This window comes from Notamacropus eugenii, chromosome 2 (assembly GCF_028372415.1).
Source record: "Notamacropus eugenii isolate mMacEug1 chromosome 2, mMacEug1.pri_v2, whole genome shotgun sequence".
In the NCBI taxonomy this organism is placed as follows: domain Eukaryota; kingdom Metazoa; phylum Chordata; class Mammalia; order Diprotodontia; family Macropodidae; genus Notamacropus; species Notamacropus eugenii.
The window spans coordinates 316,396,711-316,448,516 of NC_092873.1; the positions used below are offsets into that span (position 1 = coordinate 316,396,711).

A 51,806-nucleotide genomic window follows, 5' to 3' on the forward strand; every position below is an offset into this window, starting at 1 on the left:
TTTCTTTTTCATAAAACTTTCTTGAGATAGTGCACCATCTTTTTTGTTCAGTCTAAAGGAATAGCAATTTTAAGTCAGGTAGAAAGAGGGGAGAAGCTATTGTCACAGAAAGCTGGTAAGGGGGCTGCTTAGGGCAAGTGGGAACTTTTATTGTGGCTCAAGTTACAAATATAGGCTAATTGACCTTCACACCCTGTGGTGCTTATTCCTTCCATCAATCTGTGAATTCAGTATTCCTTCTTCAGTTTGATCAGCAAGCATTCCCAAGCACTTTGCTTGCCAAGAATTAATTAAATAGGGCAACTATTCTTAAGTATTTCTGAACTTTTCTTTTGCTTTATCTGTTGCAGGTCATATATTTCCACCAGTTCTTTTCTTCTTCCTGTTGGCGTAATTGTAAGGTGAGAATTCTGACTATAATATACTGTAAACTGTTTAGCTAGTCAGTCTAACACTTGCTGACTCAGCAAGTGAGAGAGCTTTTTCTTGGTTGGAGCAAGTTGCTCAATAAGATCTTGAGCAAACTGTCTCATTTTCATTTAATGACCTTCTCTAGCCTTAGCTAGACTGATCGTTAGACAGAGCCCATCACTGGCACTATACTTGAAGTATTTCAGCCGGGTAGGACCAGCTGGAGTTTGTATTTGGCTGGTATGGACTTTGGTAAGCCCAGGGGTTGGCAATGTCCACCAAATCCAATTGATTAGGCAGATGCTATGGAAAGCATGAAGTTAAGTAGCTCTTCTAAGATTAGGGGCCTAAAAAAGATGTCCATCTCTGCCTCAGAATCCTATGGCCTACTCTGATATATAGAGAGCAATTATTGTAATCCCCAAGCTTCAGGTAGTGGTGAAATTAGCTCACTTGAATTTGGAGGGACCCTTGCTAACAACAAGAATTGTCCTGATTCTGGGATGCTCAGTTTTGGTTTCTTAAGGGTGTGAGAATGCAGGGCACATAATGGAGCACTCAACTCTGCCAGGGTGAAAGACTAGTGCCAGCCACTCTGGAGGTGTAAGAGAAAGAGCTCTATGAACCATCATCTTCCTGGTGGGACTCATTTCCACTCATCTCCATGGATAATGAAGCTAATGTTGATATGTTGCTTTCTAGTTGGCACCATGAGTAGTGATGCTGAGATGGAAGTGTTTGGCATAGCTGCTCCCTTTCTCCGAAAGTCAGAAAAGGAGCGGATAGAAGCTCAAAATCAACCATTTGATGCTAAAACCTATTGCTTTGTGGTTGATACAAAGGAAGAATATGCCAAAGGGAAAATCAAGAGTTCCCATGATGGGAAAGTAACGGTGGAAACTGAAGATAACAGGGTAAGCACTATCTTATTAAATCCTTATAATAAATCTGTCAGATTGCCATTATTATTTCCACTTAACAAAAGACAAAACTGAGATCCAAGAAGTAAGTTAAGTGGCTGCACCATCACTCTTCAACTCACAGGGTTGTTGCAAGGAATGCATATTATAAATTGTATAGTGCTGTAAAAATGTGATAATTCACATTTTTACAGCACCATACAATACCATTCACCTATAACTTTCTGTCACACATTACTTCAGCTTCTTTTCATGGAGTGAAGTAAAATTGGTTTGTTGTGTAAGCTTGCTGGAGGGGACTGAACAGCTGCTTTTGAAGTATACAGGGTCACTGTGAATTGTGCTGATGACCCTGGCTTGAATCACAGATATTAAGGGGACTTTCCCCTTTCTACTCTGGACCTTGTCCCAAGAATGCCAAGGGATGAGGGATGTAATATTTGCTCTGTGAAGGTGGAAAAGGGCAGATCAGCCCTTTGAGCTAGATAAATGCTATGAAAATAAAATAGTTGTGAGGTATAGTAGAAAAAGAACTGACTGTGGAGTCAGAAGACGGAAGTTCAAATCTGGTATTTAACGCTTACTACCTGTGCGACTCTTTGGCAAGTCACTTAATTTCATTGGGGCTCAGTTTTCTCATCTGTAAAATGAAGGGGTTGGGCTACATGTTTCCTGATGTCTCTTCTAGCCTGGAATTTATGATCCTATGACTTCCCACTCTAGCCACCCCATCCCACCTTTATTTTCCAGTACCTCTCTTCTCTGGAGTCCCAAAAGTCCTTAGTTTCACAATATGAAGACATATTTGGCAATATCTTCAGAGTTCCTTCCAGAGTATCTTTGTCAAGGTACAGAAAATGTTGGCTAACAATCCTGGTTTTCTTTCCTATTGCAGACACTGGTCGTTAAACCAGAAGATGTGTATTCAATGAACCCACCCAAGTTTGATAAGATTGAAGACATGGCAATGCTGACACATCTGAATGAGCCAGCTGTCCTATATAACCTCAAGGATCGTTATACTTCCTGGATGATTTATGTCAGTAACTTTTTGTTCAACTATGAGCATGTTTTCTTTCTCTCTCTCTCTCTCTCTCTCTCTCTCTCTCTCTCTCTCTCTCTCTCTCTCTCTCTCTCTCTCTCTCTCTCTGTTTTTCTGTATGTCTGTTTCTCTCAGTCTCTGTCCTCCTCTGCAGATCTGTTGGTCTCTCCCTGTATCTGTATGTCTGTCTCTGTCTCTCTCTTTCTACCCCCTTGAAATAAGGAGTCAGGCTACATCAAATTGGACAAGTGATTCACTTACCTCTGCAAATTATAAACAGGATTCATTCTGCTTCTTTTTCTTGGAGGGCTATTTTCAACGTAAAACATATAAAAGGACTTTATTGGGTTTTCAGAGAAAAGTAACACCAGAAATCCTGATCAAAGTATTATTTTTGTCTGTCTTCTTTCAGACCTATTCTGGCCTCTTCTGTGTCACCGTCAACCCTTACAAGTGGCTGCCAGTATATAACCCAGAGGTGGTGAATGCCTACCGAGGCAAAAAGCGCCAGGAGGCTCCTCCCCACATCTTCTCCATCTCTGACAATGCCTATCAGTTCATGCTGACTGGTATGTTTCAGATGAGGAAACTTGACACAGTGGGAAGAATATAAGAATAGGAGTCAGGGACCTGGGTTCTGGTCTTGTCTTTTCTAAGAGCTAAACATGTGCCCCAGAGGATGTTAACATCTTTGGGCCTTTATGTGAAATGAAAGGAGGGAAGTAGCTTTGATGATCTCTAAGGTCTGTAGTGTAACGGAAGAAGTATTAGATATGAAGTCTGAGATGTAGTTTCAAATCCTGGCCCTGTCCTTTACTATCTGTGTGACCTTAGTAAGTCACTCTTCCCTCCTGACTTCCTTTTCTATTAAAATATATTTTGTATATATTTACATATGCATGTCTTCCCAAATAGAATGTAAACTTTTTGAGGGTAGGAGTTATTTCATTTTTGACTTTGTATTACTAGTATCAAAGATATATTAGAAGCTTGCTGTTTGATTGATTTGATCTATAAAATGAGGGGGTTGAACTCAAACTCTGGGCTCCCAAAGCAAAAATTTTAGGCTAATTTCCCTTAACTTTTCTTAACTGCAAAACGGACTCATAGAGCCCAGGATTTCTTGGCATATCAATGGATTTCACTAAAGTCTTGGGATAATATGCCCATTAAAAAATTTCAACTAAGGTGACAAATACTTCAGGGCAATGTGATTGAATGAGAGTCCTATAACCCAGAACTAAGGAAAGGGAAAGTTAGAAGGTGAATGAGTTAGAACAGTCACAATACTGGCAAGATATAAAATAGAGGAGATGAGAGATAATGGCTCTTTTGGTAGCATTGGTGATGGTTACTATACTTTCCTTTGACAGATCGGGAAAACCAGTCTATTCTGATCACGTAAGTAGCAAAATCATTGTTAGTTTCAGTGGATATGATCCATTTTTTTTTTAATTTAGAAAGCAAATGTGTGCTTTATTATGGCCTATTCTTTTTTTTTAAATTGTGGATGGAGGTAGAGGGGAGAACTTTCATATACATATATATATAATACACACATATATGTATACACACATATATACATTATATATACATATATACACACACACATATATATATATAGTCTGTATCTGTGTGTATGTGTGAAAGTGAGAGTGGGTATAGGTGAAGTGATAAAAGAGTCTTAAGATAGCTATACTAAGTTATGCTTTGCTTTCCATACTGGTGTTTACCTTGAGCTTTGTGATTCAGGCAGGCCAGGTATAAACATGATAAAGAGATTGTCCTGCTTGAAGGGCCAGAGACAGGGCACAGCATCTTCTGTTAAAGCTGTCCCAGTGAACAGATCTATCACTTCCATCTTCTTTTTTGTCCCCATTCTCTCATTGTCTTGGATAGTGGAGAATCTGGTGCTGGAAAGACTGTTAACACCAAGAGGGTTATCCAGTACTTTGCAACAATTGCTGCTACTGGAGATCTTGCCAAGAAAAAGGAAGGCAAGATGAAGGTAAGATGAAATCCTGCATGGAAGAATGAAGAATGAAGAATGAAATCTGGATCTAAGATACCATGGTTTTACTTTTGTGAAAAATGTTAACATTTTGCTTCTTCCTCTATAATCTCAATCATGTTCTAGTTCTTATTGAAAATGTGTTTAAATTTCAGTTTGAAAGACTTTTCAAAAAAACTTCAAAAAGTTTGAGAAACTTATATAACAAAGTGAAGAAAAAGCTATCTTAGTAGAATGAGAAAGGGAATCTCATAGGAGGCAGCTTGATACATTGGAAAGAACACTGACATTGGAGTTAGAGAATTCAGATTCAAATTCCATCTCTGTTACTTTTTACCTGGATGATATTGTGTAGGCCAATTAAATTCCCTGAGGCTCAGTTCTTTTATCTATAAAATAAGAGGGTTAAATTGGATGACTTCTGAGGTCCATTCCAACTAGAGATCTTTCTGACAATAAGATTTAGAGATGGAAGGAATCTTAGAAGTCATCTAGTAGAGCATTTGAACAGAAGTGACCTTCCTATGTTTTGACGTGGTAGAACTAGAATTTTGGGTCTTCTGACTCCAAATTTAAAACTGTTCTATTAACTTCTTTTTATTGTTTGAATTTACAACTAACATCCTTCAATTCTTAAGACCACGAAGCAGTGCAGTGGAAATTGTACTGAATTTGAAACAAGATGTTCCTGGCTTCAAATATTGACTTTGTCAATTACTGTTTGATCTTGAGTAATTCACTTACATTATTTGGGAATTAATTTCCTCACCTATAAAAGGGTTAGACTAGATTATCTCTAATACTCTGACCCTGTGACAGACTCAGAAAAAAAAGGTCCAATCCAAATTGATAGTTTTGAAAAGTGATTTATTTGGTGGAAATCTCTCAGATAGGCAGAACCAAATGGACAGAATTTAGAAAATTTTAGTTGTGAACTGAAATGACCCCTTGAGACAAAGGTATTACAAGAGAACAATTTCATAATTATAACTAAATATGGCAAAAGAGAGAAAACATCTTACATGCAATGTCTTAAATATTTGTTTGAATTTCAGATTGGGAGACAGGCTGAAAAGTTACTTATTGAAAGAGTTGAGGAGATTCTCTAGGTTAATAAGTGGTTATCACAAATAGCAAGCTACATGCTCATTTTGTTTGTGCAGTTTTTTGGACTTGAGAAATGAAGAAATCTTTCCCTTCCTGTTTTATTTAATTAATTTATTTTTAAATTTTGGTGCTAGGGGACACTTGAAGACCAGATTATCAGTGCCAACCCCCTGCTGGAAGCCTTTGGTAATGCCAAGACTGTGAGGAATGACAACTCATCTCGTTTTGTAAGTCGGATTAATATGAAGAATGGAAATTCAGTTTAGACCACTATAATCAAGAGAAAACGAAACAGAGGAGTTATGGGAGAAAGAAAGGAGAATTTATGGGGAACAAAGTTGCCATTTCCAACTTCATTTCCAAGATCTAATCATGATGGCTTAGAATTCTCACAACTGCTCTTAGTCCAGGCAAAATTGTAACCTAAACAAAGTATTTCCTTGGTGTTCTTCTCATCCACTTTTTTGTCCCTCCTACAATCAGCCCTGGACATTTTCTAGTCCTTCTTTACTCAGTATTACTTGCCCTGAGGAAAACTGAAAATAAGTAGAGGAAAAGTAGAATGAAAGGAAACAGGAGAGAATATATTTTTATATATACTTTATATTTACCTTCCTTTGTGACATGTAAACTTGTCAAGGGAATGAACTGTTTCTTTTTGGCTCTTATAATTCCATGGTCTAGTATAGTAAACTATTAAGCACATAGTGGGTGCTTAATAAATGTTTGTTTAATTAGCTTGTATTGAATGGAGGGAAGAAGATGAAAGGGAGAAGAGGAAAGCCACATACTGTCAACCTAAAAAAATGAAAAAGTTTTTGGATGACCAATTTCTATTCATTTTCTAAGTAGACCTCATGGGAAATGTTAGTACCCTTTAGTCAGTCTGACTTGTGAATTATATTTGTGCTTGACTGTAGCCCACTCTGGTTTCCTTTTGTTCTCATAGGGCAAGTTTATCCGAATTCACTTCGGGACCACTGGAAAACTTGCCTCTGCAGATATTGAGACCTGTAAGTAAATAACTGGGGTCAGGTTACCGCTTACATGAACCAGGGGCGGTTTGACAAATAAAAATCTATTTGTGTTATAGATTTGCTAGAGAAGTCAAGAGTAACCTTCCAGTTAAAGGCTGAAAGAAGCTACCATATCTTCTACCAAATTCTTTCAAATAAGAAGCCTGAGCTCATTGGTAAGAAAGAGCTTTTACTTCATTGTCAAATGAACTGAGATTTCTGACTCTTAGACACTTCTAACTTTTTTTTTTTATCAAGTCAATCAAATTGCTTTGCCCCTACATAGCTCATTAGGATCATAGATTAAGGAGGGAAACTTAGAGGTCGTCTACTCCAACATCATCATTTTACTGATAAGGAAGGACTCAGAGAGGAGAAATCATTTGTCCAAATCTACATGAGTAGGAAAGGGCAGAGCTGAGTTTGGAACTTGAGTTTTTGACTTCCAACCCTTTACTCTTCCCATGGCCTGAGTCCCTTTTGGTAAACTGCTCTGGGAATATGGCCATTTTGACAAGGACATATGGCCATTTTGACAAGTTAAAAAACAATTTTTCAAAAATGTACCATCACTTGCTGGCAATGGGGACTATAGCAAGGTGATAGGGTCAGGATATTTTGTGACTCATAAGGAAGAGAGTCTATAAAATATAACTGTAAACCACAGGCCCTCTAAACAAGTCATCAACTACCCTGAAGAAATAATTCTCTTGTCCTTTAGCACCACCTTGTGTCCTCACACACAATCTGCTAATTTGGAAAAAACTGGTCACTAAAATGCACAATGGGTTGGAAATCCACCAATGCATTTTCACTGGAGAAAGCTTAAATGATGGTTTTAACTCCTGACATTTTTTTTTAAATGACACACTTCATTGGGCCAATGAAGATGCACTCAAAAGGCCCAAGATAACTCAAGAATTCAATTTCATTTAAATGAAGCACCTGTATTTTCATATGTATATATATAACATATATATTTAGCATATATATATTATATATGTTAAATGTAGGATTTTAACATAAAAAGGGAGAGCATTTCTATACACACAGCAAAATACACAGGAAAGGATTTTATATGAAATCATGACTGTTTCATACAATGTGATACATAAAAATAATTCCCTAAATTATTTTCTCATTTACAAAATTATTTTTATCAACATTTATTTTCTCTTCCTCCTTCTTTTCCCCTCAGCTCGAGCCATTATATTTTTTAAAAAGCAGAGAAAAAAATAAAATCCTTATAACCTGAATTCATAGTCAATCAAAGCAAATTCCCTCATTGGCTATGTCTGAAAAAATGTATTTCTCATTCTGTCTTTTGAGTCCATCACCTCTCTGTCAAGAAGTGAGTAGCGTGTTTATCTTTGACCCTCTGGAAATATATCACTATTTTGATTATAGTTCTAAAGTAATTCAGCATTATTTGATAACAGCAATGCTATTGTCATTATGTAAATTGTTCTGGCTCTGCTCACTTCCCTCTGCATCAGTTCATATGGGTCTTCCTAGTTTCCTCTAAAATGTCCATTTGACTATATCTCATGATGCAATAATATCCTATTACATTCACAAACCATAATGTATTTAGCCATTTTTCAATAAGTAAGCACCCACTTAGTTCCTTAGTTCCTAGTTTTTTGCTATTAAAAAAACTACTATGAATATTTTTTTTATCTAGGAGTCCTTTTTCTCTTTGGGTTATCTGACTCAGTATCTTTGGGTCAGAGGGTATGCATAGTTGAATGATTTTATGGCATAGCTCAGAATTTACTTTCCAGAATGACTGGACCAATTCACAGATTTATCAATAGTGCATTAGTGTGCCCTGCAGGTGAAGATTATTCTTCTTGTCTGTATTTCCTTCTGAATTTCTTTTTGTTCACTTCAGTGCAGTTTTAAAAATGTTTCAGTGGCTCTTTCCTCCACTCTCATCCTGCTTTTTTTTTTTGGCATCACTATTGCTAAACCCTCCTCTCTTCCACATCCCCACTCAAATTAAAAACCAAGAGAAAGAAAATCTTATAATAAATAAGAATAGTCAAATAAAACAAGAACACATAGTATCCATGGATGACTCTTTCTGTGTCATAGGTCCATCATCATCTTTCTGTTGGGACGAATATCTTGCTTCATTGTAGTTCCTTAAGTCAGATTAGCTAACATGTGTCAGCCTAAGCTCTGAGGACTCTGTAGACATGAGTCGTTGCATTGGTCAGAGTTTTTAAGTCCTTCAGAGTTATTTTCCTTTATACTGATGTTGTCCTTGTATAAATTTTCCTACCAGTTCGTTCTATACCAGGTTCATGCTACCTATGATTCTCAGAAATCATCTATCACAATTTCTTATGGTACAATAATATTCTATTGCATTGCTATATTATAACAGTTCAGTCATTTCCCATAGACTCTAGTTCTTTTTTTTTTTTTTTTTTTGCTTTTCTACTCTTCTAATGCCTCATTTAGAATTAGGACTTTATTTTGTTTTACTTGCTCCTATTTCACACCCAGCATTATCTGCTCTCTTAACTCCCCCTATTCCATTTCTGTTTTCCTGTTGAATTTGATTTGCTACCACAAACTATTCATGTTTTTGTTTATGTTCAGTACTCCTTTGTCCATTTCAGGTAAGAGCAAATCTTCTTTGATATTGTTCCCCCTACCTCTTACTCCATTCTTGCATATACTCTTTTTGACACATGCCTCAATTATAAGAAATAGCCATCTCCAGCCCCTTCCTCCTTTCTATACTAATATATCCCTCCTTCCATCTATTTTCTTCTTCAAACCTTCAGAATATAACCTATCTATTCCTAGGTCCTCTTTTTCTGATTTAATTCCATCAATATACCTTAAAGACATTAAAGTTATGAAACATTTTTTTTTCTTCTCACCTTATTGGAATACAATGCTTTCTATTTGTTGAAATAAATTTACCTTTCTAGGTTGCCCTTGATTTGTGTTTATATTTCAAAGTTTCTAAAAGCTTTAGTCTTTTTACCAGAAGTGCTTGAAAGTCCACTATTCCACTAAAGGTCTATTTCTCCACCTGTAAAATTTTCTAAGCTTTTCAAGTAAGTTAGTCTTGATCATAAACTCACATCTTTTGTGTTTTGGAATATTGTATCCAAAGATCTTTGGATTTTAGGAGAAATTGCCAGGTCTTGTGTTATACTGACTCTAGTCCCTTGGTACTTGAATTACTTCTTTCTGTATGTTTGAAGTATTCTTTATTCGAAATGGGAGCTCTTGACTTTGGCTATGATATTCTTAGGACTTTTCCTTTTCTTTTTTCTTTCCTTTTTGTTTTTTAAAGGAGGTTATCAGTACATTTTACATCTTTATTTTGCCCTTTGGTTTTAATAGATTTGAGTACTTATCTATGACAAGTAGATACTTACCTCTTTTGAAATATAATGTCCTGACTTTTTTATTATGTTTTCAGGAATTAAATTATCTCTCTTTGACCTGTTTTCCAGATCAGTTATGTTTTATTCTAGATATCTTACACTTTCCTCTATTTTTTAATCTTTTGATTTTCATCTATTATTTCTTACTCTTTCATGGACTCATTAATTTCTCTTTGGTCCATTGGAGCTTTCAAAGAATTGTTACTACTCTAAGTGATTATGTAGTCTTTGTTGAAAAGCCATTTTTTTGAGTTGCTTCTTATCGTTGCTCCACATTTACTTGCCCTGTCTTTTGGGGATCTTTAGATCTTCAGAAATTTTTAATACTGGTAAATGCTTTCATTGATTTAATAATTTATCCAGCTTTGGTTCCTGAAATTGTGGACAGAGACAGAATGTGCCTCCTCCTATACCTTTTTAGGTGGGTAGGCAGCCTCTGCTTGGTCTTACTCTGTGTTTCTACACTGCCTTCTGGTGTTAAAAACCTCAGCTTTTTGAGTTTCAGAGTGTTGTATGTCCATGGCATTTTATAACATCCCTGGATAGAGTGTAAGAACCAAAGAGCCTTTATGCACCTGGGGTGTTCCAGTCTGAGAAGTGCCAGGCCACTCTGGTTGATTCTCAAGACTTCCAAGGTTTCTACCCTAAGGCTTTCTGACCTCCCTCTTTCTCGAGGGATTTGATATTCTTGGTACCTCTGCACACAGGGCCTTACAGTATATATGTGTCTGTGGCCAGATGTAGAGACTACCAGTTTGCCTACTACCAGTTTGCCTACACTGGCACTGACTTTGGTGGTTGCCTCCTTTCGTATTGCCTATGGGCTTATGTGTGACTTTTTATGTATTTCTGAGGTGGAAGAAGTTACTTACTATAGTTTCTTATTCTATTTCTTGATCATTACTTCATCTGGAACAAATTTTAGCTTTTTGTCGGAGCACATGTATGGGAACTAGTGGTCTATCTCTTATTGCATCCATCTTGACCACAAGTCTTGCACCTGTATTTCCATAAATTTTCAGAGTAGTCCCACATTATTCTGTAACCATAGCTACTTACTGCCAGATGAATATTTAAGAACTTTTTAACATTCAGGACATCTATGATGAAGCTGTCCTTTCTACCATATCCTTTGCCATCTTAAAAATTGTTCTGGCTAGGATATTTTCCATCTTCCATCTCCCCTCTCTTTGCCCCTAACTTTTATTTCTCCCTATTTTTTATTTTAAATTTGTATTGATATCATTTTTTTGGATATTAGATGTAATCTAGTCCAACTGCCTCATTTTTCAAAACAGGAAACTAAAGCCCAGAGAGATGACATGACTTGCCTAAGGTCACAGAGGTAGTGTTGTAAGTAATGGAGCCAAGATTTAATCCAAATATTCTAATTGTAAGTCTTGTGACTTAACACCATAGTAAAATTCAGGTGTACATGACCCGCATGATTCATGATGAATTTGCTACCCTAGGTCAGAAGGTACCTTCATGGTAGATAGTTGATGTATATCCTATCTCAAAACTGGAAATATAACACTGTTGGTGGCTTAAGATATAATTCTAAAAGACTTAATTTCAGGTTCTTTTGGAATAGGGCAAATCTTAAATAAGCTGTATTTTCCCCTTACAGGACTACAAACTATTGTTTCTTAATGTTTTCCATTCAGACATTCTTAGGCTTTGTGCACAATCCCAACACATAAGGATAAGGGATCAGGAATTCTTCTTAAAACTTTTTAACTAGGTGATATGTGGTGGAGGGTCACAGAGGCCTCCAATTAGTTTAATTTTCCACTAGAGAAGATGTCACTTCTCAGATTTAAATTTGTTTCTAAGAGGAGACTTTTCAATTCTAGAGAAAAATATAATGGTTAAAATTTATGATATGGTTTCTAGAGTAGAACTGTTCTTTCTTCCATATGGGTAATCTTTTACAATTCCTATTTTATTTCAGAGTTGCTACTTATTACAACCAATCCTTATGATTACCCATTCATTAGCCAGGGTGAAATCTTGGTGGCAAGCATTGATGATACAGAGGAGTTGCTAGCTACAGATGTAAGTATAATGAAATGAGAAATGTAGAAGATCACTCACCTACCACTCAGGTCAACTTATTTGCTTTCTTTAAATTCTAGAGTGCCATTGACATCCTCGGCTTCAGTCCAGATGAAAAGTCAGGAATCTACAAGCTGACAGGGGCTGTGATGCATTATGGTACCATGAAGTTCAAGCAGAAACAGCGAGAAGAACAGGCAGAACCAGATGGCACTGAAGGTAAAAATCTTACCAATCAACCACAGCCCAGGGAGGAATCTTACTGTGATCATTCTCCAGATCATTTTTGTGGAAATGGCCTGAAAGTTTTTCTTTGGGAGCTGCCGTCCTAACTTTAAGTGTTCCTATATCCTCATTTTAAACATAAGAAGCACAAAGAGCTGAAATGACTGCCCCATAGCTAGGCAGCGCAGTGAATAGAGTTCTAGATCTGGAGTCAGGAAGATTTCCTGAGTTCAAATCTGGTTTCAGACACTTATTACCTGTGTGATCCTGGGTCAGTCACTTAACTCTGTTTGTCTCAGTTCCTCATCTGTTAAAATGAGCTAAAGAAGGAATGGCAGTAACTTTGCCAAGAAAGCACCAAATAAGGTCATGAAAAGTTGGATGTCACTGAAATAACTCAACATTAACAACAACAAAGTTGTACAGGTATGATGTGACAGAGCAGGGATTCAAACACAGGTCCTCTAACTCCAGATCTACCCCTCTCTCCCTGTACCATACTTGCAAAGATGAAGAGTTTGGGGAATATTGTCATTCATATTTATTGAGTCACTAGAATGCTACTACTTAATTTGGATGCTATTAAGCTTTAGAGACATTCTAGATTTGGATCTTGCTTTCTCAAAAAATGTGTCATATTTCCTGAGAAACAAAATCTCATTCTAATGATTTTATTCTTTCATTACTGATCATTTTCCTACTCTGTTGAACATCGTTGACCTATGGCGTGTTGGGTTTGAATTCTCCAAGGCTATACTAGTGTTGTGTACTTAGTAATATAGATTGTGTTGATTGTGCAGTGGCTTCTCTATGTTCAGAAAGGCTCATCAGCAAAATATGGCAATTGGGTTTTTTTTTCTTTTTTCAACATAGCAATTAATAAAACCATCTACTAATATAGCTAAGCATGTTGGTACAAGGAGTTCCTTATATTGATGAAATCAATGTTCTTTTAAAAGAGCAAATAGTAGAGGTTGAAAACTATTAAGAAAGGAAAAAAAGCCCTACACATTTGAAAACAGCTTCTGAGAATATTTGAATGATGCAGTATGTAGCTTTTCCATTTGATTAATCCTCATGTGATCTCACATGTAATGCGTCTTTATCTTTCTGCCAGTGGCTGACAAAACAGCGTATCTGATGGGCCTGAACTCATCTGATCTGCTGAAAGCCTTGTGCTTCCCCAGGGTGAAAGTTGGAAATGAATATGTTACCAAAGGTCAAACTGTAGATCAAGTAAGTGACTATCTCAGAGCAAATAAGTAGTGCTTAATACTTGACAACAATTGGCATCAACTCAAATGTTTGTTTGTTTTTTTTTCTTGCTAGGTGCACCATGCTGTAAATGCTCTTTCCAAATCAGTGTATGAAAAATTATTCTTGTGGATGGTAACACGCATCAATCAGCAACTAGATACTAAGCTGCCAAGACAGCACTTCATTGGTGTCCTAGATATTGCAGGCTTTGAAATATTTGAGGTTTGTCATGTTCTTTTCTAGCGGTGAATTTTTCTACAACTTTTGTTCTTGGGGTTTTGTTGTTTTTGATGCTGCAGCCACATTAAACTAACTTTAACCATTTGTGGCATTTTAATGCAAAACTAGAGTGACATGGGATTAGGTAGAAGAAAATTGCTATACTTGGAAGGTTTGCAGTTATTTTTAAAAGATGGAATGATAGCCAACTAGAATTATGAATTACCTATTGTGTCTAAAATAGGAAAAAAATCCAATTTGTCAAAGAAAAACATCACAAATTAGCTTGGAAAAGTGTTTAGAAATCAACAATGAACTATCAAGAAGATGTTCTACCATTAGTATCTTCTTGGTTGTGATGTTAGGAACAGATATAAATACCTAAGTGAGAGCATGATTATCATCTACTCAAATCTGATAAGAAAGATATTGGGAATTGGAGGTTGCTATCTGGTCCTACTCCTTTCATTTACAGGATGAAGTTTGGTTTGGGAAACAAGGTAGGAAGCAAGGTTGTTGAATAATCAAAACTTGAGGCAATGAAGGAAATCTTTGTTGAGTTTTTAAATTTTGATTTGAAGTCTGATATTTCATACTAAAATTATAAAATTATTTGGCATTAGTATAACAGCCTGGAGCAGCTATGCATCAACTTCACCAATGAGAAACTGCAACAGTTCTTCAACCACCACATGTTTGTGCTGGAGCAGGAGGAGTATAAGAAGGAAGGCATTGAGTGGGAGTTCATTGACTTTGGGATGGACCTGGCTGCCTGCATTGAGCTCATTGAGAAGGTATTTATCTACTATAAAAAAGTCCTACTGTACAATATGTCACCACAGTTCACATTTATCTGTATTAACTTTCCCTGACTTAAATACAGCCGATGGGCATTTTCTCCATCCTGGAAGAAGAGTGTATGTTCCCCAAAGCAACAGATGCTTCTTTCAAGAACAAGCTGTATGACCAGCACCTTGGCAAGTCCAGCAACTTCCAGAAACCTAAGCCTGCCAAAGGGAAGGCTGAGGCCCACTTCTCCCTCATCCACTATGCTGGTACTGTGGACTACAGTGTCACTGGTTGGCTGGAGAAGAACAAGGATCCTCTGAATGAGACTGTTGTTGGATTATACCAGAAATCATCTAACAAACTTTTGGCTCATCTTTATGCCACCTTTTCTGCTGTAGATGGTAATAAAAAATAAGAAATTATCTTCTTTTTTGTCTTAATTAGTTTTATGTAGTTGAGAACTTATAGTTACTTTTTTTTCAGCGGATGGTGGAAAGAAGAAGGTAGCCAAGAAGAAAGGGTCTTCATTCCAAACTGTCTCAGCTCTTTTCCGGGTAGGGGACATTTAAAAGTACTTTTATACATTAAGCTCAAAACCAAGAGTTCCAAACCAGATTTATTTGAGAGCTATTACACTGCCTTAAGCTTATCACCTTATCACCTAATATTTAATAGGATGTATTAACAATGCAATTTATTGTAGTTGAAACAGTTATGAAAGTAGATCCAGAAACTGATTATTATTTTATACTGTGTTTAACACAACTAAGTGGGGGACTGGCTACACTTGCACATAATAGGCCCTTGACAAATCCTTCTTGACTTGATTTATGACATAGGATTGATACCTAATACTCCAGTGGATGATCTCAGGAAGCCCTTTATATACATATGTACATACATATAAATATATGTATATATATATATATATACACACATGCATACACATATGAATGTATAGGTGTATATATGTATGTGTGTGTATATATATGTATATATGTGTATATATATATTTATATATATGTATATATGGCACCTACCTCATAGGATTGTTTTGAGAATCAAATGAGAAAATGTATATGAAGTGCTTTGCAAACGTCAAAGTGCTATATAAATTATAGCTATTTTGAGTCAGTAAACTGACTAAAAGAAGATAGTGTAATTGAACACATACCACTAAAATGTCCACTATGCCTCTGTCCACATAAGAGCATCTGGCACAAAAACTGAAGGTTAAAGTTGTTATTCATTTATATTTATAAATAATTCTGAAGGATCTTTCTTATCATCCCATAAAAATAGAGAGCTGCTCAGGAAGGAGTGGTAAATCAGAGGAAAGTATATGTTATTTTAATGCTATGTGACATGCCTACCTTGTATTTTTTTAGGAAAATCTTAACAAGTTGATGTCAAATTTAAGAACAACTCACCCTCATTTTGTACGTTGTATAATTCCCAATGAAACCAAAACCCCAGGTAATTCGCAATATAAATCTCCAAATCATTCACTGTGTCAGATAATTTGGTGTGGATCTGATTTTTTGTTTGTTTGTTTCTATATCTCAGGAGCCATGGAACACAGCCTTGTCTTACATCAGCTACGCTGTAATGGTGTTCTGGAAGGTATCAGGATTTGCAGGAAGGGATTCCCAAATAGGATCCTTTATGGAGATTTTAAACAAAGGTATGGAATTAAAAATTCATATCTTATTCTTCTAATTAAAAGAGATAATACTGGCATCTGAATCAATCGATTGAATAACATGTATTTATTAAGAGGCTATTATGTACCAGGCATTTTGAGGTTAAAAAGACAAGAATGAAATAGTTCCTGACAATAATATTCCTGACCTTCTATCAGAGGAGATCCCATCTACACATAGAAGTATATACAAAGTTGGTTGCATGATAATTTGGTGGTGGGAAGACTAGCATTTGGGAAGATCTAGAAAGTCTCATGTAAGAAATGGCACTTGAGCTAAGCTTTGAAGGCAGCTAGAAATTCTAAGAGGCATGGGTGCATTCCAGACAAGAGTGAGGCACAGAAATAGGGAAAAGAATGCATATTCGAAGGACAGCTAGAACACCAGTTTGACTGGACTATAGATTCTGTAAAATACTTATTTATGACAAGGCTGAGGTTTTAAATGCTGGAGAGAAATTTTAGAGATAATAGGGAGCCATTGTAATTTACTGAGCAGGGGAGTGATAATGGTTAGACCTGTGATTTAGGGCTATTTATTTGTTAGCTGAAATGGAGAAGTACTGATAAGAGGTCAGTTTCAAATGAAAACTAATCAACTTCCTTCTGGAATTCTTAATTCACCACATGAATTATATATATTTCTTTTCTAGAGATTGAACCATATGTCCTACTCAGGAGATGTTAGTCCTAACTGTGGTTCTGGCATTAAATAAATATATGACTTTGGGCAAATCACTTCAGCTCTTGCATCTCTGTTTCTTTATTTATATAATGAGTTGCTTAGACTTGATCATCTTTAAGGTTCTTACCAACTTGAACAATCCAATATTTGCCTTATGTTTAAATTTGCAGGTACCGTGTGTTGAATGCCAGTGCTATCCCAGAGGGGCAGTTTATTGACAGCAAGAAAGCTTGTGAGAAATTGTTGGCATCTATTGATATTGACCACACCCAGTACAAATTTGGACATACCAAGGTAATTGCTTGATATTTCTAATACATTTCATATGTTAGACACTTTCTTATTTACAACTAACACAAAACTAAATGTTGCTTTAACTTTTCTTCTTTAAGGTGTTCTTTAAAGCTGGCTTATTGGGAACTCTGGAAGAGATGAGGGATGATCGTTTGGCTAAATTGATTACACGGACTCAGGCTGTATGCAGAGGGTTCCTCATGAGAGTGGAATTCCAAAAGATGGTCCAGAGAAGGTAGAGAACTGTCTTAATTTATGCACACGCACACACATACACACAATGGGAGATTTCTTTTCAAAGTAACCAAAGTTTTCTTACAGGGAGTCCATCTTTTGTATTCAGTACAACATTCGCTCATTCATGAATGTCAAACACTGGCCATGGATGAAGTTGTTTTTCAAGATTAAGCCCCTCCTCAAGAGTGCTGAAACAGAAAAGGAGATGGCCACTATCAAGGAAGAATTCCAGAAAACTAAGGATGAACTTGCCAAGTCAGAGGCAAAAAGAAAGGAGCTTGAGGAAAAAATGGTGACTCTGCTACAAGAAAAAAATGACCTTCAGCTCCAAGTACAATCTGTATGTATTTTGTAATCTTTTTCTACCATTTCTTTTAGTAGCTAGCATGATACAATGAAAATGGTGCTAAGTTTGAAGTCAAAGGACCTGAGTTTAAATTCATCCTCTGTGTTCTACTACTATGTGACTGCGGACAAGTCACTTTTATCTTCCAGGCTTCAGTTTCACTGTTTATAAAATGAGGAGATTGAACCAGTTTATTTCTAAAGTCCCTTTCTATTCTAAATCTGTGATCCTTGATATAATTAATTGAGGCACCAGTTAATTAGTGTTACTTTTTCACTATAAAAGCTGACATTTACTAGTTGAAGAATATTACACAGTACTTTCTGAATAATTAAGGATGTAAGCCATGTCAGAAATTATTTCCTTAAAGTGGAATAACTCTCTTTCAAAGGAAAGTGAAAATTTGTTGGATGCTGAGGAAAGATGTGACCAGCTGATTAAAGCCAAATTTCAACTTGAAGCTAAAATCAAGGAAGTGACTGAAAGAGCTGAGGATGAGGAGGAAATCAATGCTGAACTGACAGCCAAGAAGAGGAAACTGGAGGATGAATGTTCAGAACTCAAGAAAGATATTGATGACCTTGAGCTGACACTAGCCAAGGTTGAAAAGGAAAAACATGCTACAGAAAACAAGGTATGACCTTTGTGGGTATTTCTTCTTGAATTAAGTCGTTGAGGAACTCAGGGAAGGTGCTCAGATAATGTACTGCGCCTTCCTGTATGCTTTTTCACAGGTTAAAAATCTAACTGAAGAATTGGCAGGCCTGGATGAAACAATTGCAAAACTAACAAAGGAGAAGAAGGCTCTCCAAGAGGTCCATCAGCAAACTCTGGATGACCTCCAAGCTGAAGAAGACAAAGTCAATACATTGACAAAAACTAAGAGCAAACTGGAACAACAAGTTGATGATGTGAGTGATGATCACTTAGCAAATGATCATAATTTAAAAGCTATTTGTTATCAAACTAAAACTATTTTTCTTTCAGCTTGAAAGCTCCCTGGAACAAGAAAAGAAAGTTCGTGTAGACCTTGAAAGGAATAAAAGAAAGCTTGAAGGAGACTTGAAACTTGCCCAGGAATCCATATTAGATTTAGAAAATGACAAACAGCAGTTGGATGAAAGACTGAAGAAGTATGCCATAAAACTACTTATTTTTATTTTGAAATTATTTGAGTCTCAGTTTCCTTGCTTGTACAAAATGAGTTTGGATTATCTTTAATGTCCCTGTATCTAAAGGGGTGTGGTTCTGATGCATTTTCTTTATATTTTTAAATTTATTTTTTCTTCCATAGGAAGGACTTTGAATATAGCCAGTTGCAAAGCAAACTAGAAGATGAGCAGACTTTGGGCCTTCAATTCCAAAAGAAAATCAAAGAACTACAAGTAAGATGCTCCACAGGGATGATGCAGAATTTGATGTAACTAGTCATATATCTTCTGCCCCTGTGTTGCAGGTGGCAATTTGGGGAGTTATGGAGATAAGTAAATGTGTGGGGCCCTACTTGTTCCTCCAAGTTCTTTCTCATTCTGCCCTCAGAAAAGTGATAACCACAAAGTAAAAAAAACAAAACAAAAACAAACCGCCACTGCCCGTCTGCATAGCATGGAATGGGACACTTTCCTTATTTAACAATTCACTTTTTTATTTTTTTACATTTGAAGTTATCCTTGAAAGAGTGACCATGGCATGATTATCTTACGCAGGCTCGAATTGAAGAGTTGGAAGAGGAAATTGAAGCAGAGAGGGCCACTCGGGCAAAGGCAGAGAAACAACGAAGTGATTATGCCCGGGAACTGGAGGAGCTGAGTGAAAGACTGGAAGAGGCTGGAGGCGTCACCTCAACCCAGATCGAACTCAACAAGAAGCGAGAGGCAGAATTCCTCAAGTTGAGGCGGGATCTTGAAGAGGCCACGCTACAGCACGAAGCTATGGTTGCGACCTTGAGAAAGAAGCACGCTGACAGTGCGGCTGAGCTCAGTGAGCAAATCGACAACCTGCAGAGGGTCAAACAGAAACTGGAGAAGGAGAAGAGCGAACTCAAGCTGGAGATTGATGATCTTGCTAGTAATGTGGAAAGCGTATCGAAATCAAAGGTGCTTTTCATTTTCATGTCAAGACAAAAGCCCTGAATTCATTGGAAACCCCAATGCTGATTCATTTGTAAGCAGGATAATGAGGCTGTCGTTCTTAACTTTTTAGGCAAATCTAGAAAAGATATGTCGGACACTGGAGGACCAGATAAGTGAGTCACGGAGCAAGACGGAAGAAACTCAAAGGAGTTTGAATGAGCTGACTGCTCAGAAGGCTCGCTTACAGACTGAGTCCGGTGAGGATGTGACGGAAAGTAGAAAGGGAAATAACTCAAATCTGAGGGTGGACTAAGTAATTTTTCCAAAGTAAGACATGCTTGTGTCAGTGAATGGTGAGGAAGCAGTGAAAAGCACCCCCAGATGATGAGATCAGAGTATCAAAGGAAGAGCTGATTCTCACGAAGCACAAGATACCTTAGAGAGTGTCTAAGGAAGTGCATTTTTAGGAAGGACAATTGAAACAGCTCACAAAAGGATGTTGGGTGATTTACCAGAAAAGGAGGATAACTCTGGAGAAGATAGGAAAGAACAATTGCCCAACAAATCATAGCAACCTAGAGTTTTAGAACCTAACAACTGGGGAGCCTGAAGCCCAGAGAGAATAAGGGTCAATCCCAAATCATGTAGTGAATCATGAACTAAAAATTAAAAAAGACCTCCTGATTTTCAGTGCTGAGACCTCATCACTCCTCCATTTTGCCACTGGTGAAATCAAGTGATTCATTTTCTGTGCCTTTTTCCTTTTATAAGGAGAATTTTTACTCATGCAAGGAAGGAGACATCCCAAAAAGGGATCTTAGTTTGTTCATTTTAAACAAGAGATTAATTCGTCTTTATATTCCAAGTGCCTAGTACAGTGTCTAGAACATAGTAGGTTGATTTAATCACTGAAAAAAATGTAATTTTTAAAAGAGGTAGTCCATTTTCTGGATCTTAGGCTTGAAATAGCAAGGACGAAAGCAAATGCTTTTAGTGCCTTTGACTGGGAAAACATAACTCCTCCCAAACCTGATCCATTGCCACACAGGTAAATTAACTTGCTAGTAGCCACAACCAAAGCACTGAAGATTCATTGAAGACATTCCAATGGCTTTTATAAAGCTTCATATCACTAGACACTTAGTATGTGCTACTTGATATTATTTATTATTTAATGTCCATATCCTTTCTCCTTGACAAAATTATAAATCTAATAAGGTCAGGAAACCATGTCATATGCTTCTGTATCTCTAATAATGAGCACAGTGCCATAGGTGGGCACTTAATAGCATTTTGTTGATGATATTAAAGAGTTTTGCCTCTCCCTACTCCCACCTTTGATCACAGGTGAGCTGAGCCGTCAACTAGAAGAAAAAGAAAGCATTGTATCCCAGCTTTCTAGGAGCAAGCAAGCATTTACTCAGCAAATTGAAGAACTCAAGAGACAGTTGGAGGAAGAGACCAAGGTAAATACTGTGGTAATATCTGCTTACTGCTCCACCAGAATAAGAAAATTCTGTAGCTTACAGAAACAACCAAAATTGAATTCTGCAAGGAGTACTAACATTTTAGCTTAGTCCATTCTGTGTTCTGTTTGCATTTCCTAGGCCAAGAATGCCCTGGCCCATGGATTACAATCTTCCCGTCATGACTGTGATTTGTTGCGGGAACAATATGAAGAGGAGCAGGAAGCCAAGGCTGAGCTACAGCGGGCGCTGTCCAAGGCCAACAGTGAGGTTGCCCAGTGGAGGACTAAATATGAGACAGATGCCATTCAGCGCACAGAGGAACTGGAGGAGGCCAAGTATGGAATAATATTTGTTTTGGAGGGAGTTAACATTCTAAAAATCCCAATATCTACCAAGGTTTTCCTCTCACCTAAAATGGATGTATGTTGGCATCCTGTTTGTTCAGGTTAAGTGAGACTAAGTGAGGTGTTCACAGGTCATTAACCAGTTAACAAAAGGAGTTATACTTAGTCCTAACTTAGAATATACAATAGCACTTGGCTCATATGGCCTTCTTTGTCTTCTTATGGACAGGTCAGTGTGATAGGGTGGTGGTCTCAGACATCCACCAAGTTGGAAAGACACTAATTCTCTATGAGTGGGACCTTGTAGGCTCATAAGCAACCAGGAAACCCCATCAACAGAGGCAGAGCCCACCAGGGAGCTATATCAAGAGAGATGCAACTTGAGCCTTGCTCTAATTTGGAGCCAATAAAGTCATGACCTTGTCACCTTTTAGGGGCAATCTAGCCTAACCTATGCTTGGGGGAAGAATGGAGATGATAAGAGGAAACTATGGTAGATTTTGGTCCTGTCACTTCTACCTATCACATCAGGTACCTTCTCAGGCAGCTAAATGGAGTATTGGACAGAGTAGTGGACTTAGAGTCAGGAAGACACTTCTTGGCTGTGTGATCCTGGGCAGATCACTTGCCAATAGTACCTTTTTCATTGGATTGTTGTGCAGATCAAATGAAATAAAGTACTTCTTAAATCTCTAAGAACAATATAAAAATATTTTACTATTATATTGAATTTAGAATCACTGATACATAAAATCTTTTGCTTTAGAAACCAGAAGCTCTAATGAAATGCATTTTCTTTCTATTCTCCTCTGCTATGCTACAAAATGGTACCTGATATTCCAAAAGTTTCCATCAATGACATAAAAAACTTTGATTATCTCTGGAGATAAGATACAGCTTATCTATTCATAGGAGTCTTTTGTAGAAAATAAATACTTTAAGATGATGTGGTGGATAGAATGCTGGCCCTGAAGACAAGAGGACCTGGGTTAAAATCTGAACTCAAACATTTACTAGCTGTATGATCCTGGGCAAGTCACTTAATCACTTAACCCTAATTACCTTTAAAAAAAGAGGTATTTTAGGGATAATGGAATAAGTAGATGCTAGGAAAAGAAATATAAGCAGTAGGTTAATGAAAGGTGACATGTTACAGTAGAAAGAGCATTGACATTGGAATTGGAGGACCTGGGTTCCTCCAACTCCTAAGATTCTACCTTTGTCATTTACTTTCTGGTTTGACCTTGGGCCAGTCACTCACCCTCTATGGACCATAGTTTCCTCATCTGTAACATAAGGAGGTTGGACTAGATGACCCCCAAGATCCTTCCCAAATCTAAATATGAATCTGTGAGATTGTAAGTACCTTGGAGGCAAGAACTATATTTGCTTTTCTTTGAATCCCTAGTGCTTAGCATAGTTGTAAGCACTTAATAAATGTTTCTCGACTTAACTTGAATAAATATATTTTAAAAGTAGTGAAACTTTAATAGAATTTGTTTTTGTCTTTTATCCTTTAAGGAAAAAACTTGCTCAACGCCTTCAAGATGCTGAGGAGCAGGTTGAAGCAGTGAATGCAAAGTGTGCTTCCTTAGAAAAGACAAAGCAGAGGCTACAAGGAGAAGTGGAGGACCTTATAATAGATGTTGAGCGGGCCAACTCACTGGCAGCTGCTTTGGACAAAAAACAAAGGAATTTTGATAAGGTACCTTATTAACATGCAGGGTATAAGCAGTGGGGTACAGAAAGTGTGCCAGTCTAGAAAAAAGGTTGTCTTAGATCTCATCTTGGCGCCTGCTCCCAACTATCCACATGACCTTGGATAAGTCATGTCTCTCCTCCAGCCTTCAGTTTTGATGAAATAATCTTTAAAATTCCTTCCCACTCTGCCATTCCATGGTTCTATTTGAACCTCTCTCTACTTATGCAGATGTTTCCAAACTATATTGTGCTGCTCAGTTCAAAATGACTTTTAAGAAGCAGTAGTGGAAAGAAAAAGTGCTAGATTTGGAGTCAGAGAAGCCCATTTCAAACCCTGGTTTTGCTACTTATAACTCACAATAATTTACTTAACTGAGTCACAGTTTCCTCATCTGTAAAATGAAGGAGTTTGACTATATGACCTTTAAAGTTCCTTCCAGCTGTATTATTCTACGATTTTTCTTCATCCTGTTGCTGGTCTGCTTGAAGCTAAAGAGATAGTTAAAGACCTGTTGAAAATCTGATCAGAGGCTTCATATGGAAATCTCTCCTTCAACAGGACCAAATATACAAATTTAAAACCTACTAATGAAACATCTGTGTCTCCCCATATATGTATATGTAAGACCCATACAATCATTTTAAATATAAGAAATACAAATATTTGGGAGGGAGCAGTCTTGATCTGTCTGAGAAAGTGACTTTATTGGCTGTGCTTTTCCACAGAACAAGATTAAAGGAAAGTAAGAGGCAGAAAATGGCAAGTCAGCTTCTAACATTGCCTCTCCATACTAATGGTTGCAGAGTTTGGACAAGCAAAGCAGAAAAGTCTGTTAGCTGGATAACACAGTGAGTAACTCAGTACGCCTTTGTTTTGTTCAGGTCCTGGCCGAATGGAAGACAAAGTGTGAGGAAAGTCAGGTTGAGCTGGAAGCAGCTCTAAAGGAGTCCCGCTCTCTGAGTACCGAACTCTTCAAATTGAAAAATGCCTATGAAGAAGCATTAGATCAGTTGGAAACTGTGAAGCGAGAAAACAAGAATCTAGAGCGTAAGTTCTAGTAGCTAATATGGAATATTTTGTGAAAATTCCTGCCTTTGTACTTCTGTCACATTACAGTGCTAGAAGGAGGAATTGTGCTGACCCAGCATGCCCTCAGACTCACCAGGGCTGCCAGGAGGGGAATGCTGCCACCTTTGTTAGAAATATGTTGATAGTCTCTTTAGCTACCACTAAACGGATAGGTAGTAATGCCATCAGTGAAATATGTACATACATAGCATCTTGACTTTGAGGGGGTTCTAAGATACTAGTTAATGAAACATTTATTGCTGCCTAATTGTGAGTAGGGTCCTTCTGGCTGCTGTTGGAGAATATGAAAACAATTTAAAACATGTTCTCTTCCTTGAAAGAGCTTATAGTTTAGCACATATATAGTGAGACATATGTCATTGTATATATAGCTGAGTTGATTTTTCCCCCTCAAAACTATACTGGTAAAATTTCAGATTTTATTGTTGTGTCTGACTCTCTGGTGACCCGATTTAGGGTTTTCTTGGCAAAGATACTAGAATGGTTTGCCATTTCCTTCTCCAGCTCATTTTACAGATGAGGAAACTGAGGCAAACAGAGTTAATTGACTTACCCAGGGTCACAAAGTTAGTGAATGTATGAGACCAGATTTGAACTCATGAAGATGAGACTTCTTGACTTCAGGCCCCACACTCTATCCATTCTGCCACCTAGCAATCTTTGGGGATTTCAGATTTAGTGGTTGAGAAAATCTTTTGAACTCTAGGCATTTTGAATTAATGTCCACTTTTTACTTCATAGAGGAGATAGCAGATCTTACTGAACAAATTGCTGAAAATGGTAAAACTATCCATGAACTTGAGAAATCAAGAAAGCAGATTGAGTTGGAAAAAGCTGATACACAGCTGGCTCTTGAGGAAGCAGAGGTAGGTTTTGGTGTTAAGAAAAGCAGACAGAAATAGGGTGAGAATGTATATAACCCTGACCTAGGTTTGGTATATCTGTTTTTATTTCCTGATTTTTTTTTCATTATGTTCCTTTTCCCCTCCTTGTCTTAACCACTCCTCTGGAAAACAGCAGTGATAATACCTTTCTGACCTTTTGCATAACATTATTGTAAGGTGTAATAATGTCTAAGAATTGCTTCTGAAAGCCTTTAAGAAAATTATTGCTTAAATGTGAATATAAGATCTCAAAGATGTGATTTATTATCATTGCTAGTAACTACTCACCAGCATGGATGTATAGGGAAGACAAACTAGGAAACTTAGTTTCAAGTATTACAGAAGTGGCCGGTGGTATATTTAGCTGGGCATAAACATAGTGTTCTCTGAATTGTCCCTGGTATGTTTTTTTTTTCCCTTTTAAAGGCAGCTCTTGAGCATGAAGAAGCTAAAATCCTCCGCATCCAGCTTGAACTGACGCAAGTAAAATCAGAAATTGATAGAAAGATAGCAGAGAAAGATGAAGAGATTGAACAGCTTAAGAGAAACTACCAGAGAACAGTGGAGACCATGCAGAGTGCCCTAGATTCCGAAGTGCGAAGCAGGAATGAGGCCATCCGGATAAAGAAGAAAATGGAAGGAGATTTAAATGAAATAGAGATCCAGCTGAGCCATGCCAACCGCCAGGCTGCTGAGACACTGAAACACCTCAGGAATGTGCAAGGACAACTTAAGGTTGGTGTTGCACCCCCTAGCTTTGGACTTAGCCACCAGTATTGGTAAAACTATGGACCCTGGGCTATAATGGTCATGACCCTAATACTTCTACTTCCAAGAACATCTTTCTTGTCTTTCTAATCAGGATAGCCAACTGCATCTGGATGATGCTCTCCGAGGCCAGGAGGACCTGAAAGAACAGCTCGCCATTGTGGAGCGCAGAGCCAACTTATTGCAGGCGGAAGTGGAAGAACTCCGAGCTGCTTTGGAACAAACTGAGAGAGCTCGGAAACTGGCTGAACAGGAGCTCTTGGATTCCAATGAGAGGGTGCAACTGCTGCACACCCAGGCAAGTAAAAGTGAGGAAAGAGAAGAAATGGAGCCTTGTCTACAGCTAACAAGGCCAACTTAATTCTTTCTCTTTACATTAGAACACCAGCCTCATTCATACAAAGAAGAAACTTGAAACGGATGTTACCCAACTCCAAAGTGAGGTTGAGGATGCCAGTAGGGATGCAAGAAATGCTGAAGAGAAAGCAAAGAAAGCGATAACAGATGTAAGATTTTTTCTTCTTCATAACTGCTTATTTTTATTCTCCATTCAGTTGTCAAGAACTCTAATATTAGCTAGCATTTTGTATGCTGGTTTACAAAGCACTTTATATAGGTTATATCAGTTCATTTTCAAAACCACCCTACACATGTAGGCACTATTATTATCTCCATTTTACAAACTGAGAGTAAAAAACGTTAAGTGTTTAGCTTAGGGTCACCTAGCTAGTAAGCTTCTGCGGCAGGATTTGAACCAAGGTCCTCCTATCTCCAAGTCCAGCACTCCATCCACTAAATTGGCAGTGCCATCATTTAATAGCAGGATCTCTAAAGCATCACTAGAACTGGTTCTTAACAATCTGTCTAGGGAATATATACATAAATAGATGTGGGAAATGGCATTTTGCTGTAAATATTCTATTTTATATACTTCTGGTTCAGTTTTTATCCTCCCTTCTTGCTGAAAAATTTTGTATATGCAACAACAGTGCCTTACAGATACCATAGAGAATGAGAAACTAGAAGCTATTATGTTCTACTTCTTTCCATTCTTTCTTTCTTTGATTTATTGCAAAGGCAAAATTGAGACCAACTGGTAACATTTTCCCTAAAAAAATTGCCACTTTCTAACAAAGCCCTCTTTCCTTAGCTAAGCAACCCTTACCTCTTTTCCCACTATCCTAGGGAAGACATCATTCTCCGCTATTCCCAGTTACGTGCCTGTAGCTTTGATACCAATCTCTGGAGTACACTAAGAACTGCTCCTCCCCCCTCCCATTAGTTGTTTTACATATGGCTGGCTTTCTTTGTCCTTTAGTCTCATTTTGTTAGCTTTTAGATCCACCTATCTTTTTTATATCTCTCTGAGTATCTCATCTGTCCTCAGGTCTTCAAATGTTACTTATTACAAATGCATTTCTATCCTTGAACTTTCACCTTCTGTATTTTTTGCTGACTGTAAATCATACATTTATTTACTTTCCCACCCAAAATCAGAAACTATACCACCACCACCACTTTTTCTCTCCCATGACTGGGAAATGCAGAATGAATTTTCTTCTTCTTCTTCTTCAATACTTTGATAGTTCTATATCTCACTGATATGAGTTTTGTATGCTTCTTTTACTTTTTATCCTGGGTGACTATCATCCATATTCTTCCGTAACTTCCCAAACAATCCACCCAACATTTTGAAGGTCTTCCTATAGGTTCTAGTTGTAATTTGAAGGTACAAATGGAGCACTTGATCCCTCCATACATTATTCTTTCTTCTCACCAGTTAATGGTAGCCAGTTAGGATGGACCTAACCAGATGGAATCAGAATGTTACCAGGTTTCTTGAAGAGTCTCCTTAGGGATTGCTTTGGATAACCCAAGATACACCAGAAAGAGCAAAAGATAGCCCTAACATTCACTAACCATCCCATGGTATAACAGAGAGAATGCTACATTAATCTCAGGACCACCTTCTCACTAACCTTGTGAATTTGAACAAATCATTTCACTTTCCTCCTATTAATCTGTATAACAAAGGGATTGGGCTAGTTGAACTCTAAGGTCCCTTCTATTCTATGATTCTGTTATTTCCAGAATTTGGTAATATAAGAATAATTTAGTAGTGTAAGGTTACTAGAAGTTTACCTCTTCATGCCTCAATTTTATTTGTAAAATTGAAATTTTTGTTTCCTTTCAGTAACTGCTAAGCAATGATTAGAACTAAATAATAAAGGCACTGAACATACTTAAAGGAGCCAATAAAATCAAGCCTAAGGAAAGAGAAAAGCAGTCTTTAATTGAGGATTACTACATCAGGAACTGAAGATTTTATTCTTTTCAGTACACTTTAGAATTGTTAACTATAACTAAAATATTTTTTTCTCTGATAGTAATCATTTTCAAATTAGTACCCAATTCTTGCTTATGTATTGAGAGAAAACATTGGGAAAGTGGATAGAGAAAACTGATCTTGGAATCAAGAAGACCTGGTTTCAAGTTTTGCCTCTGAAACATAGTGGCTGCATTACCCTGAACAAGTCACTTGTCCCTTCAGTGTCCCTGCATTCCTCTAATACTATACATTGTAGAATAGCTGTCACTGTATTGTGAGAGGAAGCTTCTTTCTCTGGATTTCCTTTATGTTAATGAACTCACAGGTCCATATTAAAACGTGTATATATAAATTCCTATTTGTTATCTATTTTCCATTGCCAAGGTTTCTATTTTACTGGGTCTTACTCTTAGCTCTGGTGTTAGCCCCCATTTACTTCATTCTTTATTCTTTTCTCAAATATGGTACTATTTGCCTCATAGTGAGAAAAATTTTGTAAAACTTGAAATCCTTTATAAACATGTGGTATTGAGTGAATGTAATTCATGTTGCCAGGCGGCCATAATGGCTGAGGAGCTGAAGAAGGAGCAGGACACCAGCGCCCACCTGGAGCGAATGAAGAAGAACCTGGAGCAGACGGTGAAGGACTTGCAGCACCGCCTGGATGAGGCTGAGCAGCTGGCTCTGAAAGGAGGGAAGAAGCAGATCCAGAAACTGGAGACACGGGTACCTATCAGAGCTAAATGGAACTTTTCTTTTTAGATGTAATGCGGCAGGAGACTATGCCTCCTGAACACTCCTCTTGTCTATGTTATACCAGCAAACCACTCTCAATTATTTTTCCAGATCCGAGAGTTAGAGTTTGAACTTGAAGGAGAACAGAAACGAAATACAGAGTCGGTGAAGGGACTCAGGAAATATGAACGGCGAGTCAAAGAGCTGACTTATCAGGCAAGTGGAAGAAAAACAAATATTTTCCTGCTTTGCCTTTTCTAATATCTTTGAACCTCAGCATTTTATCTCCTAAAATACTGAACTTAGAAATGTCTTAGGAAAAGTCATAAGTGAAGGGTAGAGGAAAAAGGAGATTAGAGGAAGAAGAACTGCCTATGGGTGTATAGAAAATAAGAGTTTATCTGATGTGACTATTCCAGAGACCACAGTAGTGAGAGAAAGACACCAAACTTTTGGATAGATCCATAGCTTAGAATCTTAGAATTATTGGCTTCCTTCAAAGCTCAGCTCAAGCACCACCTTCCATGTGAGGGCTTCCCTCATAGTGCTAGCTGACAGTGATTTCACTATCAAATTACCTTGTATTTATATTTGTATATGTTTTCTATACACATATATAGACACAGACATCTACACAAATATAGTTTCTCCCTTGACGGACTGTAAGCTCCTTGTGGTTAAGCCCTGTTTCATTTTTGTCTTTGTATTCCCAGTGCCTGGTACATAGTAGGACTTAAAAAATGACTTTTGATTGATTGAGTGCTGACAAAGCTAACAGTCAGTTAAATGCTTTCCTAATGCTGCCTGAATTCCACTGGATCCAATCAAATGGCAAAGACTTGTCAGAGGCACTGGAACTAGATGGGGAGAATCTTCCTGTTGTGATTGTCCTGGCAATTAGAGCTGGGTAGAACTGGCAGTGGTGCCTCTAATCTATATTTTTTTTCAGATGGTATTCTCTGTTGCTCTATCACCTATACCTTGTTAAGTTTATTATGGTTGTCTTATCTTTTTAGGGTGAAGAAGACAGGAAGAATGTGCTAAGACTACAGGATTTAGTGGATAAACTCCAAGTAAAGGTCAAATCCTACAAGAGACAAGCTGAGGAGGCTGTAAGTCATACAAGACGCATATCTTAAGAAACTGGCAAACTATACTTATTTCTTACAAAAGATATGATGAAACCCACGTCACGATCTTTAACCTCCACTGACTGCTTTATTTCAGGATGAACAAGCTAATGCTCATCTCACCAAATTCAGAAAAGCTCAACACGAGCTGGAGGAGGCTGAAGAACGAGCAGATATTGCAGAGTCTCAAGTCAATAAGCTAAGAGCTAAGACTCGAGATTTTACCTCTACCAGAGTAAGTTGGCATTAAAGAACACTGTTACTGAAAGGGAGGACCAGTTGAATCGAGTTAGACAAAAGGTTGCAAGAATGAGTGAGGAAGTATAAGCTACCATTTTGAAGAATTTTCCCAAAGGGAAAGAATAGAAGACCAGTATTGTCCCATTGAGCTTTTCCTCTGCTTGTTCTCCAGGGAGTATATTTTGAGGATTCATCAAAGCAGAGAATTATGTATCTGATATGACACACTCCTAACAATTCATTCACTTCAGAATTGTGCATCCAGGATTTAGCCTAGGGAGCGGAGGAGTAGGAAGGTAATAAGAAAACAACAGGGAACAAAGTGGGACTTTTTTCTTATTGAAATATTACTAATTTTATCATTGAAGTTAATGGGAAAATCTATTTGAAAAAATTTGTGTCATATAGTTATCCCTTCCACATCATGAGGATTTGGGGTGCAATGTCCACATGATCTGGATAATCCACATACAATTTTTTGGTCCTCCTTTCATACCAGAGAAGAAGTCTGAATTTTTTATGGGGAATTTACAGTACCTTATAGTAAATTGGGTTGAGTTAGGTTAAAATTTGGGTTAAATTAGGCTCTATGTCATCCATGGGCCTTTGCATGTCATCTGCAGCTTCTGCAAAACTTCCCCAAAATTCCCACTTAATTTCTTATGCCAACATGTGATATATTGATTTTAAAAAATAGTTGTAATGTGGAGGGATAACTGCAGTCATTTTTGCTAAAAATTCTTTATTTCCTGGCCTGGCTTACAGTTTATTTTCTTCTTAAAGAACTTTTAGGGTCAGAATTTCCAAATGCCTGCAGTTATATATGTAGCTGTTCATAGATATAAGGGCCATAAAATGTGCTTGAGTTCTCATATTGAAATATTGGCATATAAATTCATGAAGGTATCTTGAGAAAGGGTCTAGCTGCAGGTTAATGCAGTGATATCTGATGTGAATATAAAATACTTCATTTTTTTCCATTCCCAGGTGGTACATGAAAGTGAAGAGTGATCTACTTTTGGGAGCTGGGCAGGAAGTATGCAAAATGTATATTTCCCTGATTCCTAACCATGTGTGCTTGTAGCTGCCATGTGGCTTTTTCTCACCTGTATATACACGCACATAATAAACTTTTCTCTGCCTTCACTTTTGAGCAGCTTCACTCTATCCTTTCTCCCACTCAGAGTCGAATAACATAGAGACCTTTGTGTTTATGTTGATGTCTCTGTGAACCAACAATTTGTTGAGTCAAAGGAGCCTGTGTCAGTGTTGCTTGGGGAAACAACTACATTACCTCTCTGTTGTAGCTTTGGGAAGATCAAGAGAGTCTGTGAAACTACTTTGAAAGTTATCATATTCTCATAGTGACCTTATTACTTCCTTGCAGAAAGAATGCAGTATCAAGGTTTATACCCTTCTCCCTGCCCCAATCTTGATTCATGTTCATTGAGTCATATCTGACTCTTCCTGACCCCATTTGGGATTTTCTTGACAAAGATGCTGGAGTGTTTTATCATTTCCTTCTCCAGCTCATTTTACAGATAAGGAAACTGAAACAAAAAGGATTACGTGACTTATCCAGGGTCATATAGCTAGTCATTGTGTGAAGTTAGATTTGAGCTCAGATCTTCCTGACTGTCAGCATGGCACTCTAGTTACTTAGATACCCCAGAATCTTAATTCAGCTTCTGTCATTTACCCTCAGCCATATTCTTGTTTTCCTCTCTGTCAGGTTCTCCTGTGTTTCTTAGAAAACTGATAGTCTGGATCAATGGGTGAAAATGTTGTTGTTTGTTGTTGTGTTCGTCCTTTGTTGCTGAAGAAGACCATGCCATCAGAGAAATGATGACATGACTTGCACTTGACTTTGTTTTGAGTGAGGGTGGGCTGTGCAGGTCACCAACCTCACTTTCTCTTCTGGAGTCATGTGGATCCAGTAACCAGATATTCATCAGGATGACCAGAGATGGCCCAGGATGCAATGGGAGACCCTGGCCCCTTTAGCCAAGGTCTATTCAGGTACCCAATTAGGGTGAGGTAATGCCCTTTCACTGAATAGGCTTGTTAAAGAAGTAGTCAAAGGATGGCCCCCTTTAATGAGGCAAAGAAAAATAACTACATCAGACTGGGAGGGAAACAGCAACAGTTACTATGGGCAATCACTCTTAAGCCAGGAGAGTCCAGAAAACAGCCCTTAGGCAGGGGCCTAATGTTGTTCAATCTACCTGGACATCAGAGAACTATAGAAATTGAGAGTGGGAGGGAACCTTGGAGTTCATCTAGCACACCTCCTCTATTTTGTTGAGGCTTAGATGCTTCTCTTCTAGGATTTTCAGAACAATCACTCTCAGATATGGGGGAGAGAGAGAGATGGGTATATCCTTAAAATGGATATGATAGGGTCTAGTCTCACTAGTGATGAACCATATACTCTCATCTCCCTTCATTCTTTTGGGAATAATAGAGCCCCAGCAAAATTCTCTCTCTCTCTCTCTCTCTCTCTCTCTCTCTCTCTCTCTCTCTCTCTCTCTCTCTCTCTCTCGATGAATTCTAGAGTTTCTTTTGAACAGATAGTCATGAACTGGACTGAAAGCCTCTTAAGGACAGGGTACTGTCCTTGGGCAGAGTAGCTATTTAATAAATGTTTGTTTTTTATTATATCATATTTCCAGTAAATTAGAAAGTATTAGAACCACACAGAATCATAGTAGCTTTACTGGGTTTGGACAATTTCAAAGTCATCCAGCAGCTGAAAGAAACCTTTGCAATATTGTCTCCCGTTGCTAAGAATGTGTCTAGCAAGTAAGAGCCCTTAGGACATTGTATATACTTGGATTGAGGCTCCGACTCTGATCCCCACATCCTGGAGGCTGGCCTTTAACTGCTCTGGGAGTGAACCAGAAAGTAAGAGGAGGGAAGCCACTGGAGCTGCTGATTGTACTAAGTCAATTGCTTCTAACACCTTCCAATCTGGATTGAGTTTTGCACGTCTTGATCTTCTTCTCCATGAGAGATATTCAGAAAGGAGGGAAGAGGTGGAGAGGGAGGCTGTTTAAAACTCTAAAGTTAAATCTTTTGAGTTTATAGCACCAAGATCATGTCATATATTACATTACAGAGGCAACAGAGGTGAGGAGCATGCTGGAAAATCCATGGAAACAAATTACAAAATTTACTATCTCCTGGGTTTTGCCTTCAGGATAGGAGTAAGACTGTTATTTGTATGAGTCTACACATCCATGACTTCAAGGTAGTCTATAATGATAGCAACATTAGCACATTACAGTTTTCAAAAATATTTTCTATACATTTTTACTTGATCTTCATAATAGTCCTATATGTTAGATAGTTTAGTGTTATTATCCCCATTTTACAAATGAGGAAATGGAGGGTCAGAGAGATGAAGTGATTTACCAAGTGTTACATTTAACAAAAGTGTATATGGGGAGGCAGTGTGATATAGTAGATAAAGAGCCAGCCTGGGAACCAAGAGTACCTGAGTTTAAGTCCCACCTAGAACACTGCCAAGTTGTAAAACCCTGAGAAAGTCACTTAATGTTTCAATGTTTTAGGCAGTTCTCTAAGACTTTAACTTGCAAAAACAGGTGATCTTACATGAGTAGAGGAGTTTCTTCATCCTGAGAGTTCCCTAAGACAATGAAATCATAGATCCAGTCCCTATTCCCTATCCATATGGCTGAGTGGCATAGATGGAATTAGAACTCAGGCCTTCTGACTTCTTCTCTCTATATACCACATTGCCTCTCTAGAGCTGATCCCTAGTAACATGATTTTTTAATGCCTCAGCCAACAGTAAGTAATTAAGAAATGGAATGGATTACTGACCTATGATTATCACTTCTATTCAGAGGTCAGAAATTAAACTGAAAGGCTATTTGGCCATCAGGCATTGCCATGGCCAAAACGGTCATTTAAAAATATTGTCTTCTGCATTTTAAAGAGGATATGTATATAAAAGACAACAGTATAGACTTCTTCTTGATTTAAATTACCTAAATTAATTCATTCTATAATGGAGAACAGAAAATATACAACTTTTAGAAAACTGGAAGCCTCACACTGAAGTTTCAGATGGGAACATATGATACAGACCCTAACAGTTCAGTATGGTATTATGATCCAGTGGTTTTACATACCTCAAATTCTCAAAATAAAGGAAAATGAGAAAAATTAAATTCTGGAAGCTACCCATGAGCGTGTCTACTTGGAGAAAATTTATCCTATAGAAATATTACTCCTTTATAATCAAGTCAATGAGAAATAAATTTTAAATAATTTCCTTTATACTTTGGACTTATACACTTTGCTAGACTTCTACTGTTCTATAGAATTCTAGTATAGATTAATAAGACACTAAGCTCACTATTTGTAAGTGAGGAAGAGCACTGTACTAACCTCAAATAAGGAACTGAGAGTGACATTTAAAGAACAGAAGCCCTGTCTTGGAAACAAGGCATCAAGAGGTTAAATAGCTGGGGAAATGGTCAAGAAGTAGAAAATCTTAGAAATGACAGAGTTAGAAAAAAAAGATGGGTAAAGATTAGTGCTTGGTAAAATTTAATGTCTGCTTTTGAATACTTCAATTCCTTGTTCTCTCTTCCTATAAAAGCTGTTGTTTCACCTCCTCTACTTAAAATAAACACATTTTTTTTAATGATGTTGGGAAGATACAGAAGATTTTTAAAAAGAGATTAAGAGTCACCGTTTTAGAGAAAATGGAGACCAAGAGTCTGAAAAATGTCTTTGCTCAGAGTGGTTTTGAGATGCTCTCTTTTTTGATTGACAGCTGCCTTCATATTCACATGTGGGATACCAGTTCTAAAAAAGTAACAAGTCCTTATGGGGAGAAAACTAATGTTTGAAGTTTTCCACCAACTGGGGAGGTCAACCTTCAATTTCGTTTAGGCTGGATCATCGCAGCAGCTGAGAATGTGGGGCAAGGAATCTGTCTAGCATGCAGGAGTCTGTTTATACCCCTACAAATGGTCTGTTTCTAAAAACAACCTTGGGATGAAGGGATTTGATGGCTACTTTCTGGGCTTGGACTATGATCTGGTTACCCTCAGCAATGCTGAGACATTCCCAGGAGCTAGCCTGCCTCCAGTCTGCATGCCACCATGAGGCAGTAACCCTTAAATGGCAAAGGCTATTTTTATCTAAGATGTTCTGTTTCCATGGTCATTAGGAGTAAGAAGAAATCACAACTGGTGGCCATTAATAGATCTCCTTCCTTTTGTCTCTGGACCTCAGAGATTGATCCTCTTATGTCCCCCCTCCTCCTTTTGTTTTTGTTGTCAGCATTCATTTTTCCACCTATGGTTCCCTAATTTTAGGTCTGTTTCTGAACTGGTTGAGGTTCTCCTCCTTTGTTGTTCAGCAGCAAGATAGTAAAGATCATGGGATTTAAAACTGGAAGAGAACCTAGAGATTTTTTAATATAACCTTTACATTTTAGAGATGAGAAAACTGAGTCCTAAAGGTAGGCAATAACTCGCTCCATGTTACACAGGTAGCAAAAGACCAAATTATGCTTTTAAGTCATGTATTCAGTCTGAATTCAATATTCTTTCAACTATACTAGGAACTCCATGAAGAATATTTTTTATAGGAAAACAGATGAAGTCAAAGTAAAACAACAAACATAGACAAGTTACATAGTTACCCAAAGTCTTAAGATTAATAGTTATCCTGCTTTATTAAAATATAAATTGTAGTACATCTGGTTTCTAAGCTCTTTTCTCCTTTTCTGATTATCTATCCCACTGAACCACTCTTTCTATTTTTGTTACATAACTGGTGTTCTCTTTATTCTTTATTTTATTTCCTCAAAGGGGTGGGGCAAAGTTCATGATAGGCCTAATAGTCAGCAGACCATTGCAAAATGCCTAAGGGGTTCAGAACTCGATAGCCTAATCTCTTCTTGCTTTACCTTATGAAGACATAAAGTTAATTTGAAGGCCAAAAAAAAAAAAAAAAAAAGAAAAAAGAAAAGGAAAGGAAATTTTATAGGGTCTTAGATTTAGACCTTGAAGGATAATAGAAACCTTCCAGAAAAGAGGTGTCAAATGCTAGGCCCCTGGGAAAAACATAATTGGTTTAGCAAACTACATATAGATAATATTATTTTGTGGTTTCTAAGTCAATATTTGACTGGAAGGGATTAGTTTCTATTTGATTTTTACACCACTGATCAACCTCTAGATTAACCTCTACATTTTACAGATGAAGAAACTGAAGCCCAGGTAGATTATTATGAAAATCTTATAGGTTATAATCAGCAGAACTACAATTTGAACTCTATTCCTTAGACATTAAATCTAGAACTCCTTCCACCAAATCACATAGACTTATTGCAATTAGGGTTGCAAGGAATCATACTGCTACAATTGTGTTTTTTTCTTGGAGGGATGGATCGAGATAGGCTATCCTACTTTTAACTTCATGTTGAGAATTTCTGGTAGAGAAGCTTCCTACATTTGCAGATACCCTCAAAGTCATACTTTTGGGGCTTCAATCCTTTAGAGGTTAAGAAAATTGCACAGATGCCATACAACCAGCATATATCAGAGTCTACACTTTAATTCACACATTTCTGCCTCTGAGACTCATCCTTTATCTGCTTTACCATGCTATCTTTTGCCCCTATGTTCTAATGTATTATACTACAGTTAGTCATGTAGTTATCTGTATTTTATCTATAGTCCTACTAGACTATAAGTTCCTTGAGGGCAGATCAGAACGATGTTGCTCCACTAATGCATAGCATAACATTCTGCACACAGTAGGTACTTAAATATTTGTTGTGTAGGAGAGTAACTAGTATGACTGATTTTTTATAGTTAGCATAATAGCATCTGTTGGTCCCTTTTCTGTGACTAGATCATATGCCATAGTTTGTACAGCTATTTGATGTACAATAACAAGAAAATACTGCTATAAGATATTTTTGTATCTATGATACAAAGATATTTTTGTATCTATGATATTTGTTCTTATTTCATTGACCTCTTCATGACATAGACCTACTAATAGCATCAAAGGATATTCAGGTCTGTGACTTTGGGCTATAGTTCTAAATTACTTTTCAGAAGTGCTGGATTAATTTATAGCTTCACAGACAGGGCATTAGTATTCCTGTTCTCCTAAAACCCATCTAACAATTGTCATTTTCCTTCTTTGTCATCAGTGTCAGTCTAACATGAGTGGGGTAGAACTTCAGAATTGTTCTAATTTGTATCTATTACTATTAATGATTTGGAATGTTTTTTTATATGGTTGCTGATAACTTGGATTTCTTTTCTTGAGAATTTCCTTTTCATATTCTTTGATCATTCATCTATTGTAAATTGGTTCTTATTCTTATGAATTTGAATCAGTTCCCAACACACTGACTTTTTTATGTAGAAAGTTTTCAATTTTATATAATTAAAATTGTACATTTGATCTCCTTGATCTTTATCCCTTAAGAACTCTTCCCTTATTCATAGCTGGAAAAGATATCTCTTTTTCTGTTCCTCTAATTTGTGCATGACATGAGCTTTTATACCTAGGTCACATATTTATTTGGAGCTTATTGTAATATATATGCTGTGAGATTCTGGTCTAAACCTGTCCTGTCATAGCCCTAGCTGCAAAAAGTGACCTAGATTTCTTTGTCTCACTTTACTGACTTTTGAAAGGTTGGAGACTCCTCTACCTTCATCTAAAATGGAAAGAACACATGAAAGTCCAGGACCAAAGCCTATTTCTCAGGGCCAAAAGATGTCAGGCCTTAAGACCTTTTCTTCTCACACTGAGGTCTCTCAACAGACACCAGGGGTGATAGAGTCACTTGAAGTGAAAAGAGGCAGAGCTCACTTGAAATACTGCCTCTAATGTTTATTACTTGTGTTGTAACCTTGGGCACAAAGTTTCCTCATCTATAAAATGAGGGGGAAGGTGGACTAGATGGTTTCTAAAGTCTCTCCTATTTTCCAACTATAATCCTTAAACTTCTTTGCTGGCATTTAATTGGCCCTTAATTCAACCCCAGTTTTTCATTCTTCTCTCATTCTTTCTTCCAGGTAGCATACGTTTTAGCACTAGTTGATTTGTAAGTCAAGCTATAAGGATTAATATTGCTTTGAGCAAAGAGGAAAATAAGGTTCAGCAATAATGAGAATAATTTTAAACAGAGTAGATGAATTCCTAAATAGAGGATAGTTTCTACCTTTCCCCAGTAAACTCAGTAATTCAGGACCAGAGATCCAAAGTACTCTGTCTTAGCATAAGACCTAACATAGTGCCATGCTTATAATATGATTAATGAATATTTGTTGATTTGACTTGACTTGGTAACAAACTTATTCCCATTTGCTTGTCCATTAGGATAAGAATCTACCCCAATGTAATGAATTATTCCCCTTCTGTGAGGTTTAATGTCCTGGCTAACTAAGTGTCACTCCCACTGGGAAGATAAGCACTTCAGCTGTTATTTCGCAGAGTAGATTTAAATAGTTTGCCTTCAGATCACCTGTTGCTTCCTTTTTTCATCCACCATGGTTTTGGAGGGTGGCAGCAACAGCTGATTACCCAGTGCTGGGCACCAGTGCTTACAACAGTGCAGAAAGGTACTACCAAAGCCTCATGATGATCTGGCCTAGTTGTTGTAGACTTTGTAAAGTGGAGGGGAGCAGAGTAAGGCCTCAGTCCAAGCTCTCAACACAAATTAGGTTGCTAAATAGTGTGGGAAGGAGGAACTCTTGAATAGCACTATCTAATGGGCAAAACATTTGGAGACAATCAAGATGTATGATTGTATTGTTGTAGGGTCTTCCAGGTGAGCAAACTCCTTATTCTAAGGCAGGTCTTCAACTCTTACAGAGTTCTTTAGGGACATTGAAAAAGTAAGTGCTTTGTCTGGATCAAACAGCCAGCATGAGCTCATAAGGTCCTATCAGTCCATCCCTCTTTATGATTTGGTCCTCCTGAACCCATTTTTCATTCTCACTGTCATATCCAATACTTTCTCAAGGCATCACCCCTACCCTGACTTTACTTTCCTCCCTTCCTGATTTGACACCATAGTAAACTAATTCCAGTCTATACTATCCTCTACTTTTGATTCCCTTGCCCCTGTTTCCTGTTACTCATGCCTTGTCAAACTCTGGTTAATTTCCACCAATCCATCTCATTTGTTCATATATAGGTTCTAAATTGAGCTGGGAAAAAGAATAAAACTGTGCTGACTAAGGTTACTAAAACTACAAGTTATCTAATGTACATTGTGCTCTCACTGTAACCAGACAATCCTATTATTTCTCCCTAATTGGCTCTCTATAACACTCTCCACAGTGGCTGTTCCCAATTTCCTCTTTCTTCAATCAATCCACACTACCCTTATATTCACCTCGTAGCTTGAGGATCATATTTCAGAAGCCTCCTTTTTATGTTACAACCAATTAACATCATCCTTCATTCTCTCTTCATTAGTCCAGTCTCTGGAAGGGGTAACCCTTCTCACCAGGGCCAAGTCCTCCCCATGTCCCCTGAACCCGTACATTCCTGTCTCCTCCAACATATTGCCCTTACACTGATGTACTTCCTCTTTGTCACATTCAATCTTTATCTAATGGTTGCTTCACTTTTATGTAAAAACATGCCCAACTCTTCACTACCCTTTAAAAAATCCTCATTTGACTCTACCACCTACTCAAGCTATCATCTTATGTGTCTTTCCTCTCACAACCACCCTCTATACTTTTCTACTCTTTGCAATCTAGTAAACTTCATCACTCAATTGAAACTGCTCTCACCAAAGCCACCAGTGATCTCTTAATTACCATATCTTTCCTTAGATCTTTCCTTAATTCTCATCTTTCTTGATCTTCCTATACCATTTGGCACTGTTGATCACCTTTTCTTTTTGGGCACTTTTTCCTCTCCGGGGTTTTTGTTACATACCTCTCTTACTTCTCCTACTTGTCTAACTGATTCTTCTCAACGTCTTTTGCTGCGTCATCATCCATATGCTAGCTCCTAACTGTAAGTGTGCCCCTAAGGATCTGTACTAGGCTGTTTTCTTTTTTTGTCTCTACATTTTCTCTCTTGATGACTTCATCATCTCCCATGGGTTTAAATATCTTTTTACCTATGACTCTCAAATGTATATATCTAGGTCGTACTCTCTCTCCTGAACTCTACTTTTGCATTACTTATTGCCTAGTGGACATTTTGAACTGGATGTATGATAGGAATCTAAAATTCTATACTTCTCAACAGATTTCATCAACTGTCCCCTGAAATCTGCTTCTCTTTTTAACTTCCCTAGTTCTGTCTAGGGCACCACCATCCTTATAATAATTCAGATTTGAAACCATGTAGTTATTCTCAATTCCCAACAACAATCATCTAATCAGTTGCCAAATGTTGTTTTCATCTCCAAAACATTTTTTATGCCTTTAACCCTTCTCTTGAGTCGCTGGACCTCCATTCTATTTAAGGCCCTCATCACCTTTTGCGTGGACTATTGCAATAGCCTCCTAATTAGTATCTTTGCTTCAAGTCTCCCTCCACTCCAATCCACACTCCCTATAGCTGCTAAAGCATAGATTTGACCATATCACATTCCTCCTCAATAGTTACCTATTGCCTATAGCATAAAATATAAATCTTCTGTTGGACTTTTAGAGCCCTCATAACCTGGCCCCAAATTACCTTTACAGTCTTGTTATACAACACTCCCCTACACAAAACTACAGATAGGCCAAGATGGTCTTCTTACTCTTCCTCTTCCATTTCTGTACCTTCATCCTGGACAATCATTCCCCATGACTAGAATGAATTGTCTCCTCACCTCTGCCTTTTAGAATGCTAGTTTTCATCTTCAAGACCCCTTCCCCAGATGCTGACATCCTCCCTCCTCAAATTATTTTGTATGTATTCTATATTACATAGATATATACATATATTATGTATGTATATGTGTGTGTGTATCCACACATCTATATGTGTTGACTACCTAATAAATTATAAATTCTTTGAGGCCGGGGACTGTTTCATTTTCAGTTTGTGGTTCCAGTGTCTCACACAGTACCTGGCACATAGTAGATACTTGTAGTTGGATTGATCCAAGTGCTTAAAGAGTGATATTCCCAAGGATTCAATAGGTAAAGGCATGAGACAGATTTGTTACCTCCCCTCCCCCCAATCTCAACATAAACACCAAGACTATACCTCTATGAGGACACAACAATGATTGCTTTTAAACAGTGTTCAAGCTGGGAAGGACTTTATGGTCTAATTTTTAGAGAAATGAAAATGGAGGCCCCCCAAGCATTAAGCAACAGTGTCAAGATTAGAGTTTCCTTCTCCTGACTATCATTTGAGTACTCTTTCTACAGTATCACATGATATTTTCTCCCCCTATATGTTTTAGTTTAATTCAACCTCAAGAATGTGTAGATCTGTATTTATGTACGCACAGCTTAGAATGTGAGTGGAACAAATTTACCCATAAAATAGAAACAGATAGATTAAAAATTTGAATTCCACATTATGATGCTTTCAGGAAACATAAAAATGAGAGATATACACAAAGATAAAACAAAGGACAGGAGAAGAATTTAGTATGTGAAAAAAAGCAGGGATAGTCATCATGATCTCAAAGGTAAAATAGATTTAACCAAAAGTGGAAAACAGAGAAACAACACTATGTGTCAGCAATATTATTCAATGTTGTTTCAGATGATTAAAATGCCTAGATAGTATAAAATACCTGAGGATACACCTGCCAAAACAAAGGAATTATATGATCATAAAACACTTTTTATACAAATAAACTCAGATCTAAATGATTGAAGTAATATTTGTTATTCATGGGTAGGTAAAGCCAATCTAATTTCTAATTTATATGATATATTTATTCAATGTCATCCCAAATAAATTAATAAAAAATGGCTTTACTGAGTTTGAAAAAATAATAACAAAGTTCATTTGAAAGAATAAAAGGTCAGGAACTTCAAAGAAACCAAGAAAACAAAGATGTAAAGGAAGTAGATTCAGCAATATCAGACCTTAAACTACATTATAAGGTGAGAGCATTGTTGAAGTTTAAGAAGGAAAATTTTGATTATTTTAAATGAAAATTTTCTTGTATACATAAAACCTATGTAGTCAAGAAATGAAGAAAGTTGGGGAAAAACTTTCATAGACAATGTATCAGATTGGATGTGATTGGTTGGAATATTTCTGTGCTATAGGAAATGATGAACTGATTGATTTAGAAAAAGATGGAAAGACTTGGTCTTATGAAGATGCTATCCATCTTCAGGGAAACAGATGATAGAAGGAAGTAAGTATAGTATGATCTTACATATATGTGTGTGCATGTATATATGTACAAACATGTATATTTATAGATATTTATGTATATGTACGTATATATGTATATATGTATATATATATATATATATATATATATATATATATATATATATATATATATATATATATATACACACCCACAAACTGAACTGTAACCTTCTTTAAGGTGGTAGAGGAGGAAGGAGAAAACACAAAGTAAAAAGTGCACCTCAGAAAACAAAAGAAAATCTACAAGGAAGCAAAGGAAAGCTTTGAAAACAATGCGTGATATTTATTATATAGATTTTCTTGAAATGGAAATGTATTGTTTTATACTAAATCCTCTATGATGCTGCTATGTACATAGCAATATTTTTTCTCATTTTGTATTTAAATTTAAATTTTTAAAAGTTTACAAAAAAATAAAGCTGACTGGAGGGTTTGGAGCTTATTGAGTAGGGGAATGATGTGGTCACATCTGCACAGTTCATGCTCAGAACAAATACCTTTGGCTGCCATTTGAAAGATGAATTGGATAAGAGAGAGTGAAGGCAGGGAGACCAATTAGGAGACTATTTTTTTTCTTTCTGCATTCTCAGTACCTATTACAGTGCTGACACATAGTGAGTACTTTATAAATGCTTGCGGTACTAACTGAATGAATTAGTGAGTATGCTTTCTCTGCCTTGTCTGCTTTGTATACTTTCCTTTCTTGGATTCAGTTGAATGGCTTTCTCCCTTAGTGGCTCCAAAAGGCATTGATATCATTGACAGAGATAGGATAGAAGAGGTCTCAGTCATTTTGTCTTGAGGACCTTTCCCCTCACTCCTTAGCAGAACTGAAGAAGAGAAAATGAGTGAAGTTCCACAATGGATGGGGATGGGTGGGAAATAGACACACAGAAAGGGACAAGGGTAAGATGGTGCCCCTTTATAGGTAGAGTGGAAGGAGGCAGACATGCTGTGTCCTCTCGGTCCACGGATGCTACATACAACTTAAGGCTGCATATGTTCTTTGCTCTCTGCCCTTTTCCTCCCCGCTGGCCTCAAGCTAGTTCCTTACTAACCATTCAATCTGTTCTGGCCTCTGTAAGTTTGAGAAGGTACCTGGGTCACACACTAGTTTACTCTGACAGCAGAGAGAAGCAGCTTAACATTAGGAATAGTACTGGGCATTTTGTGTTCTACTTTTGCTTCTAATATTTACTAGCTGTAAGGCCTTTGGGCAACATCAGGCAGGTAGATCCTCAGGACTGTGCTGGTTTACTTGGCTTTGCTGCTGCAACTACATCAGACTCTGCCACAACTTCCTGTTCATGGAACTCTGGTGGATATTCCAACCTTTAGATCTCACAAGATTGTTTTGTCTTCTATACTCATTCTCCTGTCCACTTTACCACCTGCCTGCCAATTCTCTGGCCTCCTGAGGCCACCGTTTCCTCACCTATAAATAGCAGGGACTAGGCTAGAACCTACAATGTCAACAGCCTATGGTCTTGAGTCATTTCCCATTGGCATTCAATAAATGAATGCAAAGGAATTCTTAGGATTCAGAGCTGGAAAGTACCTTAGAGGTCATCTAGTATAGTCCCTGTGTTTTGTAGGTAAGAAGAAAGAGACTTGAGAAGTTGTATGACTTGCCCAAGGTTAAGCAAGTAAGTGAAGAAGCTAGCCTTAGGCTTAGAGGCAGGAAGACCTGAGTTCAAATCCAGATGCAGACATTTCATAGCTGTTTGACCGTAGAAAAGTCACTTAATTTCTCTCAGCCTCAGTTTCCTTGTCGGTAAAATGGAGATAATAAGAGCATCCCCAGGGTTGTTGTAAGGATCAAATGAGATAAGATTCATCAAGTGCTTAGCAAACCTTATAGCTGTATATAAATGGTAATTATTAAGTGGCAGAGTTCCTCTCATTATAAATACAAAATTATTTCCTTCTCCATAAGGAGAGGGGTTTAGACTGGACAATCTCTGGTAATAATCAACTGTCCTATGATACTTTGTGATTTCCCAGTGCCAGCCATATTGGGTACTGAGGAAGACTGGGAAGAGGGGTCTATTTGCTCAATAGTCCTTGCTCAATCAGTGCCAGCTGGTTTAGAGTATCTGAGACAGGAAAGTCCAGGAAATAGAGTACAATTCCCCTCGGCTCTCTATTCCCCCAAAGACTCTGGGACCTGTAAGAGGACTACTTACGTTAACAAAAATAGCCAAAAGCTAGCAGTTTCATTAGAAAAAGTAAATTAAACCAACTCCCAAAGATGAGCAAGTCCTTAGGAGAGGATTCTCTCCTAAACCAAAGTGTATTGAACAAGACTTTCCACTGGAGGGCAGTGCTGTGTTACAAGTCCAGGCAAATCAATCTGGCTTTGTACTCTGGACGTTGGCTGGCTTAACTGGAATCAAAGTTAACTACAAGATGGGGGTGGGTTGAAGAGGACAGGAAATATGCCCATGGAAAGAGAGATTATCTTTTCTTACAGCCACAGAACTGGAAATGAACACCTAGATTTGGAAATCTCTGGTTTATGTCACCCAGAACAGGGACCCTCAAGCAGTAAAATATTCCTTGGCGGGGTTTTGGGGCAGTTTATACTCGGTTCTGTTGATGATCATATTAACTCACATTTCTAAAGCCTTCAAGATTTTCAAAGCAGGTTCTTCATACAAGTTAGGAGGGAACAGTCCTGTAAGTATTTTTATACCTATTTCGCAAGATGAGGTGCCCAAGGGTCAGATAGATGAAAAGACTTGTCCTTTGTCACACAGTTCTAACTGGAAAAGCAGACTCAGACCAAGGCCCTCACATTCCATATCTAGTGCTCTTCTAACTTTGCCCTATATGCCCTTTCCTTTTCCACTTCCCCAACAATATTTCTGTCAGATGAAATCTAATTCAAGAGGACATCAAGGACAATCATGTGGGGAAAGAGGGCAGGAAACATTATATGAGGGCTACCCACAGCAGGAAGGGTGCCTTGTCATCAACTGGTTGTCTTAACCCTCAGTATTTTGCCTTGATGATGACCAGAGACCATGTCAAGTGGATGAAAGCGTTCTGGTTTTGAACTTAGAAGCTTTGTAACCTTGGTATTTAATCTTTCTGAGCTTCATTTTCCTCCTCTATAAAATATCAAGAATTTGTAGTGCAGAAGAATATGATTCTCGGAGACAGGGGAAACTAACTGAATACTTGGTGCTAAATGATACCAGCTAGCATTAATAAAAAGATTTATGGCTTGCAAAGCACTTTACAAATTATCTCATTTCAAAACAAATCTGAGAGGTAGAAAGGTTATAATCTAAGGAGGAAGACAATATACAAAGAAAGGTGAAAAGGGTGGTGTGGGATTGGGAAAGAAAATAGTGTAAAGGGCATGGTGGGTGGAGTCCAGTTTAAGGAGCACAAGTTGGTGGGAAAAGAAGGGATGACGAGGCTGGAGATTTTTGGGAAGAGTTCTTTATTCTGCCTTCTAGCCTTCCAATCAGAGTTGTAGAGAATATTGAGAATATTGATGAAGTATGAGTGCCAAAGCTGATGCAACCTCCCAGGATGATGAGTTTTCCTGATGAGGTTTTCTGGGAGCATGTAGAATCCAGTTCAAGAAGTGAAAGCTTGTGGGAATGGCAGCTGATAACACCCTGCTGAACGATACTGAGGTATCTATTTGTTGATCTGATGACAATAGAAAGGTCAGCTATGTCCATAGTCTGTATATCCAGGTTATAATAGAGAAACTCCTAAGAGGCATCAAACCTGATGTGTGCCACTCATTTCTAGTGATTCATATGGCCAGAGATGATAATGCCAAAGGGAATCAAGAAAACATTTCTGAAGTCTTGACCGAGATAGTTAGACTGACAGATAGAATGACAGAATATTAAACATTTATATTCCAAGCTCTGTGCTACAAACTGGAGATGCAAAAAGAGGAAAACAATCCTTACTCCCAAAGAGTTTACATTCTAATAGAGGAAGACAAAACATAAAAAGCAGTAGAAAAACAACAGGGAAAGGGCAGAATCTGGTTGAGAGTAAGCCAGCTGGTGTGGAGATAGAGCAGACTGAGACTGAGTAGGAAATGAGGTGAGCAATGTGGCTGGGGCTCCTCAAGATATAGTTGTTCCAAGAAGGGACTCACAAACCAGAGAAGATCCTTCAGGGTGTAGTCATCCTTAGGTGGCAAGGACTAAAGGCTTTTGTACCAGAGGTGGTGTTTTCCTCACTGTTGGTACAAGAACTTCAGAGGAGAAAGGGATATTTGGGAAATGAACAGTTGATTTAAAAGATGGTGTCTGGGAACAGGATTTAAATTTCTGGATCATGGTTTAAATTTTCATGGGGCAGGTATGTAAAGCAACTAACAAAGGCTGCTAAGAAAGTTTTTGTCTCAAATTTTATAAATTTAAACAAAAGACTTTACACTGAAAAGAAGTGAAGGCAGTAAGTAAACTGCCTAAAGCTGGATCCAAGGAAAGTAGCTGAAAATGGATCAAGAGTAGCAATTGAAATATCCAGAAATCTAGGAAAAGGGCATTTCTAGTGGCCTTAGATGTCTATAAGTCATACAGAGATAACAATCAAGGTGAAGTAGAGCTTCCAGCACAAGGGAAGGTAAGTTAACTAAAATATATATCACTGGGACCTATGATTAGAACAAAGCTCAAGAAAGTAGGGCATATCTGATCTCAAAGGAAGAAAATAGGTAAAAGTGGTAGTGGTGGAAGTAAGGGTAGTATTAGACATTAAAAAGATATATTCTTGTGAGGAAATCCAGAAACCAGAAAAAAAAGGAAGCATGGTAGACAACATTTGGGTAAAGCCAAACAGAGGCAAAACAGGAGTGTCATCATAGACCGTTATAGACTATAGACTATTTGGGCAGGAAAAGAAAAAAATGCAAGAAGTTTTAGAAATAGGTATGACATGGTAGTAATAGAGGCCAATTATCCAGATATATGCTTGAGTTCTCTCTCTTCCAAAAGCAGGGCAACTGATAACTTTTTGATTTCCTTCATGTCATGAGACTTGTCCTGATGTGACTCACAGGGAGGCAAGAAGAGACTTCTCTAGCGTCTCCTCCCCCGACCAATCTCCAAGAGAGACTTTGTACATGGAAAGACAATATTTGTAACTCTTGAAACATTTCAGTATCTGGGTACTGGGTGGGATTACACACACACACATGCACACACGCACACACACACAGAGACAGAGTGCACAGAGTGAATTGAAGAGGATGGGATCATATCTTAAAAAAAAAATGAAATCAAGCAGTGAGAGAGAAAGATATTGGGAGGAGAAAGGGAGAATTGAATGGGGCAAATTATCTCTCATAAAAGAGGCAAGCAAAAGACTCATTAGTGGAGGGATAAAGAGGGGAGGTGAGAGAAAAACATGAAGTCTACTCTCATCACATTCCACTAAAGGAAAGAATAAAATGCCTACTCATTTTGGTATGAAAACCTATCTTACAATACAGGAAAGTGGAGGATAAGGGGATAAGCAGAGTGGGGGGGGATGATAGAAGGGAGGGCATGGGGAGGAGAGTGCAATTTGAGGTCAACACTCATGGGGAGGGATAGGATCAAAAGAGAATAGAAGTAATGGGGGACAGGATAGGATGGAGGGAAATATAGTTAGTCCTGTACAACACAACTATTATGGAAGTCATTTGCAAAACTACACAGATTTGGCCTATATTGAATTGCTTGCCTTCCAAAGGGAAGGGGTGGAGAGGGAGGGAGCTAAAGAAGTTGGAACTCAAAGTGTTAGGATCAACTGTAATGTTCTTACCACTAGGAAATAAGAAATACAGGTAAAGGGGTATAGAAAGCTATCTGGCCCTACAGGACAAAAGAGAAGACAGAGACAAGGGCAGAGAGGGATGATAGAAGAGAGAGCAGATTGGTCATAGGGGCAATTAGAATGCTTGGCGTTTGGGGGGGGAGGGGAGAAAAGGGGAGAAAATTTGTAACCCAAAATTTTGTGAAAATGAATGTTAAAAGCTAAATAAAAAAAAAAATGAAAAAAAAAAAAAAAGAGAGACTTTGGTTCCTGCCAGGAAGGGGGAAGCAGCAGATGGCCTCCCTGCTCTCCTCAGAAAAAGGGTGTTGGGCTAGAATTTTATCTATCTCTTCCTAATTTGTCAAAGGATGTATTTTTTAGGTTCAGGTTGTTGCTATTCAATGATTACTATTCATTCATTGGAAAAGGGGGCAGAGCATACTTTATATTTAAGGCTTGACTCCTTACAATGTACCAGCTCTATAGTGAACTCACATAGGAAATGGTAAGAAAACCCATTTATCCATGTCAATAGCAAAGTAGAAATCAGAGAAAGTGTACATATTGGTATATATACCAGACAATAGAAATTGAAGGAGCTGAAGGAGCTCTCCCAGTGGAGCAAAATATCTCTGCTCATGGGAGAGAGAGAGAGAGAGAGAGAGAGAGAGAGAGAGAGAGAGAGAGAGAGAGAGAGAGAGAGAGAGAGATCATCTAATGGAAACAATCTCTAGGATCACTAGGGTAGCAAGCTAGGGACATAATGGAGATTGCCAACTCTGTCTTATATTAGCTTTTTCCTAGAGTGGGTGTTACCTCACCCTAAGTGAGTACCGAATAAGCCTTGGCCTTAAGGGGCCAAGGTCTCCTGTTGCATCCTGGGTCATCTCCAGTCATCCTGATGAATATCTGGTTACTGGATCCAGATGACTCTGGAGGAGAAGTGAGGCTGGTGACCTTGCACATCCCTCCCTTACTCAAAACAAAGTCAAATGCAAGTCATGTCATCATTTCTCTGATGGCATGGTCTTCTTTGACAATGAAGGATGAACACAATGACAATCTTCCTAGAGTGACCTAAAGGGAGGTGGTAATAGACATCTCTCTTGAAGCTGGAAGCCAGTAGAACTCTGGATCTCTCTCTGACTCTACCTCATCTTTCATACAAGTGAAGGGCATTGATCTCCACCAATGAGAAAACAGTACTACATCAATGGGCCTTATTATACTGTTAGAATGTACTTATTCAGTTTATACTTAATTATTATTTCATCTTTTAAAAGGTAGAAGAACCAACAAAGGGAAATTCTATTCTGAATCTGATTCTTATTGATAGTCAGGAATCAATTGCTGAGGTGGAAAAATAAAAACCTTGGATGGAAGTCACCACTTCTTCTTAGATTTTGACTGAGAAGAGGAAATCTGTGTATAATCTGACTTTGCACCCTAGATTTTTAGAGAACATAATTCAAAAGGTTCAGAGAAACACCACTACTAGGTCTGTATCCCAAAAAGGACATAAAAAAGGATAAAGACCCACATGTACAAAAATATTTATAGCAGCTCTTTTTGTGGTAGCAAAGAATTGGAAATTTAAGGGATGTCCATCTACTAGGAAATGGATGAAAAAATTGTGGTATATGAATGGAATGGAATACTATTATTCTATAAGAAATGATGAGCAGATTTCAGAAAACCTAGAAAGACTTACATGAACTGATGCTGAATGAAGGAGAACATTATATATATCACCAACAACACTGTGTGATGATCAACTATCATAGAGTTAGCTCTTCTCAGCAATATAATGATCCAAAACAATTCCAAAAGACTTACAATGGAAAATGCCAACCACATCCAGAGAAAGAACTATGGAGTCTGAATGCACATTGAATCATACTATTTTCACTTCTTTTTCCTTCTTGTGGTTTTTCCCTTTCGTTCTGATTCTTCTTTCACAACATGACTAATATGGAAATATGTTTAACATGACTGTACATATATAACCTATATCAGATTGCTTGTGGTCTTGAGGAGGGGAGAGGGAAGGGAGGGATAAAATTTTGGAACTCGAAATTTTACAGAAATGAATGTTGAGAAGTATCTTTACATGTAATTGGGGAAAACAAAATAAAATTAAGCAAAAAATAATTAAGACTGAAAAAAATGTTCAGAGGAAGAATAGGTAGCATCCCATGGCTTAAAAACCTAAGGAAGGGAGAGGATTCTGGGAAGATGGCAGAGTAGGTTAGAAAATTCTAAGCTCTCCAGATTTCCCCCACTAACAAAATAAAATAATTCCTCAAGATGAACACAGAGAAGGCAAAAATAAACAAGAATTGGGGCAGAACAGTGGTTCTCCTGGGATAACCAGATCTGAAGAAAAATCACAGGACAGAGGTTTGGTCCCTGTGAGGTGTAAACACCTCCCAGCTAGTAGCCCTGAATAGCTCTTGGCTAGCTGGGTTGGGAGGTAGCCTTGGCTCAGTCACAGAAATTTTCACGTTCCTGACAGTATGGGGAGTTGGGTGTCTGAGCAGGAGAAGATTTAGGGAACTTCTGCTGATAAGGGATTCCAGGCCCAGCTATGCTGCTGAGACATGACTTTGGGCAAGAAGGAACCAGCACACACCTGGTGAGTGCTGAAGCAGTGTGGCAGGCTGTGGGCACTTACAAAAAGGTGGAAATCTTGGTTTCGGTTTCAGGTCAGAGGAAAGAACTGAAGAAAGACCTGAGGCCAGAGGCACCATCCCCCATACCCCAGGACTAGAGGTGATTAAAGTAATAAGCTGCTACAATTTTTAAAAAATGAGCAGCCAAAGGAGAAAGAACTCAACTATAGAAAGTTACTATGTGGATAGAGAAGACTGAAGTTTGTTCTCAGATAAGGATACTGAAGCAAAAAAAAAAAAACCTCTTCTACCCCAAAGAGTTAAATGATCACTTGCCCCTGAAGAATTCATAGAATAACTGAAATAAGACTTTAAAAATCAATTGAGAGAAACATCTCATAAGAAAAATAACTGATCTAGAGAACAGATCAAGAAGAAAAAACATAAATAATCAGACTACCTGAAAGCTATGATCAAAAAAGAATCTTGATATAATAACACAGAAATAATTAAAGAAAATTGTCCTGGAACATTAGAACAAGAGAGGGCA

At 37.7% G+C, this 51,806-nt stretch overlaps 1 protein-coding gene across 1 annotated transcript; it reads left to right on the forward strand.

Moving 5' to 3' along the window:
- The first annotated feature begins 332 nt into the window (after positions 1-332).
- LOC140527844 (myosin-3) lies at positions 333-31,640 on the forward strand. The gene is made up of 40 exons (XM_072645081.1): positions 333-401; positions 1,114-1,325; positions 2,227-2,370; positions 2,786-2,942; positions 3,747-3,774; positions 4,273-4,381; positions 5,626-5,718; positions 6,441-6,504; positions 6,585-6,683; positions 11,875-11,978; positions 12,059-12,197; positions 13,321-13,439; positions 13,533-13,682; positions 14,303-14,473; positions 14,563-14,869; positions 14,952-15,022; positions 15,857-15,944; positions 16,035-16,152; positions 17,026-17,149; positions 17,248-17,384; positions 17,471-17,726; positions 18,124-18,366; positions 18,467-18,643; positions 18,720-18,865; positions 19,027-19,117; positions 19,439-19,828; positions 19,935-20,061; positions 21,152-21,270; positions 21,412-21,608; positions 23,139-23,322; positions 24,201-24,366; positions 25,150-25,274; positions 25,719-26,027; positions 26,155-26,358; positions 26,441-26,566; positions 28,945-29,115; positions 29,236-29,340; positions 30,141-30,236; positions 30,352-30,489; positions 31,482-31,640. The coding sequence occupies exons 2-40, from the start codon at positions 1,122-1,124 to the stop codon at positions 31,503-31,505; spliced, it is 5,820 nt and encodes a 1,939-aa protein (XP_072501182.1). The 5' UTR covers positions 333-401; positions 1,114-1,121; the 3' UTR covers positions 31,506-31,640.
- Positions 31,641-51,806: the final 20,166 nt, after the last annotated feature.

Excerpts from the sequence above, each read along its gene's own strand:
- LOC140527844 (XM_072645081.1), top strand. The coding sequence starts at position 1,122 with ATGAGTAGTGATGCTGAGATGGAAGTGTTTGGCATAGCTGCTCCCTTT. Across the intron at positions 15,945-16,034 it reads CAATGAAACCAAAACCCCAG|GAGCCATGGAACACAGCCTT; the intron begins GTAATTCGCAAT and ends TCTATATCTCAG. Across the intron at positions 23,323-24,200 it reads AACAAAGGAATTTTGATAAG|GTCCTGGCCGAATGGAAGAC; the intron begins GTACCTTATTAA and ends TGTTTTGTTCAG.